Below are 72,089 nucleotides of genomic sequence, written 5' to 3' on the forward strand. Positions count from 1 at the left end.
CCTACTGACTGATGGGTACTATGGCTCCCCATAGTACCACACCACCCTTTCCGTTTGTCGAATACCACAGCTTCCCGCAACATCGCCACCCTCCTCGCTATCCGGTGGATACTACAGCTCCTCGTAGTATCACCACACCCCTTTGCACTAACTCATTTAACTGCAGCTCTCAGCAGTCTCACCCTACTAGTTCTGACCACTTCACAACTCATTCTCAGCTCGACACCACACTGCAATCATTAACTCATGCTCTGCGGCCCAACATAGATAGGTGCACACATACCAATTCAGGCTAAGCATCACTACTTCGGACGACCACCGTCGTGACAAAACTCTTTTTCTTGCTGCAATTCGCATTCTCAAATAAATTCCTTTGGTGTCAAATAGTTGAAGGGCCCCCACCGGAACCGTAGACACTTGATACATCACTCATCATCTCAAACTCAAAACTCAAAATAATCCGAGATTTAGGCCACTAAACTCAGATACCCCAGAATACCACCACAACGCTTTGCAGTGTCTGGACTCTACCACTGATCACATACTCATGGCATCATACTCGGATACCGCATTGCCTCCTTGGAATCTCACAACCAGTATTTCTCTCGTGCCACTTGTAACCCCCAAAATACTCCATCTCCCATATTAGAACAAGGAGAAATTGCCAACGACTCAGAACACATGGATGACAACCCGAAACTTCCTTCCCTTATTTCTCAAAACTCATGCAAGAATACTCATAACGACCCTGAAGTTGGTTGCCCAATCAACTTCTTCCCTTCCCATACTGCATATAATATCCCATACCCTGAACCATAAATTCTCAACCGCCGAACCAACCTCATAAGCCAACCACCTCGAATTCACTATTCTAACCTTGAAGGATTCCTATCCACCACAAGGTCTCCGACTAACGACCACTTGCCGTGGAGAAACTCATCCTTTATTAAACACGTACCACATGCACTATCTCACTCTGAACCCCTCCTTGACCACCAATGACCCTGGTCTTAGGAATCCGCACCGCAGGCCTCTCTATCCGGTTCTATAACCGCTCTTGAACAAATCTCTGACCTCCTCAAAAGTACCTGGTCCTCCCCCACTCCGGGTTCGAACCATCACCAATTGGTTTGTCAACAATCTAACCCACAGATTGTTTTTAGCAATAATATCACACCTACTCTTGGAAGGTGATACACAATGCTCGATAATCTCCCCGATGGAGGTCAAGCAATTCCAAATACCCCGAATCTCCGATAAAATCCTCAGAAACTTCTCATCATGACTACCTCTAGTCATTCAGAATCTCATACCATCCCACTACCGAACATCTCAACTGTCCAGTCGCAACCCTGACTCTCAGTCTGAAAAGGACGAACTAACATATTCCTCATCCTCGACTCTTCAACCAACGTTCCATCACGTGGGTTGTATTAAGAGTGGAGTCCTCATCACCACACTCGATACTCATCATAGACAAAAAGAGCCACTGCCCCAATATCCTCTTCTTGATCGTCTGCCGCTGCAGCTAATGCACGCCCTAATATGCTCAAACAGGGTGTATCCTTGTCCTCAACCATCTCAGTCCCCGCTGGCAACCCCCTCATGCTCTAACATTACCTCTCGGCAGACATACTGCCCAAAAACTCTGAAGAAAGATCGTAACCACAGCTACCCCACAGGGCTCGCCCCCAACCTTGGAAATCAAAAATCTCAATACCCCTCATGTTCCCGTCAGGAACAGAAATAGCACCACTTAGGTCACAGAAAATGACGTCTCGATCTTCGGCCGTTCGTTCAGCCCAAACTATATTCTCCCATAATGCACCATCCCTACTCATCCATGAGTCTTGCAACTCCAACTGGCATCTCACCAACAATCCCTCGGAGCTAACTTGATTTCCATTTCAAGGGATGTTCCACTAAACTCGTTCATCATGGCCCTATGGCTCCAGACTCATTCACCTCTAATCTTAGACTAGACCATCCCCCTGGAATAACTGATAAAAACCAGGAATACTAACCGCTACATGCCATGGTACTCAAACCGCGTGGCCACCTTTCGATCTGCTATGAATCATGGTACTCGAACCATGTTCCCTCTTCTTATTCCACCTCACATCATGGCACTCGAACCATAAAATCACCTCTTAATCCGCTACTCATCATGATACTCGAACCATGTCATCATTTCTCAATCCGCTACTCAAAATCCTCCGGATTAGCCTTCCGGATCGTCGCAGTCATCTCGCCATGAATCATACAATGAATCGCATTATCGCTAACACCAATGCTCTCCTGCGTGTCTGGTGTACCAACTATGATGTCTCTGAAACACAATGATACCAGAGACTCAATCGAGTATGCTCGCACTTGATCGCCCAATCGTACTTGTTCCTTGGTACCCAAAGGATTCTTACTTAGAGTGCGCACTGCTCCAGTGTCTTCAGTAGTATGGGCCCTATACTACCGTCCACACCGCATCAGTATTCACCCTAAGTCCTCCTCCTTGGATCCCAGATCACAAGTACCCTATATCTCCCTGGTATAGGCTACCCTTCGGTAGACCTCTCATTAGCTCCTTACTGCTACCTACTCGCTCTCAAGCATCATATAGCATCAAAATCCTTCCTAGGCTAAGGCATCATAAATCAGGCCACTCTTGTCCTAATATGAGGACCTAGCCTACTCTAGCATGCATATCATCATAACATATCTCATAACACATAATGCAAGGGTATTTTGGGAAATCACCGTTCGGGCGCTGGCTGATTGTACACACTTCTTCCTTTCGCATTTCTCAAAATCTTTTACTATTTTAGAAAAATTGTTTATTTTATGAAAATTTTCCCAATTCCTCAGTTTGAGTTCAGATTCATCCGAAGATACACCCGAATCCCTCAAACCAAGGCTTCGATACCAACTTGTAACAACGTAAAATTTCAAAACAATTTTTATTTTATTTTTAAATCATACTTTCAATCACATGATACTCTCAAAACATAATGTATCACTGTGTCATAGAAAACATGTCCCCAGAATCTCAATAACATAAACTCTATGAGTGTGTACGGATCATGTCGGCGCCTTCCCGTGATCCTCGTTAGTACCTGAAACACATAACACAATAACTATAAGCATAAATGCTTAGTGAGTTCCCCAAAATACAATATACAACACATACGCCACTCGAGGCTACTGTACGACCCTCTGGTTGATGTGTCTCGGTGGGACCGTCCAGTCCCGTAGCTCGTTGGGCCCTCTGGCCCGGTCTGAATCGTTGGGCCCTCCGGCCCGGTCTAAATCGTTGGACCCTCTGGTCCGGTCTGTATCGTTGGACCTTCCGGTCCGGTCTATACAATCATATAACATACAAATATCACATAGCACATAGATTCACATAATCTCATACATAACACATAAGACACTCCGGTTCACATAAATACCACTCTAGGTAACATATAGTGAGAAGACTCACCTGGAACGAAGAATCATCCTCTAGTCACACTGGTACTAAACATCAGCCTCTAACTCTGTGTTAAATCCCATTATTGTCACGATTAGAAACTAGGACCAACGTTTCACTTATTAGGTCTAAAGATAGACCAATTTCAAGCCTATCGATGCTCTAATTCCATTGGGCCCACCAAGGCCCAATAATAAATGGGTTTCCCCAAGGCACAACCTCACCCTACAAGACAAGCCCAACATGATGCCCAAGACATCACTTAATTCTCTGCTCATATGCTCAACTACGCAGGCCCAAGGATTCAAGCCCAACACTAAAGGCCCAAATATCAACTCTAGTCCAAAAGCCCACAGAGGGGTTACGCGGGGCGTACCTCCTTGGTACGATCAGCATACACAAACGCCCAAAGAACTAATCGGGGACCTCAACCCAGTACGCGGGGTGTACTGGAATTACGCGGCGTGTAACTTCCGTTTCACTTAATCCATTTTATGGGTCTTAACCCTTTAAGACCTTAGCCCATCTCTTGGATCTAGGCTCCCTAACAGTCCTTAAACCATAAAGTCGGAACCTTTAAGCCTTTGCATGGGTATAAAGGTCCCTACACTCCTTAACACCTTTCCTCCTTCCTCAAAAGATCTAGATCTCATGCATGGCTCAATAATCTCATCCAAGATCACATTTTTATGAACATACAACTCATTTTACTCTGAAATATGGTAGATCTAGTCTTATAGAGACCATTTGCTCATAAAGTCTCCATCTTGGGACCAAAGCCCCTAAAAATTGGTCCAAGAAGCACAAATCACAAAAGACAAGGAAAGCTTTGAGATTTTTACCTCAGAAGGAAGCTCCAACCTCTAAAGAACTCAGATCTACTCTTGTCCACCAACTTCTAGCTTCTACAATCGCCTCCCCTTCTCCTTCACCACCTTGAAATGGCACTTTGAATCTCAAAACACTCACACGCAAGCTTTAGGATGAAGGAAATGCTCTCTTAGGGTTTCTCTCTATGAAATTGTGGCTGAGGATAAGGCCATATCATATAGGGCTCAAGCCTCAAATTAGGGTTTACATCTGGACCAGTTGCGCCCAACGTACCTTAAGGAGTCCGCGTCCATGTCAAGCACATGAGTACGTGCAGCGTACTCTCCAGTACACCAAGCGTACTCATTTGCAACTTTTCCTACTTAGGGACCAATCTTGACAACTTGACAAAAGAGAAGGGTTAAATAGATATACCCAATTCCCGGATGTTACACTTTTCTATTTCTCTCCAGTGAACCATCCGATATATTGTAACATCCTAAAAGTATGATAAAATTTTTCATTTTTAAAATCAATAGTTTCAATCATCAAATTATTCCGAAACATTCACAATCTACAATATCAAAGTTATCAGAGTAATATTATCTAAAAACTGCGGAAATCATGAGGGGAGGATGCTGTGCCATCACGCCGAGTTCTTCCCTTTTGTACCGGAAGTACTTGAAACCATAAACATAAACTGTAAGCACGAGGCTTAGTGAGTTTCCCCAAACTACCAGATACTAAACATATAAATATGGTCCCCGCCCTGGGGTATTTGTCAACCTGAACATGCCACAATAGGCCCCACCCTTGGGTATATTTCAACTCGGCGTACAATAGTGGGTGCGCCTTGAGGTGTATTTCAACCTGATAATATTATAGTGGGTCCCTACTTGGGGTATATTTCAACCTGATCACAAAAAAAAATATATATCACATAGTAGCTAGCATTCCACATAACCGAATAATGGATCAACATTGGTGCCTTCGACCTATGGATATAGTAAGGAGGCTCACCTTACAAACAAATGAAAAAGATGCAACAACACACTGCTCTAAAAACCAACTCTACCAGTCACCTTTCCAATTAATATTAACCAAACTCAAACTACAACTCAAAATATCCAAAATACCCCTAGGTCAAACTTTGGTTAAAATCCAGGTCAAAATCAAAAGTCAAAAGTTAACCCAGCTAGTCGCCATGTTGTCACAACTAGCATTTCTTTCTAGGAAATCCTGTCTTCATGTAATCAACTATTGTATAACTTGTAATCTAAGTTGATGTTATGTACTATACTCATTCAAAATCAACCATTTGAATTAAAACTCACTCGTGAAGTTCAAAACCTAATTCAGTACATCTCATATATTCTACTGTGGGTTGTAACCCTAATGTTCCGATTCAAGCGCATAATGGACCAGGATCCTCTTATTGGGCCTAATGGGCCAGTAAACTCTCAATTTGGTTATTTTGGGTAAAGGAACCCTATTTGGGCTCTAGTTGGACCCACAGTCTTTAAGCTATAGCATTTTGAGCTATATTGGGCCTAAAATGTCCCACAACAATTCCATGGGCCTTAATGGGCTGTGAACAACCTTCTTGAACTTAAATGGGCCGAAAACCCATTATGTTACCCTTTTGGTTCGTAAACCCTCATATGGTCCCAATGAGCCGACAACCTTCATATTGGGCCTTATAATTTCGAATATTATCAAAACTAGGTGACACCTTATGTTTGTTTAATGGATTTCCATGAACATTACATAACAAATATTTAGGAAATCTCGTATATCTATGCATGTCACTTCTCACGTCTCTCTTCTCTCTTCTTTCTTTTATCTTTCTCTCTTCTTATTCTCGGCCTAAGGCCATGCTTCCTCACCAAAATCATTCAAACTTCATTTCACTTCCAAACCCTCAAGAACTCCCCCATTTTCTTCCATAAACCGTGAGTGGGTGTGTGTGCATAAGAAGGTTCTTTAAATTCATATACTAGGTAAGATACTTCACTCTTAAGTTGGATAAATCCATCTCATGTTAAGATCTTCCTCAAAACATCACAAATCTCGTGTTTATTCTCCTAGAATCATCTCATCCCTTGAAGATCTTTCCAATGGAGATAGCTAGGCCAAACAATTCTCCAATCTTATTCAAAAACTGAATCCAACATCCCAATGTGAGTTCATACCCCCTATTTTCGTTTTTTACTATGTTTTGGGGGAGAATACAAGTTGTTTTGTGTAGATCTATGTGTATATGCATAATTATGTGTGTTTTTCATGTTATATGTTGTGATGTGTTATAGACTTCATAAACTCTACAATATGCTAAAATATGATGATATTTGTAGAGCATAACACTTGATACAACGTATTATGTAAAGAAAAGGTTTAAAACATTTCAAGGTTGTTTAAACTAAGAAAAATCGCATAAGAGGGCCAAAAATGACAAAATAATCAAAAGTGAGGTTATTATATATAACTCACGGTTTTAAGGGGGCCAAAAAGGATTTATTTTTGATAAATATGAATCTATATGGTATTTGTGATTTTATAAGGGCTAAAAGTGTAAATTTTCACAAATGGACCTCATATTGGGCCAAAAAGGATAAATCCTATGCTTTTGGGCCGAAAATGTAAAACATTATACACTTGGGCCGAAAAGGACATTTTTAACCAAAGTTAGTTAAAAATGCTATTTTATTTGAAACTAGCCTTAAATGTAAAATTTTGGTTTGAAGGGACCTAAAAATTCAATTTACCAAAAACATGCCTAAATTGTAAATTTTAAGTCTAAATGGACCAAAAATGTCAGTATTACAAAAGTGGGCCTTTTATATTATTTTGGAAAACGATTGAACAAGAACGAACATTACAATAATAAACAAATCAAATACGTTAAACTCACTTTTATTGGGTCCGGGATATACATTACATGCTTAGTGGGCCTTAGTTTGCCTTTTTGCATGCTTATTGGGTCTGGAATATATCTTACATGCTTAGTGGGCCTTAGTTGTCCTTTTGCATGCTTATTGGTCATGGAATACACATTACATGGTTAGTGGGTCTTAGTTGTCCTTTTGCATGCTTATTGGGACTGGAATGAGTATTACATGCTTAGTGGGCCTTAGTTGTCCTTTTGCATGCTTATTGGGCTTGGAATATACATTACATGCTAAATGGACCTTAATTGTCCTTTTACATGCTTGTTGGGCCTCATACATTCACGTACATACTTGTTTGGCTTTGTAAACTTAAAACATACACGAAAACAATACACCCTATGCAATTCAATATTTGCGTAAATTTCGTTAAGGATCTTGTGAGACACTTCGTTTGACACCTATCGAGTGTAAAACCATAGCCTGTAGTTATAACCAGAGTCTCCTGGAGGGAGAGCAGGTGTTTGTGTATAGATCCATACAGGGGTGACTCCCCACACCTGAGCTGTTCGCTACACTTAGACTAGGCCATTCTAGGGTGACAAACCTTACCTTAAACAAGTCGGCGTCTGAAAAACGTCATGACAGGTGGATCAGTCATTATCAAGTATGGTTATAACGACTCACATAGAGGAATTAACTCCATTATAAAATTTACGGAATACATTTACAGTTTGGTAACACGGTAACATACATGCACTGGTACTCAGTCTTAGGGTGTTAAGACCACAATGTTCTATAAGCAGACAATATCGGATTGTCTGGGATCATTCATTTTATACATTTTCAAAAATTAACACACATGCATTAATAAGAGATCAGATACAAACATTTCAAACAAATTTTTAGAAAATATCGGATTTTCTGGTGTTTACAAAGTAACACAAAACATTTTACTCAAACATACTTATGAACTCACCAACATTATATGTGTTGACGTTTTCAAATTAACTTGTATTCTCAGGAAATCGTTGAGCAGGTTGGTTAGCAAGAATACCTGGAATTTTGTTGTGTTTTTGTTATCACCATACTTTGGATATTTTGGCATGGAATTTGAAATACAATAATTGATGTGAATAATGACAGTGTAATATTGTATGTGTGATGATGATGATGTTTTGTTTCAATTATATACACTGTGATGATACTATAAGAGTGAAGTCACCCAACCCCCAGATGTTTCCGCCGTTTCACCGGTTCGGGGGTGTAACATATATTGTGGCCGCAAATGGACAATACAAGCGGGTCTTGACCAAGTCACCACGTCGTGGCGACCTCAACCACGTCGTGGTGATACGTCTGGACAACATAAACCATTAAGTCATGTCCTTCAACTACAAAAACTCCAAGGCTCTTATATGGTCCTTCATATGGTCTTGATGGTTAAAGTTTCCAACTTTCTCCCTCAAACCCTTCGATAAGCCACAATCCCAAACCCAACCAATAATTGTGACTTAATGCATCAAGATTCTCATTAAGCACCAAATCCTTAGAGTTGCGCCTATAAAGTTTCCAGAATGGTTCTACACTCCATATTGACCTTAAAAATCATGGTTTTATGGACTTACATGTCAAATACATGCATTTTCTATTTTAGGTAAAAAATAGGGTTTAATGACTAAAATCCCATGCATGACATCAAAACTTGATTATAATTGAGATCCAAGACACTAAATGCTCAACTTGACTTGGAGATTCATAAAGTTGCAAACTTTATGAGATCCCATCAATTAAGTCCATATAAATAATGGAAAAAGGGGACCAAAAAAAGAGATCTAGCAACATGGCAATAAAAGGTTAAGTCTTGGGCACTTACCAAGGTCTAAGAAATAAGCTTAGCTGAAGAAATGATGCTTGCCAAGTAACTGTTGGATTAATGTCTAAGTCCATAACTATATTTGGTATGTACTTGACCCGACTTGGCATGGTCCATTTGGGTTGCACTTCACCGACACAATTTATATGGATAATCTTTTGAGAATAGTATGTTTATGATTAATATTAATATATTATAAGTTCTAATATATTAATATGGAATCATATTATTTAATTAGTATTGATCAAGAATTAATTTAGAATTAATTAAGTGATCAAAATGAACTAATTAAATATGGTCTCTTATATATATGGAATGGGCCAAGTTCATTTAGGTTGGGCTAAGCTTTCATGGATAGTCCATGGAGTGTTTAACCCATGGATCCTAGGAAATGAAAGGTCATGGGTATTAGGGTTTAACCCTAATCCTCCACACTATATAAAGATGTCCTTGGTTGGTGAAATTCAACTAGAGTGGGTACACTATGAAGGGGTAGCCAATTTCACTAGAGAGAACCAAGTATCCATATTCTCTAAAGTCTTCCAAGGTGTTTTGGTGATTTGTGATTCCACTTGAGGCTTCCACACTATTGGGGCTAAGCTCTTAAAGCTTGAAGACATCAAGCTACATCAAAAGGTATGTCATCTAACTAGTACTTTGTAGTATAAGTGCTTCATAATATGCTAGTTAGGATTAAAGCCTTGGAAAGTTCTTATTTGCATGTATTATAGAGAAAACATAGATCCAAGGTTTATAGGGTTGCATGTACACCATAGGAGTGTTAGAATGCTCAAAACCCAACAGTGGTATCAGAGCCTAGGCTTGTTTTCTTGTTATACTTGTAAAACTGCTTAAAAAATCGAAATTGTTGCTGTTTGATCATCAGACTCGGCGAGTTCATCAAGGGAATCGGTGAGTCCATGCCTAAAAAATAATCAAAACGATCCAACTCGCCGAGTCGGTTCATGCACTCGACGAGTTGGACCCCCAAACATCATATTTTCGAGGTTTTTGGTTAGAAATGGACTAGGAACATTACCCTAAGTTGTTTTTGAACTTATAAACTTGTTTTTGATGTGGTAATGTTCATGCTAATCCAATTTCAAAGATAATTGTCAATAGATTCATGTTTTGTATTAGTTTAAAGGTTAGACTAATTACATGAAAAAGTTTGATTTGAATTATCTTGTTCTTATGAGTTGCTTAGATTAATAGAAAAGTTGAACGAAATAATTGTTTTCAATCCAAATTAATCTAAGAGTTGATTCTAAAATGTGTTTTTGTAACTTGTCCTCAAGTTATATGAAAAGTCACATTTAAGTTTCATAAAACTCATAAAAGTTGGGAAAGGTTACAAAAATGAAGAGTCTAGTTCTAATTAATTGGAGTTATGACTCCATAATTTGTCCTCAAGTTATGGAGGACCAAGAGTCTCTTCATTAAATAATAATAAAAAAAAAGTGTAACCTTAATTAATTCCATAAGTTATAAAATAAAGAAAAGTTAATTCTTTTATTAGTTTAAAGTCTTCCATAACTTGTCCTCAAGTTTTGGAACTTGAAGAGTTTTTGGATTAATACTACTTTAAATATATAAGTTATGGAATTAATTAGTTTTGAATAGTTTCAAAACTTGCCCTCAAGTTTTGGAATTTGTAAAGTTTTCTCTTATGAATACTTTAATCCCAAGTTAGCCCTTAGAATTTTATAAGTTAAAATTCAACCCTTATACTTTATAATATTATAAGTTAATAATATATATATATATATATATATATATATATATATATATATATATATATATATATATATATATATATTTGTGTGTGTGTGTGTGGAGTGGATTCAAATGAGAACAACAAAAAATTAAAAACCTTAGGAACCCATGTTCCCCCATTTTCTTATCAAATATATAAAAATCTTGATTTTTTTGTCTTTTTGTAAGAAAATTAAAAAAATCATTATTTTTAGAGTCGAATGTTTTCATTCATACATTTATTCATATTTTCACACAAAAATTATATAAAATATCCAACTTAATATAGTTCATTAACAGTTTAGTACATAAAATTTACAACTTAATATATTCCATTATACACTAATTTTTAAGTTAAACTCAAATACTACCACCTCCCCCACCACCAACTGCTACACGCTGCCACCAACCATTTATGTCATCGTCGCAACCATATTTTCTTTCAAATCAGATTTGTATATAAAATAATGCATTGACAACTTAAATATTATATTCACAATATAATAAACCTATTAATTCACTAATTTAGAGTTTAATGCAAAACAATTATAAAAACTAATACATTCTTACATATTTATACAATATAAAAAAATAAATATATTCACAAGAAAATTAATACAAGCATTTATATTAAATTATTCATATTTTAACACAAAATTCATAAAAAATACATAGCTTAATATAGTCAATTCACAGTTTAATATACAAAATTAATAGCTTAATAGAATAAACTCACAATTTAATACAAAAACATATACATTCATATCCATGTTCTCTACTTAAAACTTACATTTATACCTATAGATTTGAAGGCTAGTGTTTTTTTTCGATGTTTAATTTACACAATATTCACGGTCTAATCATTACATACTCTATTCAATATTACAGAAAATCATATGTATGTATAATGCTTCTTTCATCGCATATTTTAGAAGAAATATAGAATATTCATAGTTTAATTCACAATTCACAGTTTAATTCACAAAAACTATACATTTATAATCATATTCTCTACTTAAAACTTGTATTTATACATTTAGAACTTGAGGCTATTCTCTCTTTCAAAGTTTAATTGACACAATATTCAAGGTTTAAATTTGGCATACTATATTAAAATTTAGAAAAATATCATATCTATGTATAATGCTTATTTCATCTCAGATTTCAGAAGCAAAACAAAAATTCAAAAAAAAAAATCACATCTTAATACACAAAATTCACACCTTAATATAGTTAACGCGTAGTTTAATACACAAAATTCACAATTTAATAAAATACATTTACAGCTCATTCACATGTTAAAACTTACATCTGGTGGTGTTCAGAGGTTGTCTTATATAGCAGTTCAGACACTCATTAGAATTTATTGTTTAAGAAAAACCTAAATTCATATTATTTGAGAAAACACTAACATACATACATTTTATAATTAATTCACAACATATATATATATATATATATATATATATATATATATATATATATATATATATATATATATATATATATATAGAGAGAGAGAGAGAGAGAGAGAGAAAGATCTATATGCCCAAGAGTCATCATAGAATGATATTGCTAGATAATGTATATGATTCTAAATGGTCACACTAACAACAACATGATGCAAATATATTCTTTATAATAATTTGATTTTTGATATATATATATATATATATATATATATATATATATATATATATATATATATATATATATATATATATATATATATATATATAGGGTTAGGTTCATGTGAGACGGCCTAATTTTGTGAGATCGTGAGACACATTTTTTTATTTTTTTTAAGTTAATTCAAGTTCCGAAAATAATATTTAAAACAAGAATTTTTGGATTTTTCCATTTATTTTTCATTTTAAAATTATTTTTTAGAATATGTACAGTGTAATATTCTATTAGAATATTTCACATATTTAAAAAAAAAAACGAGATTTTTTAAAAATTTTTTTTAGTTAATTCAAGTTCCGAAAATAATATTTAAAAAAAAGATTTTTAGAATTTTCCATTTATTTTGCATTTTGCATTTATTTTTTAGAATATGTCAATGTAATATTGTATTAGAATATTTCACGTATTTTTCAAAAAAAAAGGGAATTTTTTTTTTTTTATTTTTTCAGTTAATTCAAGTTTTGAAAATAATATTTAAAAAAAGAATTTTTGGATTTTTCCATTTATTTTGCATTTTAAAATTATTTTTAGATTTGGTTTCACGGTCTCACAAAATTAGAATGGTCTCAAATGAACCTGAACATATATATATATATATATATATATATATATATATATATATATATATGTGTGTGTGTGTGTGTGTGTGTGTGTGTATGTGTGTGTATGTATGTATGTATATGTTGTAATTAATTGTATATTATTTATTTTATGAAAATATTAATTTTCGATGTGAAGTATCAAAATATATTATAAGTTATGATTTATTATGCCATGTATTTCTTTTTGGACCAAAAGAGTTTCTTTATGTTATATGGATTTATATGTTTTATAATTTATAAAATTAGAAGAGTTTTTATAGAAAAACTAGTTTTATTTTTATTTTTATTTTTAATTATTTTCTTATAAAATATTCAAGGAGACCTTAAAGAAGAAAGAAGACTTGCTTTTGATTAATGTAATCAAGACCATGCTCTTAGAAAGCATGGCTAGTGGATTTGATGAAGCATGTATCTTAAAGTGCTAAGACCCGTAGAATAAATGCTTAAAGTAAGGAGTTCAAAGAACTAGCTTTCTCCCTTCTTTCACTAGTGAAAAACCATGAAATTTGTAGCTTCCTATCTCCATATTCTCTTTATTATTTTTTCTCTTAAAGTGTTAAGAACATGAAGATGAAGATGATACTTGAATACTCCTTTTTAAGGAAAACTAGTTTCTTTTTCTTAAGAGCGTAAGAGACTCTTTTATTATAAGAAGAAAACTAGAATCTTATGAAGAAGATTCACTATTGGTGGATACTTTTAGAGAGCTTAATTTAGAGCTTAATGCCACAGTTCATCAACTTCCAACCTACCATGATATTCAAAGTCTTCAAAGGTTGTAACACTTTCCTTTTATGGTTGTTTTAATCTTTCTAAGTCTTGAAAATGATCATTTGGTGGAAATAAAACTAGTTTTATTTATGTTCAAATCTTTAGTCTTCCGTTATATTGTTTATGTTTTTGAAACAATTTTTGAATAAAAACCCAACAATTGCTATTAGAACCATTTTTGAAAGATTAGTTAGATTATTTGTTAAGTTGATGAAATCTTTGTTTTTGGAAAACATGGATCGTTTTCTCTTTGCAAGAAAAATCCATATATATTTTCTATGACAACTTTAAAATGTTTATAATTGTTATTTTTGATTAAAAGTTCACATGCATCTTTTTAATCATAAAAGTTGTCTTAGAAAAACGATGAGTTGTTTTATGCATTTTTGAGTATATAAATGTGTATGATGTGCATAAACTAGCCATGGAACTTTGTGTTGTTGCATGTGTTGTTTTATTTAGAATGGCTGTAATTATTTATTTACTCGTATGATATGTAATAATTAAATAGATAGTTTTATTTGTTAATTTTTGTAAATAATAGATTAGTTTTTAGAAATAGTTTATTTTTATAAAAATATAACAAGAATGAAGATGGTGACCATTTTGAAGATTCAAAGTTTATAAACTTGATTTTATTAAAGTTCGTCAAACTTTATAAAATTATTTTTATAAACTTGCTACAAGGTGTTAAAGCCAGTGAGAGCACATGAAGACTTTACAAAATGAAGGTCCCTTATATCTCTTTAGGAATGAACTTAACATTTTTTCTGATGACTCACAAAAATATTACTAGTTTATGGCTTGGTTTATGCACATATGTTTATAACATGTTTGTGTTGTTTTATATTATGTGGTTATTATTGTGTTATGATTGAGAAATTAGTTTTTCAGATGAAAAATAATATTCGAACATAAATAAACATCACAAATGAGTTTGGTTTTAATGAAATTTACCTTTTAACATAAAATGGAAAAAAATATTTGAACATAAAAAATTTACCTTTTAATTACACTTGTTACACTCTAAAAATCATAAAAATTTAAAATTTTTAAAAACAACCATTAACCATCATTGTTTACAAAAAGAGACATTGTTTCAACCCCCAGAAGCCCTTGAAGGTGCTCCTCATGCTGCTCCTTGGTCTTGGAATACGCCAACATATCATCAATAAAAACAATAAATGATCGATCGAGCATTGGCCTGCATACCCGATTCATCAAATCCATAAATGCTGCAGGCTCATTGGTGACCCTAAATGGCATCAACATGGAGTCATATAGACCATATCGAGTCCAAAACGTAGTCTTCTCAATGTCCTCCTCTCTAACCTTCATCTCATAATATCCTGACCTCAAATCGATCTTGGAGATCCAAGATGCACCATGAAACCGATCGAAGAGGTCATTAATCTGCAGAAGTGGATAACAGTTCTTCACCGTCAACTTTTTCAACTCTAGGTAATCAATGTACATCCGGTGTGAACCATCATTCTTCTTGACGAATTAAATAGGTGCTCCCCACAACGCATTTCTCGGTCTAATCAACTGGTTGCCCAACAACTCCTAAAGCTGAGAGGACAACTCCTGGATCTCAGGTGGTGCCAAATGGCATGCCGCCTTAGCAATATGGGCCGCACCCAGAACTGAATCAATCATGAAATCAACTTGGCTCTCCGGAGGGACACCAGGCAAATCCTCCGGGAACATATCAGCAAAGTCTCTGACCAGTGGCACGTCTGAAATCGAAACATGCTTTCTGACTCGAGCATTAACCATATAAGCAAGATAACCCCTACACCCATGCTGGATATACTGTCGGGCTCTAACATCAGAACAAAAGACTGATCACAATCTGGAATCCTCTCCATAAATAACCAATTCTCCCCCACTTGGGGTTCGAACTACTACCCACCGACTATTGCAATCGATCATAGCCCCGAATCTACTCAGACAGTCCATCCTTACAATCACATACACACACATCTCCCATGGGAATAGGGTCCATATCAATCGAGTAGGGCACTCCAAAAATCTCTAAAATACAATCCTAAAAAACACTCGATGTAGAAATCCCGTGTTTGTGGGCGATAGAAACATGCAACGGACACTCCAACTCTCCAAGATTCATATCGAAAACCCTACTAAAAGACTGAGATACAAAGGAGTGACTCACACCCGAGTCGAATAACACAAGAGCAGGCAAAGAATTCACTAAGAAGGTACCTATCATAAACATAAACATAAGCATACCATAAAATAATTAATAGAATGATCAATGGAAACATACTAGTAACGATGTCCGACGCCACCCTGGCCTCCTCCAATGTGAGCTGAAAAGCACGACCTCGATCCCTCAGGGGATCCACCCTACCCTGACGCCTATCTGTGATCCTCAATATAGCTAGTTATGGGGCCTGCATCGGTCCCGCAGTGAGAAAGGGACAGTTGGCCATAATATGGCCAACCTGCTTACAATGATAACAAATCCTGGTGCTCACTACGGGGACCGGCTAGAGACAATCCTTGGCATAATTCCCCTCATTTCCACATTTGTGGCACCCAAAAGAAGATCGCAAAGAACCATCATGAACTTTGCCGCAATTTCCACTAGTGCGGCCCCTCTGACCTCTAGATCTCACATTAGCGGCCTTGAACCATTTCACCATACGCTGTATCTGCACTGGAGCCTGCCTCCTCCCCCTTTCCTGGAGCTAAATCTCAATCTTCACCTCCTCATGGCCTCCTGTAGCTCAGCAAGTGTACCTTAACATCGAGTGGACACGAACTGGATGATGTCCGTCTTAAGCATACTTAAGTATGGCTCAGAAGTAGCAAACTCAGGATAAAACAGATCCCTCTCAGTAAACATCTTGGTGATCTCAGCCACCGACTCAATCCCTTGCCTCAGATCCAAATACTCCTGAACCAACCTCTACTTCTCCATCAATGGAACATACCGCATGCAGAACATCCTAGAGAACTACTCCCATGTCACACCATCTCTCTACTTAGGAGTGTATGAGCCAATCACTAACCTCTACCAATCCTTCGCCAATGACCGGAGAAGGTTCAGGGCACACTTGACCTTCTGGTCAGCAAGGAAGGAACATGTAAAGAAACAACCCTCAATATCATAGAACCACCTTATCACCATGCTCAGATCCCGAACCACATTGTACATCGAGGGCTTTGTATTGTTGAAGCCCTAGTTCTGGAAGGCTCTCTCCCCACGAACCCCCGCGGATGCAACAGCCGTGGTAGCTGCAGTAACAGTAGCCTCAAAAAGTGCAGCATAATGATTGTTGAAAAGCTCAATCATGACAGTCTTGATTGACCCAAACAACTTCGGAATCAATCTCCGCACAATAGTAACCACCTCATTAGAAATTAACTCCCTAATCTAATTCTTACTCAATCCAGGCCTATCTTGGCCGCCCGCTCTGGCTCATGAGCTTGATCCTCTCGTGAGCACAATACTGAAAATAAACTAGAATATATTAGATACGACACATTTGATACCATACAAGCTATTCTAATAAACAAAACCCTAGGGGTTGTGATTTCCTTGTTACGCGTATGGGTCTTGTGCTACTGGTAGTATGGGCCCATACTACATTCCACACCTACCAGTATTTGTCTTAGAGGATTATCACAATAGCCCTAACAGCACATACTAGGATATACATATATCATATCATCACTCCTTAAAGAGTGGATAGACATTCCTTAACTGGCCGACTGATCACACATAAACCCATCTGTGAAACTTCCACCAACCCTACAACACTTGTGCATGCTGATCATACATAACACTGGATCTTACAGAAAATCGAATACTTGATTCTACCCTAATCCCACAACCAAATAAGGAACATGAAATAAGGCTAAACCAAACATTCTCAGGTTATAAAAATTTAAGACTTTTCATGCAAAAGTAGATCCAAGTCCCAAATGTTGTCCTTGACCATAAAGTTTCCAACTTTATGGTCTTGCATGGCCATTAACTGCTTAACACTAAAATCCTCCACATCTTAATCCATTAAGACAACCAAACTTATGCATGGGGAAGAACTAAGAGCCAATATCATATTTTTATCTCTTCAACCACCCAAAAACGTCTAGAATGACAACTAAACGGGTCTACGGTAGCTCATACTGAAAAGGCCCAAGAATTTGGGGCTAATAAGCATAAAATTGAACATAACAAGATTTAGTGATAGGATCATAAAGTTCAAAACTTTATACCTCAAAATGAAGCTTGAAGGTGAGGTGTTCCTGTATCTGTGAGGTCTTAAGCGACAAAGTGCTTAAAACTAAAAACCCCGACATCTTAAGCCATTAAGACAACCAAACTCATGCATGTGGAAGAACTAAGAGCCAATATCATATTTTTATCATTTCAACCACCCTAAAACGTCTAGAAGGACAACTCACTAGGTCTAGGGTAGCTCATATCGAAAATGACCAATAATTTGGACCTAATAAGCATAAACTTGAACATAACAAAATCTAGTGATAGGATTGTAGCATCCGGTTCCTGGTACATAAAATTTATCTTAGTGTTTTTCATTTTTAGGGTTGGACTCGGCGAGTTGTAGGTTCGACTCGCCGAGTAGGGACGGGGTCCGGAACACGTTTAAGTTGGCGACTCGGCGAGTCTATATTCTGGACTCGGCGAGTCCTCGATGTCTGATGAAACCCTAAATTTCAAGGGTTTGCACCCTATTTAAGCCTTCTTATCCGCCCCCAAGCTCGCCCCCTTCACCCTCAGAGCTCCCTATATCGTCCAACCCTTGTTCCTTGTGAGATTGAAGCATTTTGGTGTGTTTTCTTGAAGATTTGGAGAGGGAAGGAGAGTAGATCAAGAAGAGAAGCAGGATGCCATGCATATTGGTGTTATCTCAGTAATTTCCTTGAGGTATAACTCAGTTTCCCTCTATTTTCATGCTTATTGTCCCTTGTAGCTCCATAAAAGTCTTTCTTGAGCCTTTCCCCAAGCTTGTTTGTGTATTAGAGTGGATGATAAGTTGTTTAGCCTCTAGATCTAGGCATGATTGAGCTCGAGGAGCTTGGATCAACTGCCTTTATGGAACCATAGTGCATGAAAGCCCTAGGTCTACTCTTTTGGTGCATTTTGAGCCCTAAAACCCTCGTGTGTGTTTATTTACACGTAAAGTTGGAAACTTTACGTGTAAACCAGGCCCTAGAAACCCAGATCTATGAATGGCATGGTTTAGATTCAAGCAGAATCACGTGTATAGTATTTGCATGTGGTAGACTCGGCGAGTCGTTCCTCTGACTCGGCGAGTCCCTGAGTTTTCCCCCTTTTCGTGTTTGTGGGTTGGAGTAGTGAGTCATAGGGTGTGACTCAGTGGGTTGGAAGCCAGACTCACTCATGTAGTAACTCGGCGAGTCAATGCCATGACTCGGCGAGTTCAAGGAAATCTTCTTGCCTTAAGAACGAACTCGGCGAGTTGTTCATACAACTCGGCGAGTCTAAGCATAGAGTGTTCTTTAGATGAAGACGAACTCGACGAGTTGTTCATACAACTTGGTGAGTAGAATGAAGAATGATTGGTCATCAACTTAGAAGGAAAACTTGTCGAGTCAATGCCAAACTCGACGAGTAGAGACAGGATAGTGGTCAGACAAAGGGATAGGGACTCGGCGAATTGACAAGCCAACTCCGCGAGTCGGGTCAACTGGAAGTTGACTTTGACTTGACTCATGGTTTGATTAAGGGTAAATGGTCAGTTTACCCTGAGGTCAGATAGCAGTATTTGACTAAGTGTTTGGTGGGAATTGCAGCCGGAGGATTTCCGGAGCAGCAGTAGACAGATCGTTCCCACACAGATCAGCAACTACGAGGTGAGTTACCTTCCAGTAGCGGTGGGTCTGAGGCCACAATGCCGACCCACCAGTAGGAGATGTATGATTAGATGATTGTCTCTGTGATATTCATCTAGGGTTGCTACTACCTGTGTTATGTTTATGTGTTAGTATGATATGATGCTATGTGCTAGTGGCAGTAGGGGGAGATAGTCCCCCAGAATACCGGTCGATAGGGCCGAAGGGGCGGTCATGCCCAGCCATGCTAGATAGACTATGTGATATATGTGTTATGTGGTAGTAGTAGGCGGTGAAATAGTCCCCAGTATCCAGTCGAGAGTACCGAAAGGGAGGCCAGCTCCCAGATATGCTAGTCAGTATCCGGTCGAGAGGACCGAAGGGGAGACCAGCACCCAGATATGCTAGTTAGTATCCGGTCGAGAGGACCAAAGGGGAGGCCAGCTCCTAGATATATTAGTCTGTGTCCGGTTGAGAGGACTGAAGGGGTAGGTCGGACACCCATATATGCCTGACAATATATGTATGTTATTGATTGTATGGTATGTGGTATGTTGGGGGAACTCACAAAGCTTCGTGCTTACAGTTTTCAGTTTTGGTTTCAGGTACCTCTTCTTCGAAGGGGAAAGAGTTGGCGCGGTAGCGGCCCATCACACAGATGCTCCGTATTCTGCACTATGAGATCTTCATGGGGATTTGTACTCTCACATTATTATGTTTTATAAAAATGTTTTTCCAGACATGCGATATCTTTATAGAATGTTATGATCGGTAAACGTTTTATTTCGAATGTTTTGCTAAGTATATGTTTTCAAAAATGAAATTTTTGGCTCGTATTTTTGGGATGCTACAAGGATCATCAAGTTTAGAACTTTATCCCTCAAAATGAAGCTTGGAGGTGAGGTGTTCCTATATCTATGAGGTCTTGATCTTTAAAGTTGTTGATTCATTTTGTACGTTGCTTTAAAGGCATCACAACCATACACTTTTGAGCTTAAGGAACACACACAAGAGATTAGGGTTGCAATGGACGAAATATGGGTTGGAGGCTAGTGAGGGAGTGAGCATTTGAGAGTTAAAGATGTTTATATAGTGTCCAAACCCTAAAAGTTAGGGTTTAAAGATATCAAACATACGCCCTATGCACGCTATCTATGCCCAGCGTACGTGATCTCGTCCTGAAATTACGAAAATGACACTATGGGTTATTTTGCAAGCTTTCTCATACATTAGGGCTAAAATGCAATAACTCTTCATACTTAGGGTTAAAATTGAAAATACCTTATCATCGAAATGTTACAATTTGAAATAATGGATTTTGTAAACACTTTATTGTTAATGGGTTGTTTTTGAAAAAATTAAATTTCTTTGAATTTTAGGGTGCAACAAGATGGTATCAAAGTCATGTTTGAGAGAATTAGATAATAATTCGTATGGATCGAAAATCAAACTAAGGACAGAAAATGTTTTAAATTGGTTTTTAAAAATTGATTTAAAAAATAACCAAGGAAGGATGCGATGTGTGCGGTCAACTGGAGCAAGAAAGTATACCCCAAGTTACCCACACTATTATATGATATGATGTTTATGGTAGAACTGCATGCTAGTGGTAGGCTAGGGATCTTCATGAATTAGATGATATATTTTCCTAATGTATGATACCTGATAGCCGAGGAGTGCTTCTTGTATAAAATTGACATCATTACTATAGCTGCTTAGCGTATGCATCATAGTTGTACATAACTAAGATTTCATAGCCTGAGAATGTTTGGTTTAGCCTTAATTCCTGTTCCTCGACTGATTGTGGGCTTAGGGTAGTTTCAAGTATTCAAATATTCATAGGATCAAATGTTATGTATAATTATCATGCACGAGTGGCTACATGGTTGGTGGAAGTTTCATGTGTGAGTTGGTGTGTGAGTAGTCAGGTGAGGTGTGATTAGCCACTCTCTAGGGAGTGAGGATAATATGTATGCGTATCCTAGTTGTTGTATCTATTTTGGGAAGTTTTGATGATCTTTGAGACAAATACGAGTAGGTGTAAAAGGTAGTATGGACCCGTACTACTAAAACCATAGGACTCGTATGCGTGGTAAGGAAGTCACAAAACCTAAGGGTTTCATTTGTATGGAATGGTTTTTATGCTATAAATTTTGGCATTTCAGATAAATTCTAGGTTATTTTTAGTTTGGTGTTCATGAGGGGATCAGGTTGTGGATCTAGAGCGGGTGGCCCGAATAGGCCAGGATTGACTGATGACCAGATTCAGGAGATCATCAACATTGAAGTGGTTACTACTCTCCATAGGTCAATCTGAATACGTTTGGGTCTATCAAGACCGCTATGATTGAGCTCTTTGATGACCGACATGCTTCTCTTTCTGAGGCTACTATTGCTACAACTATTACGGCTGTTGCTCCAACATGGATTCGAGTGGAGAAATCCTTCCAATATCGAGACTTCGACAATATGAAGCCCCCAGAGTTCGATGGGGTTAAGTATCTGATTGTAGTGATGAGGTGGTTGTTTGATGTGGAGTGTTGTTTCTCCACATGTTCTTCCCCTTTTGACCAGAAGGTCAAATGCGCCCTGAAGCTTCTATAGTCAGGGGTAAAGGATTGGTAACTGGCTCTTACACTCTTGAGCAGAGAGCTGGTGTAACTTGGGAGCAGTTCTCGAAGATGTTCCGCATGAAGTATGTTCCCTTAGTGAAGAGGGTGAGGTTGGATCAAGAGTATTTGGATCAAAGACACGGGACTAAGACAACAAAGGAGATCACCAAGATGTATAATGAGAGAGATCTTTTTTGCGATGAGTTTGCTACTTCTGAGCAGGCTCAGATGACTTGGTACTTGATCTTACTCAAGAAGGATATCCTCATATTTGTATCCACCCAACGTTATGGTACTCTCCCTGAGATTCAGGAGGCCGCAAGGAGGTTGGAGATTGAGATAGAGCTCCAGGCGAGGGAGCTGAGCAAGCTCCTATTCAGTTACATCCTGCAGTGAAGAATTGAGATCTGGGGGACAAAAGGGCCGCACTTGTGGCAAGTACGGCAAGGTTCATGATGGTGCTTTTTGATCTTCATCTGGATGCCACAAATGTAGCAAGGAGGGGCATTATACTAAGTATTGTTGTCAGCAGGCCCCAGTATCGAGCACCAGGATTTGTTACCACTATGAGCAGGGTGGCCATATTAAGGCCAACAGTCACTTGCTCACTACGAGGCTGACACACGCTCCAACACCGACTACCTTGAGGATTACTGATGGGCGGTAGGGTAGAGCAGAGCCCCTGAGGGCTCGAGGCCGTGCTTCCCAGCTCACTACAAATAAGGCCATGGCGACGCTTGTCGTCATTACTAGTATGTCTCTATTTATTATTCTGTCAGTTATTTTATAGCATGCTTATGTGTATGATTCTGCTAGGTATCTTCTTAGTGAATTCCTTTCTTGCTCTTGTGCTTTTCGACTTGGGTGCGAGTCGGTCCTTTGTATCTCAGTATTTTAGTAGGGGTTTGAATATGACTCTTAGAGAGTTAGAGTGTTCGTTGCGGGTTTCTATTGCTAACAAGCACAAGGGTTCTGCATCGAGCGTGTATTAGGGTTGTGTCTTAGATATTTGGGGTGCCTTATCTGATTGATCTTATTCCTATCCCCATGGGGGATGTATGTATGATAGTAGGGATGGATTAGCTAAGAAGGTTTGGGGCTATGTTTGACTGTGAGGGTTAGCAGGTGGAAGTTCGGAACCCAAATAGGGGAGAGCTGGTTATTTATGGAGAGGGTACCAGGATTGGGTCAATTTTTTTTTCTGCTGCTAAAGCTCGACAATATATTTAGCATGGTTGGATCGAAATTCTTTGATCGTTCCCTAAAATTCGTCATTCTCAACCAAAACCACACAAATTGACTACCCATACTGCCGTCAATGGCGACAATGTTAGATATAGGTTTTTCAAACCACCAGATCCACCGCTAGATCTTTTTAGGTAGTGTAGGCTTGAAGCTTCGATGTTATAAGGTTGAGCATGGGTTGTGGAAGGCAAAGAATGGAGTAACTGACCAGGTAGAATGATTTTGTGGTGTAATCTAGTAAAAGGAAACAAATGGAGGAACTGATAGGGGTGTTTGGGTTGTACTTCTTGGTGGTTCAAATAGTGATAGTTCTAGTGAAAAACGATCGACTTAGGGGAAAATATAAAGGATTCTGGCGGATTGTGAAGAGGTTGTTGCAGGTGGTTATTGGATATTAACGTTAGATGAAACATTTTGGTAGTGTTTCTGTAGGACCTCCGATGAAGGTGAAGCGGTGGTCCCGACTATTTTCGACAATGGGATGCGATGCTTTTGTGTATTCAGAAGACTTTGTGGTAGAACCAATAAATCAAAAAGAATTAATACTATACATTTAAAAAAAAGTAATGATCCACTAAAATATTATTTATTATATATAGAATATAATAAATTAAATGTAATAATCCAATAAAAAAATCTAATAATTTTTTTAAAAAACATAATCCAATAATTTTTTTTAAAAATAGTTAAATGAAATTAATAATATAATAATATAACATTTTTTAATATATAAATACAATATATTAAAAATAAAATTAACTTATATATAATAATCAGATAAAAAAATTAATCCAACAAAAATAAAATTAAAAAAAATAATTAATGCATAATAGTTCAATAAAATTAAAAAGAAAGAAGAAAAATATATAATAATTCAATAAATTTAAAACGAGAAATTGTAGAAATGTTCCTTGTAATTTGGTAAAAAGAGATAACTGCAAAAATGGTCATTGTGGGTAAAATTATCATTTTAAAAAAGTTAACAACCAAATGTTAAAGTTATCGAAATAAGGACCAAAACCATAGCTAAACCACCAAATAAGGATCTCTTTTGCAAATAAACTTTTTTGGACCTTATCCAAAGAAATTGGCAAACCACAATGACCATTTTGCAATTTTGTCTTTATACAAATTGTTCAAAAGTTGTAGTTTTAAAATAATAATGATTTATATCCAACAATATATTAAGACTAATAAATTAAGTATAATATGTTAAAAGTTAAAAAACATAACTTGATAAGCAGAAGTAAAGATATTCTTTTAATATTGAAATTTAGTTTATATAATATTATACTTTAGGTTTAATATTTATTAAACCTATTAACCAAATTATATTCATTATTAGAAAGAAATTGAAAAGTCATGAGAGTTTCAAATGAATGTGGTGAAAGAAAAAATTGTTTCCTTTATAAGTATACTAGACAAATTCCCGTGCGTTGCATAGTATAGGTTAAAAATATATTGTTAAAATGTTGAAAAATATATGTTTATGTTATTGACATTAACTTTGAAATAATATTTTGAACAATATTATTCATTTACATCAACTCACCTTCCTCTTTAATAAAACTAAATGTAATTATCTATTTAATATTATTTTAAAGAATTGTTATGATTGATTAATTTAAAATTTTACTTATGCGATTATTTTTTTTAATTTCAATAATGATGTTCATTTAAAATACAATTTATTTGTTTTTAAAGTTATGTAATTTATAAATTGATGTTATTATTATTATATATATTAAAGTTGTGCACCCTTTGGAACAGTAAACTGCCTAAGGGATTGACATAAATGGTCCCTTGATTATACTTTATTTTACAGTCTTGGATTGTTTAGGGTATAAGGGTATTTTATGGAAATATTGTATTCTGTCTACACGTGTTGGTCATCTTGCCTGTGACTATATCCCATGTTTATCCATTTTCCTTGCGAGTTCCCAGTGATTTTATCCAAACATCTGTAGTTTAATCGGTCCTTACATTTTCTTCCTTCCACCTCTTCTTATCCAAACCTTATCTTCTCTTTCTTCCTTCCTCCGTTAATGTTCATCGCCACCACCACCACTTTTTCCATACATTTAATCCTCTCACTATTGCCAAAAGCGTTGCGCTGTGCCCTTGGAGCTATTAGATGACAATATAAAACATGAGAAGCTTTGATGATAATTATTAGTTGAGAGATTGAAATTGATTTGGGGAGACAATGAACGATAGATATACCTACGAGAAAGAGGAGCACAATACTGTTTTTGGCTGTGTCGGTACTGTTCAAATCAGAATGAAGTGGCGTCGGCGTTTCCGCTACTGCTGACCACGGGGGTAATGGGTAGGAGTGGTGATGGTGTTGCGCCTTTGCTCAACATATCAATTTTGAAGGTAAACATAATTCCTAAGTCCTCAAGATGGCGAAACAAACCATAGCCCCATTTTTTCTCTCCTCCGATGAACTCCGAAAAGAAGAACACGATTGAAGCCCTAAACCCTTCATCAAACTCGACAAAGTTTGAGCATCAGGATTATGATTGATTACTTGATTTAAACCTGATTTCTCATTCTCAATCCTTATCCTGTTTAATTACTACTCTGTAACCTCCGGAATCCCAGGTATATTATTTAAATATTTATTTTTGGATTATGTGAAGGAACTTGATGAGTTGATGCGTAGACTCGCCGAGTAGGGTCGTGGTTGATCATCCGGGTTTGCATTGGACTCGGCGAGTCCATGAGTGGACTCGGTGAGTCCACGCTGTTTAATAAAACCCTAATCCTCCGGGGTTGGAGTCTATTTAAGGGTACTCTTAGCCTCCCATTGCGGCTACCAGTCCCTTGAGAGCACCCTTAGTGATCTATATCGTTTGAAAGGAAGGAGAAGCCATTATTGATCTTTCTATCCTTGGTTTGGCAAAAAGAAGGTGATCAAGAGCAAGAGGAGGCTGAAGGAGGTGTGATTCAAGTGATTTCAGAGTCCTGAGACTTCAACTTGAGGTATTCATTCGGACCTTCTTCAGTTTTGGTATTGAACTTAGAGATTAGGGTTTTCTAACCTATTGTGAGGATGTTTATGTGGAGGAATTGGTCCCTTATCGAGTCTATGCTTTGGATCTGGACTCAAAGAGGTCCAGAGACTTCAATCCATTAAGCTTTATGAGTCCTTGTGGGGTGATTGGACTTAGGTTGCCATTTTTAGGACTAAATCATCATTTGATGCCATTATGTACATTTATAAGCATCAAGATTCAAGTTTTACATGATTCTATTGCTTGGGAAGGTCAGATCTATGTATTTGAGGAACGGATCTGACCTCAGGAGGTCAATAGAACCTGTGCATGGCATGTACTCACCGAGTTGTTCTTGGGACTCGGCGAGTTGAGTTAGGGTAGCCCCGTGATTCTTGCCTGGGGACTCATCGAGTAAAGGGAGGGACTCGACGTGTTAGATGGGACTAAGGAGTTAAGTGGACACAGGTGGACTCGCCGAGTTGCCCAAGTGCACTCGCCGAGTCGGGTTAAAGTTGACCATTGACTTTAGTTGACTTTTAGGGTTTGGTTAGCAATAAGGCCTTTTGAGCCAAAAGAGGGGTAAAATGGTCTTTTACCCTTCTAAGGAAAGGTGGGAGTATAGTTATATTTATGGGAGTATTCGTTTTATGTGTTTAGGCGGAAGCTAGATCATATTCATACCGAGTCAGTGATTTACCGAGATACCAGAAGTGAGTCTTCTCACTATACTGTACCTGGAAAGGTACCTATGTGTGACCGGAAGGTCGGATATGCTATATGATATATGCATTGTATGCGATTAGTTACCCGTTTTGTATGTGCTATGTATGCTATGCTTGAGATGGGCCGGAAGGCATTGTGATGTGGACCGGAAGGTTTACCGGGTTGGGACGGAAGTCCCCTGAGACACATGGACCGGAAGGTCATGGCCTGGAAGGGCGTATGTGTGTAAGTGGTATTTTGGGGAACTCACTAAGCATTTATGCTTACAATTGTTGTGTTATGTGTTTTAGGTACTAGCGAGGACCGTGGGAAGGCGTCAGCTTGATCTGTACACACTGACAGAAGATTTATTTTATGATCTTGGGATGTATTTTATTATGATGACATTTGTTAAACATGAAACTTAAGAATATTATATGATGGTTTTTATTGTTTGAAAAATGAAAAATTGTTTTGAAAATTCACGTTATTACATACTCTCTCGATTAGTGCTTTACTTTGTTGTATTATTAAACTAAAATTCTCCAATATGTTACTGTTTTAGTACAGATGTAGATGACGGAAATCAGATTATAATCAGATATTTATATTGTCTTTGAAATCGTATATGTATATTAGTTTAGGGATTCACATCATATTATAAGAAAATATGTATATCAGCCTTTCAAATCAGATTGTAAGCAGTTGGAAACTAAGAAGATTTATCAGATCGTTGGTGTGAGTGAGTAAATGACTATTTTACCCTTTCAGCAGCTCCCAATATGATGTCGTGTCCAACATGGGTTTTGACAGTTGGGAATGACACAATCACCTTTTGGATGAAAAGCAGATGTTATACTTTTGGATAGAACCGTATGTCTACTACTATAAAAACATCTGTTAAGTCTACTACTATTCAACGTGTAATGGATTACCAGTCGTGTGTTTTCACTTTAGGTACTCACAGATAACTGCCACTCTCATGAGCCCGTTATATGCCATCAAGACAAATTCGTTCAGCACAGAAAATATAAGAATTTTTTTTGCATACAACAACTCAAGAAGTAAATTTTTGTTTATGTTTTTGGGTGACTTTTTATTAGATTATCGCCAACCATATTGATGCTTTAATCAATGAAGGATCTGAGTCTTTCTCATGTTATATACACAAGTACAATTACCAAGCACTGTGTAACGAATTTTTTTTTCAACAAATTTGAACCAAAATCAATAATTTTCTAACTATAATCATCATAATAGTTTTTAGTTTCTTCCTTTACAGTTACAGAGGTTAGTGTCAGAAGGCGCTCATAAACATCCTAAAAATATATAAAAAGGTACCATTTTTCACACCCATAAGTAATGTGCATGATTAATTGTTGTCACAAGATTGTTGATTTGTGGAAGTATAATTAGTTTTATTAATACAATACTATGTTTTTTTAGATTAGTGTGGGTTGCTGACAGTTTTGAATTATTTACCCTTTCAGAAAGATTTTGGACTTATTCCAATGCAAGTTAGCATACCAGTGGTGGTTGCAAGGCACATAAAGAGTTACCATTTCCCCCCTTTGTTTCAAAGCTAATTGTGTATCTTTCTTTACCTCATATGTTGGCCCTCTTTTCACAAACACATTTTACGTTGGTTATTAGTAATCATTAATTACAATATCATCTGATATAAGTCCTTTTATATCATTGGATGTCACTAACAGAAGAAGAATGACATATAAATATGATCTGGTGTTATGCTTATTTGATAGATAACTTTATCTCCGTTGTCTATCGTATATTGTTTAGTGCTAATAGTCATAAATAGACTGTATATTTGATTTTGTTTTTTTGTAAAATCAGCTGTTACTTATATATCCATTAAATTGACTTTCGTGATTTGATTTGATTTGTTCTTAAACCCTTTGTAACTTATATATATATATATATATATATATATATATATATATATATATATATATATATATATATATATATATATATAACATTTAACTCAGTTTCATTAGGTAAATTAAGGGAGACGATGTTGATTCGTCTACTTTGACAAGATTAGGTTGATAGATTTGAGTTGTCTGTAATCCTGCATATTCTACAGGTAGAATCACTCATTCTTTCTAGTGTGATGAAAGACACACACACATACATATCACAACTATAAACATGGGCCTATACATTTCACCCTCTATTTCTCTCAATTGATATATACAACCACTACCACACCTCACCTTTATCAGATCTGTTTTATTGGGATTTTTATGTAATCCAATCACTTTTTAATCAAAAAAGTCATATTTGAAGAAATTGGAGTAATGAGGTACTACATTTTTACCTTTTACTCAGCCATGTTATTATTTCTTAAAGATGATGATTTTGAATATTTTTTATGGATGCAACAATGATATGTTGCACTGACAAGAAGCATGGGTATAATTGTCTTTTTTGGGATTTATCAATTGTACAGGCATATTCAAACCTTTCGACCATCGTCAACAATTTGCAATAATTTGTTTGATGGTATACTATTTAATTTGGGAAAGTATATATTTTTTGTTTATTTGTTTTAAGGAACTCAAAAAGAAAGGAGAACTAAAAGCAGTGTACGCCTTATGAATAGTTGCAAGTGTTGACCGCTAATGAATCGATGCAATGGTCCAAATTATATTTTGAGAAAGATTAGTTACTCATTTACGAAATGGAGTAAAATGATAAGTTAAGTGAGATCATTTACTCATTTATGAAATTGAATAGAATTATATGTTCCCTAAGATAACTTAGTGATCTATCAAAGGGAATAAAACAAATGGATCACTTGAAAAAAAAAAAAATTGACCATTTAGTCAAAATTGAGATGCTAGAGGAGCTAAGAGCATGTTTAATTTGTTTCCAATACCTAAACTTCTTGGCATTTGCTCAGTTTGTAATTTGTATTTACATTTGAACTCCGAAATATTTTTCTCAGTTTCTCTTGAACAACAGACACTTGTGCCTGTCGACGTGTCAAGGGTAGAGGATGCAGGTGTTGAGGTCCAGTGCCTTCGCCACGACCTTCGATGGTGAGTCTGCCTTTTTTTTTTTTTTTTTTTTTTTTTTTTTTTTTTGTTTTGGTATATATACACTAAATTTCCGATTCATGTCTAAATCAATTTATTTATGTTGTTGGTGTAAACAGGTTGCAGTTGGTTTTAAGTGATGTGGAGGAATTGTTGTAAGATTAGGTTGCAAGCTTTTTCAACAAATCTTGATTTTCTCACATATGAATATCGTTTTAATGCCCTTCTCCTTCAATAAGGTACCGTTCAGTTTTGTGTGTTTTTTTTTTTAATTAATTTCATCTATTCTTCTTCTTCCTACCTCTTTTCATCTCATTATGACAAATCTTCATGATGGTCTTTGCATTTGCTAATTTTGGTAGAGATTTATGACGATAGTTGGAACCTAAATGACAAATTATCTTCAAATTTGCATATCATCTGATAGTATTTACCTTTTAGATTCTTTAGTAACTGTTTTTTCTTAAAAAATATAGCAATTTTTTTCATGGATGATCTATCTTTCAGTTTCTTCATAACCGCTCTACAAGTGTTTTATCTAATCACTATTACTATTACTATTACAACTTTAATTTGTAGGATACTCTTACAATCAAACCTCCCGAAAAAAAGCTTCATTGGTGCTGAGACTAATGATGTCAACATTCACATTACTATGTGATATTTATATATGTTTCATTTGCAAAAAAGGCAAAATAGGTGTAAATATTAAGAATAATAATGTACTTTCTTTACAATAACCCACGACAGACCAAATTGTCAAAACGTACCACAAATGACCAAAACAACTGATCAATAATCCCTTATGGCAAATCCATATACGACACAGCGGGATTCCTCAACCGAACCCCGTGGAGCGGGGTTTCTCCACTAGTTATCATTTAAAATTGTTGTTCTTTAGTTTTAGACAACTTATTAGTATAGTAAGTTAAATAAGACTTTTAATAAACACTTACCTTTAAAATCAAAAAACAAATTTTGATGTTTTAAATAATTATAATGATATAAATTAAAACATAAAGCAAATAAATTTTAAAAAATTAATAAACAAAAACAACAACTATAAATAACATTAAACCATATCTTATACTTAATTTTATTCATGTGTAACTTACGGATAGAAGTCATTTAAACAAATGAGATTAAGCAGTTATAATAGATGTATAGATTATCATATAAGTTGCGCATAAACATCTATATAGTTGAAGTCTTTACAAATATATGTTTTTTTTTTAAATATAACAATCACGTTGTTGCTAAATTTGATATAATATTTTATACTAAGTGGATATAATATATTTATTATTTTGAATTATGATAATATATACATCTATTGTAACTTCAGAATATCAATCATTTGAATGACTTTTACCCGCGAGTTACACATGAATAAAATTAAATATAATATAAGGTTTAATGTTATTTATAATTGTTGTTATTGTTAATTATTTTTTTTAAATTTATTTGCTTAATGTTTTAATTTGTATTATTGTAATTATTTAAAACATCAAACATCATTTTTTTTTGATTTTATAGTAATAATATAATAATTTATATAAAGTTACTTTTAACTATTGTTATTCTAAGTTATTTTAAGTTACTTAGTTGGAAATTTTTAACGATTATAAAAATATATTTAGAACATATTTTAGTTATATTGATATTACACTTTAGTTTTTTTCATTTATTTCTATAATTTATCACTTTTAACTATTTACGAAATATTCTTTGATTTTTTAAGTGGAACCGAAATTTATCTTTAAGTTGAGATTCTAATTCGCAGAAACACGTATATAGTTGGTGTCTTTACAAATATATGTTTTTTTTAATATAATAATAACGTTGTTGTTAAATTTGATATAATAATTCGTATACTAAATTGATATTATATATTGATTATTTTGATTTATATGATAATATATACATCTATTATAACTTCATAATCTCAATCATTTGAATGAATTCTACCAGCAAGTTACACATGAATAAAATTAAATATAATATATGGTTTAATATTATTTATAATTGTTGTTATTGTTAATTAATTTTTTAAATTTTATTTGTTTAATTAATTTATATCATAATAATTATTTAAAGCATCAAACATTGTTTTTTGTTTTAAAAGGTAACAATAAAATCATTTATATAAAATTATTTTTAAGTATTGTTATTGTATGTTACTTTAAGTTACTTATTTGAAAACTCTTGACGGTTATAAAAATATCTTTAGGAAATATTTTAGTTAAATTTAGATTACAATTTAGTTTTTGCATTTATCCAAACTGTTCAAAAGTTATAGCTTTAAACTGATAACGGTTTACATATAACAAAATATTAAGTATAATATATTAAGTATAATATATTAAAAGTTAAAGACATAACTTTATACATATAAATAAAGATATAATTTTAAAATTGACATTTAGTTTATTTATAATTACACTTTAGGTTTGATATTTATATAAGCTTACTAAACAACTTATAATCGTTATTTGAAAGACCCTACAATTTATCAATTTTAACTATTTACAAAATATTATTTGGATTGTTTAAGTTAAATTAAATTTTATATTTAAGTTGATCCTATAATTTTACATTTAAATTAATAATTTAAGTATTTTATACAAATTGTTTCAAAATTGTATCTTTAAAATGATAATGGTCAACATCCAACAATATATTAAAACTAACAAATTAAGTATAATATGTTAAAAGTTAAAAAATATAACTTTATTAGTAGAAGTAAAGATATAATTTTAATATTGAAATTTAGTTTATATATGATTATACTTTAGGTTTGATATCTATTTAAGCTAATTAACCAAATAATACTTATTATTAGAAATAAATTGAAAAGTCATGGGAGTTTCAAATGAATGCGGTGAAAGAAAAAATACCTGAAAGTTTTAAATGAATGTGGTGAAAGGAAAAAAATGCTTCTTTTATATGTTTATAATGAAATGATAAAGATGACTAGGCGAACGCCCACACGTTGCACGGAAAGACCTATGTAGTTAACAAGATGCCCTTCTGGTTCACAAGATGCCCGAGGAATTGGACCTCTCGTAACCAGAAATCACACTTGGAGAACTTGGCATACAGTCTCTCCGATCTCAAAACCCGAAGAATCTCCCGCAAATGTTCCTCATGCTGGTCCCTAGTCCTCGAATACACCAAAATATCATCGATGAATACGATCATCGACCGATCCAGCATTGGTCGGCACACCCTGTTCATGAGATCCATGAATGCGGCCGGGGCATTGGTGAGCCCAAAAGGCATCACCACAAACTCATAATGTCCATAACGAGTCCTGAAGGCAGTCTTTTGGATATCCTCCTCGCGAACCCTCATTTGATGATATCCCGACCTCAAGTCAATCTTGGAAAACCAAGATGCCCCCTGCAACTGATCGAACAGATCGTCGATCCAAGGTAACAGGTATCGGTTCTTAATCGTCAGCTTGTTTAACTCCCGATAATCGATACACATCTGATGTGAACCATCCTTCTTCTTGACGAACAAAATCGACGCTCCCCAAGGCGAACTACTCGGTCGAATGAATCCCTTCCCCAACAGCTCCTGAAGTTGCGAGGATAATTCCTGCATTTCTGGTGGAGCGAGACGGTAAGGCGCCTTGGCACACCTGGTAACTCCTCGGGGAACACATCCGCAAACTCGCATACAACCGGAACGTCATCAATCGAGTTGGGCCTCTCCGCGGTCACACGAGTATCCATCACATAGGCTATGAATCCATCACAGCCCTGCTGCAGACTCTGCCTTGCCCTGGCCGCTGAACAAAACACCGACCCACACCGGGTCCCTTCGCCATAAACCGTGAGCACTCCCCCACTAGGGTCTCGAATCATCACCAGCTGTCTCTCGCAGTCAATGACTGCTCCAAACTTACTCAACCAATCCATGCCCACGATAATGCAAACATCCCCCATAGCTATAGGGACCAGGTCTATAGGAAACTCGACCCCAAAAATCTCGAGCACGCATCCTCGAATCACCTCGGTGGCGTATACCACTCTCTCGTTTGCTATAGCAACTCGCAGGGGACGACTCATCGTCTCCCGATCGATATTGATGTGCTGGCTAAAAGCCAACGAAACAAAGGACCGACTCGCACCTGAGTCGAATAATACCAAAGCAGGCACATGATTCACAAGAAAAGTACCTAGGCAGATAGCAATATAAGCATAATAGCTCAGCATAAATGTAAATTCATGAAAGAATACATACCGGCCACTACCTCAGGTGCCGCGCAGACCTCCTCCGCAGTCAACTGGAAAGCTCTCCCACGAGCCTTCGGGGCCTCGGTCTTCACTGGCCGAACCTCAGGAACCCTGGCAGCAGGCAAAGATCCCTGGCGAAGCTGGGGGCACTCGGCCTTCCGATGGCCAGTCTGGTTGCAATGGAAGCAAACCATAAATCCCTTGGGGAAATCCCTCGCAATGTGCCCCTCCTTGCCACACTTGTAGCAAGCACCCGATCGACATGCCCCTTCGTGACCCTTGTCGCACTTCCCACAAGTGCGGCTCTTCTGTCCTCCGGATCTCAAATCATCGGACTTGGTCCGCTTGGCTGCCGGCTGCGACTGAGCCGGCCGCCGATCCACCCGTTGAGACTCGACCTCCTCCCTGGCCTGGGTCTCCAACTCGATCTCCCGCTTCTTGGCATTCGCCTGAAGCTCAGCAAAAGTCTGATATGACGAGTTCGATACGAACTCCCGGATGTCTCTCCTCAGCACTCGCAAATACCGGCTCATCCGAGCCTGCTCCGTGGATACCTGCTCGGGGCAGAACATCGCCCGCTCGTGAAACTTCCGCGTGATCACTGTAACCGAATCGTTACCCTGCTTGAGGGTCAAGAACTCCTGAACCAATCGTTCCCTCTCTACCGGGGGAACATACTCGTCTCTGAACATAGAAGTAAATCTCTCCCATGTCATGGCTGAAACCTCCGCAAGAGTGAAGTTCGCCGTCACGAACTTCCACCAATCCTTTGCTCCCAGGCGGAGCTGGTTCAAGGCGAACCGCACCCTCAGATGCTCCGGACATGAACAAGTATAGAAGCAACCCTCAATATCAGCAATCCACCTCATCGCAGCAATCAGATCCTGCGTCCCGTCAAACTCTGGTGGTTTCGTGTTGCTGAACTCCCGGAACAGCAACGAGTCACCCCCCTGTGGTTTGGCAGCAGCCACAGCTGCGGTAGCTGCAGTGGCGGCAGCCTCAGACAGCGCGGCGTACCGCTCATCAAATGTCTCCATCAGCGTGGTCTTAATAGACCCAAACATCTCCGGAATCTCGGCCCGGATCGCTGCAGCTACCTCCTCATGAATCATCTGACGAAGCTCCTCGTCAGTCACTCTACTCATGCCAGGTCTGTGTCGAGGTCCAACCATGATGTCTCTGAAATACAACATAAAAATATCAGAGACTCTATCGGGCAAAATCGCACTCGATAACGCAGTCCTACTCAGTCTCCGATACTCAGGGGTTCTTACTTGGGCTGCCTACTGACCCGGTGTCCTTGGTAGTACGGGCCCAATACTACCAATTACACCGCGTCGGTATTCACCCCAAGTCCTCCTCCCCAAATCCCGAATCCTGAGCACTCTATTCTTATCATACTCTAGTTACTCACTCGCTCTCGAGCACCTCATAGAAGCAAGTTTCTCTAGACTAAGGCATCACAAGATCAGGCCACTCTAGTCCTAATATGTATACCTAGTCTACTAGCATGCGTATCATATCATATCATGTATCGTAACACATATAATAAGAGTATTTTGGGGATTTTTTTACCGTTCGGGAGCTGGCTGACCGTACACACTTTTTCTTCTTTGGTCGTCTCATTTGCCAAAAAAATTTTAAATTTTCTCAAATCCCCGGTTTGAGTTCAGTTACGCCCGAAGGTGTACCCGAATCCCTCAAACCAAGGCTCTGATACCAACTTGTAACGTCATAAAATTTCCAACCAAAAATTTTCGTTTTTACAACCATCAAAACATGAGTAATAAGTTTAAATTCCAAAGTAACAATGTAGTCACAACCGATTACATAACAAAAGATAAAATAGTTTTCCCTGAGTGTGTGTACGGTCACGCTGGCGCCTTCCCACGGTCCTCACTCGTACCTGAAACACATAATGCAACAACTGTAAGCATAAAGCTTAGTAAGTTCCCAAAATACAACATACGCACATACGCCTTTCCAGGCCTTGACCTTCCGGTCCATGTGTCTCAGGGGACTTCCGTCCCGACTGGGTAAACCTTCCGGTCCTACCCACGTCCACCCTTACAGTCCATATGACCACGCCTTCCGGCCCATATCAAACATATCATACATGACACATATAGCAAATAACTTAACACACATAAGGCATATATTTCATATCATATTCGACCTTCCGGTCACACAGTCAAAGCCCTTCCGGGTACAGTATAGTGAGAAGACTCACCTCGTATGCCTTGCTAAGTCGCTAATCGTGAATCCTGGAATCACTCGGGCTCGAACCCTCGAGTTGCAATCCTCCTATGATATTATAAATCTATAATTATTACTTGTACCACTAAGGTGGACCATCCATATCAAGTCAACACAGGTTGACTTGGTCAGCAGTCTTTAGACAATTTGGACCAGACTCGGCGAGTGCACAATAGCGACTCGGCGAGTCTACGCGTTTTTACCAACTCTCAAGAATTTTCCCTTTGACTCGTCGAGTACTCCCCCGACTCGACGAGTTCCACCTGGGCCTGAATCACAGGGCCACCGCGACTCAACTCGCCGAGTCGAAGGTCAACTCGGCGAGTCCCAACCTGACTCGGTCCACCTGTCAAAACCTTTCCAACTCTCTGCGACTCACTGAGTCGCCCACAACTCGGTCCGGACTACACACAGGATGGTCTCAAGGACAATCTTCAAGCGACTCGTCGAGTCTGTTCTTCAGACTCGGCGAGTCCATGCCATGCACCAGCTAAAACTGGCTTTTGCGGTCAGATCCGTTCCATACATACATAGATCTGGCCTTTCCAAGCTTATTTGTCACGTAAAGTCTTAGTCTTGGTTGCCATGCAATGCATACAAGGCTTATTTTGAAGAAACAACAACTTATTTGGCAAGTTTAGCTTCTAACTCAAAAGAATGGACATAAAGCTTGTCATGAGGGGTCTCCTGGACCTGCTTAAGTCCAGATCTAGGTTCCATGTCTCCATGGGACCTCTCATACTTCTTATTCAAGCCAAGAAATGCAAGAAGAAACCCTAGATTTGGCCCATCAACACAAAACACGAAGATTGGCTCAGAAAATTACCTCAAGAAGACCCCCTTGATGAAATAGCAACATATCTAAGCTCCCCAACACTTCAAGCTTGCTCCTCTCCCTCCTTTCCTTGCAATATCACACAAAATGATGAACAAAAGGCCTTCAAACACACTCATAAGGGCTTACAGACGTATGGAGGCTCTTAGGGTTCAAGGTGGCCGCATATGAGGGCCATAAGGTCCTTTAAATAGGGCTTAGGACTGGGAAATTAGGGTTTCATCAAACAGCGCGGACTCGCCGAGTCCGGATGCGAACCCCCGCTCAAAAACGCGACTCGACTCGGCGAGTCGAAGGTCAACTCGCCGAGTCCCCTCACAGAATGACAAAATATATGAAATGAAGATACCTGGGGATTCGGGCTGTTACATATAATATGTCAAAAGTTAAAAAACATAACTTTATATGTAGAAGTAAATATATTTTTTAATATTGAAATTTAGTTTATATATAATTACACTTTAGGTTTGATATTTATTTAACATTATTTACCAACTTATAATCATTATTAGAAAGAAAATGAGAAGTCATGGGAGTTTTAAATTAATGTGATGAAAGGAAAAATGCATGAGAGTTTCAAATGAATGTGGTGAAATGAAAAATGTTTCCTTTATAGTATAGTATGATATGATGAGATGATATGATATACATAAATATAGATATCGATATAGATATAGATGTATATATAGATTAGAAGATAAAAAAAAACTATCAATTAACGAACAAAGAAATATGTAAATACAGAGCAATGAAGACTCATTCTCAATTGAAGAACACATCAGAAACAACCCCTTACCACTTGTTATTTTTCATAAATAGTAAGGGATTAACAAATAGTATCGGATTAGAAATGACATGTATCCTTATAATACGATGTTTTCAATGACTCAACAAAAATTTTCTCAAGTTATAAAGGATATCTAAATTTAGGGGTGTTAGGGATAGCTTTTTAAAAAAAAACCTTCTTTAAAAAATGACTTTTTCATTTATTTTTTTTCCAACAGTTTTAAAATGTGTTTGTATAAACTTTTTAGGAGCGAAGAGAAAAAAGGCAAAAGTTACTAAAGATCGTGACTTTTTAACCCCCCTCTCTTTTCTTGTTTTCAAAAAACTATTTTAAAAGATTTTTATAAATACCAAACAACTTTTTTAAACTTTAAACTTTTTAACTTTTTGAAAAAGCTAAAAATCTCAAAAATCATTTAAAAATAAAAATCAAACTTGGTGCATCATTTGAGTTGTACCATCATTGGATCAATGTTTATTCGTTTTCAAACGAAAAACAAACTTAACTAAGTATAATCGTATCAGGGTTTGCATTCTTGGTATTATGAGATGGACCTTAATTTAAACGAAAAGTACACTCGTATCAGGGTTTGCATTCTTGGTATTATGAAACAGACCTTTAAATGAAAGTGACGTATATCGGGCTTTAGGCAAGTTATATTATTGGACGACAACAATTGCCCGCTTTTCTTGTTTTCATCTTTAAAATACCGCAATTTAATGTTTATATGCATCACAACACCATGTGCATCATGGTTTACTTTTAGCATCATTTTTAAAATTGATGTTAACGTGAACATTAAAAACTATATTTTGAAATTAATTATCATCAGATTAATTATAGATTACCGTGGAAAAGGTTGATAAACTAGTAGTAAACTTAGTGATATATATATATATATATATATATATATATATATATATATATATATATATATATATATATATATATATATATATATATATATATATATATATATATATATATACTAGCCGTCTACCCGCGCAAAGCGGCGGGGCACGTGAGTTCTTTCGGTGATATGTTTCCATTACAAAATTGTTATGTTAAAAAAAAGTACATGTTGAAGACAATATAATCAAACTATGGTGTTATTTGTTACATCATGCATCAAATAACCAATAAAAAGCAACCAGTCAAGACGACACAAAATATTAATCGTGCAATACTTCTTTATACACCACATTTGCTGTATAAACCCCATCACCTTTTGAATTTTCGTTAGGCTTTACTAATACTTTTGTATTGCAACGTGAAACCCCTCTGGACAATGCAACATAAAGTTGTCCATGCGAGAATACTGGTTCTGGAAGATAGATACCTACATATGGAATTGTTTGTCCCTGAGCTTTATTGATTGTCATTGCAAAGCACAATCGAATAGGAAACTGTTTCCTCATTAGAGGATCGATGGTTGCTACTAATTGCTTGTAACTGGTATTGGTTTCATATCGATGGATGAGGATTCGCATATGAAATCAATTGTGTTCGCATCTATGAAATCAGTTCGCATATGACAACAATTGAGTTCGCATTTGGTTTTGTGGGTCAAAACAGTTCGCATAAGAACTTCACGATTTGTTTGAGGTTAATTGATTTTGATTTCGCAAGCTTGGAGTCGGAGATCTGGATTGTGTTCGCATCTATGGAATGCGAGGAGAATTTAATGGTGATATTCAGTTCGCATTTGGTGACACAAGTACGTGGTTGATGATTTTTGGTTGGTTCGCATTTGAAATTAGTGGGTTTCGCATTTGGGTTCGTATCTGGGTTTCTCAAACAACTGAAATGCGAATATGAGACAACTGATTAATTTCTCAGTTAATGCGATGAAATGCGAATGAACTCAAAGACGGATGGATGCAAGATGCGAAGAATTTGAATGAAAATGCGAAGTTTTTAATGTATAAATGCGAATTGGGGAAGAAAGCTTAGAGTTTCGCATTTGGCACCTGATCTTTTCAAGAAATAATATAAGTGGTCCAACTTCGCAAAATGGGGTCATTTAATCAGAAAATCGATCATTCTTCAAATATGACATTTAATCAGAAAATCGATCTAAAAATGAGACATTTGGTGTTTATCGATTTTTCAGGGTCGACGGGTTGTATGAAAAGCGAAGGCTGAGTAATTGAAAATTAGAGGATCGATGGTTGCTACTAATTGCTTGTAACTGGTATTGGTTTCATATCGATGGATGTGGATTCGCATATGAAATCAATTGTATTCGCATCTATGAAATCAGTTCGCATATGACATCAATTGAGTTCGCATTTGGTTTTGTGGGTCAAAACAGTTCGCATAAGAAGTTCACGATTTGTTTGAGGTTAATTGGTTTTGATTTCGCAAGCTTGGAGTCGGAGATCTGGATTGTGTTCGCATCTATGGAATGCGAGGAGAATTTAATGGTGATATTCAGTTCGCATTTGGTGACACAAGTACGTGGTTGATGATTTTTGGTTGGTTCGCATTTGAAATCAGTGGGTTTCGCATTTGGGTTCGTATCTGGGTTTCTCAAACAAATGAAATGCGAATATCAGACAACTGATTAATTTCTCAGTTAATGCGATGAAATGCGAATGAACTCAAAGACGGATGGATGCAAGATGCGAAGAATTTGAATGAAAATGCGAAGTTTTTAATGTATAAATGCGAATTGGGGAAGAAAGCTTAGAGTTTCGCATTTGGCACCTGATCTTTTCAAGAAATAATATAAGTGGTCCAACTTCGCAAAATGGGGTCATAAAAAGACAAAAGTGCAGAATTTTCATTTCGCATCCCTGTAGTCTTCGCAAAATGGAAAATTTTACCCAGTTTCGCATTTGGGGTAAATTTTTTTGAGAAATTGGAATATTTTCAAACTTTTTTTCTTAAAAAAAACACATTGTCTTCGTCTAAGAGAGGGAGAAAAACGATTAGGGTTTATAAGGGAAATACTTCATGGCAGTGGGATTTATAGCAGGGTTTATAAGGTGGAGAGAACAAACACACGTCTGCTATGAGATATTTTAATCAGCTGCAAATGCAACATTTAAAGGATATTTGTTGAAGCGTATTAGGATGAAAAGGTTTTAAATTTTGAATGACCATGAAATTAGGATTTTGCTGAGAAATATAAGGAATCAAAACAAATTTAAAATTTAATATTATTTTATTAATGGTTGTTTGTAATATTAGCTTACTCGTTTGTACGTCTTAAAAAAATAATATTATTATATTCAATCTATTTATAGAAATAGTTAGATTTCTTTTATAAGTAGTAAAGATATATATATATATATATATATATATATATATATATATATATATATATATATATATATATATAGAGAGAGAGAGAGAGAGAGAGAGAGAAAGAGTTCAATTGAAAAAAATAATAAAGATTGAGAATGAGAGAATCATTCTTAGCCAGTTATTTATTTTTGCCGTAAAAGTTATTATCGTAAGGAATACACATGTGTTTTCCAACAAAACATATTTCCTTAAACTATGCTAATCATTATATATATATATATATATATATATATATATATATATATATATATATATATATATATATATATATATATATATATATATATATATATATATATTTTTTTAAGTTTTATCGAAAAATGATTTTAAATATAGCAAAATTAATGATTTTTTTAATTCTCTACAGACAGACATCCATATTAATTTACTTTTAAGATAAAATAAAAAAAAAATTATATTTTCAGCTATCGTTATTCATAAGTAAATAAATATGCATTAAAGTTTTGCAACAATATATTCGTTATTCACTTATGAATAAAAATATATAATTATTATTATTATTATTATTATTTTACAATTTAAGTATCATCTATACTACTTAATCATATATGAATAACAAATTATATGTAACAAAAATATGATAAATGTTTTAATTATATATGAATATAAAATATGACGACAACTAATACACGTTTTATTGATATATAAATAGAATATATGACGAAAAATAATGTAAAAAAATATATTTAAAGTAAGAAGACTTTATTACGTGTCATATTCATATGTGAACAATATTTAAATATATAAAAAAAAGTTAACGATACGTTTTATTCATAAGTGAATAACGAATATATATATATATATATATATATATATATATATATATATATATATCATTTTATCTTAAAACTATATCAGTACTGTTATCTATTTATAGAGAATAAAAAATTATGAATTTTGATATATTTAAAATAATTTTTCGATAAAAATGGCTTTCTAAAAAAAAAAAAAAAACAAAAAAGGTATGTTTTTATGTATATTAAGGTAATGATTATCATAGTTGAAAGAAACATGTTTTGTTGGAAAACACATGTTTATCCGTCATCCATTTTCGCCGGTACGTATAAGTGTTTTGCGGCAAAATAAATTTGTGGCTGAGAATGATTCCTCCATTCTCAACAGGTTTTTCTCAATTGAACCTTCCCCTCTCTCTCTCTCTCTCTCTCCCCTCTCTCTCTCTCTCTCTATATATATATATATATATATATATATATATATATATATATATATATATATATATATATATATAGGTTCAAATGTTTCTAGCAACTATTGTGTTCCTCAATGCTTTAATAAAAAATTAGAAAATATTAAATAATTATTAAATTGTTAAAGGGTATAATAGTAATCTTTACCATATTTAATTTTGGTAATTATTAATATCCTTTTATTTTAGGAATCAGTTTTTTATTTACCCTATTAACATTTACCTTCATCAAACGTCTGCAAACACTTCCATCGACCAAAGAGGCCGCTTGAACCACTTGTTGCAATCGACACCATCACTGTCGTCGGAGTAATCTTCACCAAAAAAACCCTAATTTGTTTCATCTTTCGATTTCGATCTGCTGGTCTCCAATGATTGAATATTTCACTGGTAGATTGACGAATTGGGTTTCATTGGATGGACCTTCAATCATGGTCCTCTTCTCCACTCGTGACAAATAGCTTGAAGAAAGTCTTAAAAACATGGTGATTTCATTACTTCTTTGACTTTCTTTTGCTGTTTATATGATGATTTTGAGAAATTGATCTTGGTTTATTGTAACCAATTCATCAATACGACCAAGAACAAGCACATAATCAAGGTGTGTTGAAGCTTTCACCTTTCTTTAAAGCACATGAAATCTCGGGGATGAAAGATTGATTGCAATCTAATGCACAAGTGAACATCTTTTCTCTTTCACCTTTTAAATGCTTTTTACCCAGGTTATTGTCACAACACAAATCCTCTCCTAGGTTTCGTCATGTATACTTTGTATTTTTTGTTTCGAACTGATGCTCTATACAAGATCAGAAAGGTGCTTTGTTGCAATATGTATGTTTTAATTTATGTTAAGAAGCTTTTGGTAGCAGTCTTCAGTTTCAGTTTTTTATACTTTGCGCTTTGATTCTCTATTATCTATATATGTTGCACGAAAGGTGTTTGTGGAAATGACTAAAAGAGAATCTGTTTATGTGGTATGTATTTTGTCAAAACTCTTAGAATGTCTATTATTTTGAGACAATTCGATTTCAATCTCTTTATTTGTCAAGATAGGAAAAGTAAAAAACATTGCAAGACAGGAAAAATAAAATACATTCTATTAGCAACTCTAGGAACCATTCTTTTTTCTTACTTTTTCATTTAGAGTATTTTGGACAAATCAAACATTAAAATAATATTAATCAAACTTTTTTATTTCTTAGTTTACAACTACTTGCGACTTGCTGGATCAACACCGGACCACTGTCGGACCTCCTTTAGATTAACACTAAATTCAATGGCATTTTTTGGGTTGCATAGTTTAATAGAACAAACGTTATAGTTTTCAGTTCTTTGGTAATAATTTTTAACAAATAATTTCATTTTTGCAGCCAAATATACAAAATTTTAATAAAAAATATAACTATGCCTTGAGAAATTGATTTTTTTTTTTCTTTCTAAATTGTATATTTCTTTTATATAAATGTCGTTTATAAGATATACTCATCGTTTAAAATACCATATTCATAGGTTAATAAACATATTAATCCATTGAAACACAATTTAATATTTTGATGCATACCTTCATTCATATTTAACACCAAATTTATATAAAATACACAAGTTAATACAATTCGTTTTTAGTTTAATACATAAAATTCACAACATAACATTATACAATTCATTATACACTAATTCACATATTTAAAGAAGTCAAACCTAACTCTACCACGATCAGCACCAATTATCACTTGCCACCACCAATCACATGTGTTAACATCGTAATCATCATTCCTTCCAAAATAGATATGTATATAAAGTCATTCATTGATAGCTTAACTACTATATTCACAATTTAATAAAGCACATTAATTCACAAACTATGAGTTTAATGCAAAATAATTCTAAAAACTAATACATTCTTATATATTTAGAGCATGCACAATGGTGAGTTCCGTGGAAGAGTTGAATGAGTGTAACGTCTTGTTTTTCATTTAGTTATCTAATAGATGAATATAGGTATAAGTTCAATTAAATAAATAAGATTAGAATTAATTAACAAATAAAATAATTAGGGAGTGACATATGAAGGTATTGTAATCATATGTCAGATAAGGGAATAAAATGGGCGTGTTAAAAACCTTAGAGTTCAAGAACTTTTAGTTTTAGAGGTTGTTTTGTCATTATGGGATAGATTAGGGACTATTGGTGTAAAATTCAAATTTTGGCCTATATTCTTGGGCGTGTTAGGCCTGACCGGCCTTCCCTTGTAACTTAAGTCCAACAACACAAATCTTTTGTGAGATCGATAACCAGAAGTCGTTTGTGAGAAGCTTGGTGGGTGGGTGTAGGGTTGTAAACGAACCAAACGAACACGAACAAGGTCTTGTTCATGTTTATTCATTTAAGTTAGCCGAACAACAAACGAACACGAACAGATAAACGAACGAGATTTTCTTGTTCATGTTCATTCGTTTAACAAATTACTTTGTTCATGTTCGTGAACATGCTAAACGAACATAAACGAACAAACATAAACAAACAAAGATAAAAAAAAACACAATTAAACATAAACGAACATATAATATAGCAATATAGTAAAAAGTAATTGAATATACATGAATATAAATAAACTTAAACGAACGAACATAAATGAACATCGTAAACGAATGTTCACGAACATAAATGAACGAACGAGACCATTGTTCATGTTCGTTCATTTAACTAAACGAACGATAATTTTTGTTCATGTTCGTTCATTTATTAAATAAACGAACATAAACGAACTTCCCGCCGAAAAGTTCACAAACGGTTCACCGAACGTTCAGTTCGTTTACAGCCCTAGGTGGGTGTGTGTTGTGTGGTGTTGTGGCGCAAAGAAAGACTAAGATCGTAGAAGAAATTGACGTTGGAAGGCGCTAAAAAGAGTGATAAATTTGGGAAAGATAGGGGTTTCATGGTGGTGTCGACTGACTTAAGCTAGCCTCCTATTTCAATTAATTTCTATTTCCTCTTTTTCTTTATTTTTCTGTTTAATTCTGGGTTAGCAAGTTGTCTTGACCTTGCAGACCTATTCATGGAAAATAAAAGTCATATTCAGTAATTTCCCTAGGTACAAACGTCGTGGGAAATTATGTATACTTTTCAAGGACATTAGATTCACATGATTTGGAGTTAAGGTTCATGAGTTATAGCCAAAACACTTAACAAGAGTCAAAATGTTTAAAACCCTAATTGTTGAAATTTTCTCATTTAGTTATTGTACTTTGGAATTGGAATTTGAATCATCAAATTACCATATTGATATTGCACTTCATAATGGTTCTTAGTCATTATTATCCATATTTATGGTTGATTTTGAAGGGGCTTAATGAGTTAAAATGTCAATAAACCCTTAAAAGTCAATGCTAGGAAAAGAAATGAAAATACCTGTTTTGCCTCTGTTTTGTAAAAATTCTAGAAAAAACATTAAGAGTCGGATTTAGGATCCTTAAATTCTCAAAATTCAGATTTTGATATGTCCTTAATTTTTTCCTTGACCTAATGTTGGCTCTAAGTAAGGTGAAAATCATTTTTTCATGGAGTGGTATGGAATTAGCTACATTGATATGCAGTTTTGAAAAATTCTTAAAAAAATTGTAGAAAAATCAAATGGACTTGTACAAGTACTCATCGGAATGATAAAAAGACTAAAAATACTAAAATATATAAAATTATTTGTAACATCCTGATTCCCAGGTAAAATATTTATATAATTTTCATGATTTTGATTGAGCAACTCGACAAGTTGGAGGCCCCAACTCGTCAAGTAGAGAAGGATTTGGCCGCGTGGGTTTTACGACCAACTCGACGAGTTGGCGCTGTGAGAGGAAACCCTAATTTTCCAGGGTTTTGTCCTATTTAAAGGACCTTAAGCCCTCATTTCCGCCTCCCATGTCACTTTACCCCCTTCCCCTGTGTGAAACCCTAATCATTTATATTAATTTAAGAGAGAAAGAAGAGCTAACTTTGGGCGTTCTAGTGCACTATTGGAAGAAAAGAGAAGAATATCAAGGCTTGGGATGAGAAGGGAGTGTTGGATCCAGTGGTTATCCATCCTTAGCTTCTACTGAAGGTAAAAAGTCATCACCTTGCTCATTATTTTAATTAGATCTCGTTTTTAGGAAGTTTAAGGGCTCTTCCATCTTTCCTTGAGACTTTATTATTTTGATCTTGCCAAGAGATTGAGACCTCTGATCTAGACCTTCTAAGGTCCCTTAAGCCCAAAGGTCCAAGCTTTATCAAGCTAGAGGAGAGCTTTTATGCTTAGGACCCTAAATAGAACTTGTTTTGGCATTTCAATCCCTAAATGCCATGCATGGACGTATAGCTTGCAGCTTTATGTGGTATCTCATCCTTGGGAGGTTAGATCTAGAGTTTAGGGTTGTAACTATGTCTTAAAACGTCTGAATGAGATAAAGGTCTGAAGGGACTTGACGATTCGATGAGCTTACTTGACGACTTGGCTAGGGTTTTCGCCGACGAGTCTGGACATGAGTAACTCGGCGAGTTGATGAGACAAGTCAACTAGTTAAGTTAGATTTATGCGACATTGCTGAAGGAATGAGAGGACTCGATGAGTCACATAGATGCACTCGACGAGTCAGGTCAACATGGACTGTTGACTCGAGTGTTGAATTTAGGGTTTGGTCTAGATAGGGATTATGGAGACCATGGAGGGGTAAAATGGTCTTTTACCCATCCTAAGAGTTAGAGGGAGAGAGAGAAAATATCTTTTTTTAGAGTTGTGATTTAAGTGTTAATTAGAGATGCTTATGACATGTAGGCAGGGATTAGACCGTTTAAGGGGTACACAATTTCTTTTCTTGCTTACGAGGTGAGTCTTCTCATTATACATACACGAGTGGTACTACTGAGTGACCGGAGGGTCTTATTTGAGTTATGTGATATTATGCATTTTGTATGTGGTATTATTCAGTGCATTTTTAGATCGGACTGGAGGGTCCAACCTGAGCCATAGCCATGAGAGGTTTATTATTTGTGTATGTGGTATTTTGGGGAACTCACTAAGCTTTGTGCTTCCTGTGTGGTGTGATATGTGTTTTAGGTACTTCTCAGGATCGCGGGAAGGCACCGGCTTGATTATACACACGAGATGGAGTTATGTTTTTTTGAGGATCCTGGATTTTATTTAAAGAATTATGAATATGTGTTTTTGATAATTTGAAATTTTGGGGATTTTGTGAAGTTTGTTGATGCGATTTATGTGATTTTAAAATGAAAATTTTGTTTGAAAATTTATGGTGTTACATTATTGTAACTTTAGCAGGCATTGGTGGTGTAACAGTTGCCTTAATCAAGTTTCTATTTCTGGTTGAAAATTGGAAATTTAGTCTAGTAGTTTGTTTATATGTTTAGGGTAAATAGTAATCACTTTTAATCTAGATTGCTAGTATAGGATTTTTGCAAAGTGACTTGTTATGATTTGGTTTCCCTTATATGTAACATCCCAATTTACATAATAAACTTTTCATTGTTAAACACATATTTACATAAAAGATGTTTAAGACAAAACCCTTTATTTATAAACTGTAGTTCAAATCAGAATTATAAAGAAAATTGTCGTGAAATTTCAAATCGTTAAACTATTAATGTATATGTGTATACTCCCACCTTTACATCCCTACGAATCGATAAAGTACTTGATAACATTTAGTCAACAACTGTAAGCTAAAGCTTAGTGAGTTCCCCCAAAATACCCCACACACCAATACATATACAATGCATGCACACATAAGCCTTTAGTCTGACTGGACCGCTTCTCAAGGCCTATAGAGCACCTATACAACTCTCTTTGGGCCTTCAATCCGACTGGATAGCTTCGAAACCCCTACGGTACATCAAAACTACCCTCCAGAGCCTACAACATATAGTTGGACACATCTCATTGGGCTACAATATCAACTAGACCACTTGGGTATCTTGGCCTACAACACAGGACACGACCGTCTCAAACCAACCATAATATGTTGACATATGCAAACAAACAAACAATAACCAGAAAACATAGGTAATTATAACATATCTATCGGACTAAAAGATCACTTCAACATGATAACATCCTATAACCAAGGATACTTACTATAGTAAAATGTATAGTGAGAAAACTCACCTGAGCTAACCAACGGAAGCTCAACAACAAACCTCAGCAACAGAAAAACTAACTTAAGTTGCCTAGTATCAAACCTAGACTAGTTCTTAGCTACGTCGTGGCCAAGTAAGGACAAAACAATTGATATGCAGGACACCACCACGTCGTGGGCCTTCCCTCATCACATCATGGTCTCTAGCAGAATATCATTTTCTTCATTATGAGCTTAATCCTTAAAGATGAAGCTTATAACACCAGATCTGGTACCTAATAGCTTCATAATGGATAAACTTCCCAACTTTATCCATTAGGAGGGTCCAAACAACCAAGATCTAGAACTTAAGTCTTAAAGGGACCAAGAATGCATCTTTCTCAATTTAATCCATTAAGTCCAAGCCTCTAACCTTCAAATCTTAATCAATATGAAGGGCAGATGGATAAAATTTCCAACTTTATCCATAATAACTCCACAAACTTTCAATATCTAAACTTTAGTACACCAACATAACCTAATGGACCAAGATAAGCTCCATGACTTAGAGGGAATTCAAAAGATCATAACTTTAATAGTTAACAAGGTGCAAGAAGCATTCCAAACTGATCAAAATATGTTGGAGTCCACTCAAATGCAAGAGCACCCATAAAATAGACCAAAATTGCATAAAAGGGACAATTAGCAAGATTTAACAACTAGAAAGGAACGGTTGAAGATTTTTACTTACAAAAGTCCAGAAAAGTTATGGAATTTATGGATGCAAGATTGAAACAACATCTCTTGTAAACCAACTATACTTTCTTAATCTTCAATATTCATAAAATTACCAACAAAATGTACTTAAAAATGGTTCAAGGAGAGAGGATAATGTCACTTTACTCAAAGGAGGCTAGGGTTTTACTTAAGCAATGATATAGGGGTGTTTAAGGCGGAAACTAATCAAACCCTAAGAGTTAATAGCATTTAAATACCTAAAAAACCCTAAAACACATAGCCTAATGGGTTGAAGACTCCCCTCGCTTTTAAAGGGTGCTTCACATTTTTTCGATAAATTCCTAATTTTTCTGTTTTTCAACTTCAACTTTAAGCGATCATAACTTCTTCGTTCTAACTCTATTTTAGAAATATTTATATGCACAAGAAGGTATTGACAAGACCCACAATTCGATCTAATTAATTTTGAGATAAATCATTAGTTCATGCAAGAAGCTTGAAATATCACCTTTCCCATTTTACCCTTTTGATTTAAAGCACAATTCAAGGAGTTCAATGAGTTAACCAACATTATCAATATTTAATAGTGTCTAAGAACTATTACCTTGAAGCCGAAGACCTTTAATTTATCAAATTATGGTCCGTTATCCTGAGATTAGGAACATCTGATACTGGATGTTACATTACAGTTAGAGGTTTACTCTATCATGCATGTTGAGTTTCTTAGTACACCGTTTGATGTTGTGCATACTTTACTTTAGCTGGTGTGTGCTAAAAGGATTTATATGTGGGTAGAACTAGGTTGGGTTAGTGTCTAGTGAGGGATTAGGTGTAGCCAATATTTCCCAAGGCCTCAACACACTGAGCAAGGGGGATTAGGCGTAGCCAATGTGTTCTAATAGGGTTAGGTAGGGGGGAACAGACTTAGCCAATGTATTCGAAGGGCTTGACACATTGATCAAGGGGGATTGGGCTTAGTCAATATATCCTAATGGTTTTATGCTTGTTTCTGATTTGTTCTTTGACTTGCATGTATGGATGTGTGGTTATTATTTTTAATGCATGTATGTTAGGGGTAGAGCTTGTATGAGATTATGTTGCGTATGTGTGAAATTTACTAAGCTTTGTGTTTACCCCTTTCTTGTTAAAATTATTTTTTCAGGATCAGTAGGCACTTGGGATGTCACGGTCTAATAGTAGACACTGGCTTGGGTCGGATGGAAGTTTCAAATGGATTTTGGTATAACTTTTATCAAGAGGGTTAGCTTTCAAACTTCTTTTGAATAAAATTTATTGTTTTTTATTACACTTTTGTTGTTTTTAAAAGTTCAAATTTATTGAAAATTTTGGGATGTTACAAGTTGGTATCAAAACAATGCTTAAGAAAATCAACCTCACCTCGGTGAGTTCTGAAATCAAGTTTGCGGATTGAGAGTTATTTTAAAAATAAATTTTACTCCCTCTATCCCATATTTATTGTCCATTTTTGACTTTTGAAGTGTTTATTCTTCAAATTTGACCTTAAATATTTTTATTTATGTTATAATTTTTACTTGATGAAACTTATAACAATGAAAAGACATTTAAAACACAATCCATCCATATATTTTGCATCAATTATTTATATATATATATATATATATATATATATATATATATATATATATATATATATATATATATATATATATATAACAAAAATATTTTTCGTCAAATTTGAAGAATAAAGACTTCAAAAGTCAAAGTGGAAAATAAATATGAGACGGAGGTAGTATAAAACTAAATGAAATGGTTTGGAAAAGGTGATCGAAAGAACAATATGTATAGCCAGTCGGTGCTAGAGGAAAAAAGGAAAATTTTCAAAACTTATTTATTGTTTTAAGACATAAGGTTGTAATATATACCATAATGTCCTGTTAGTTTTACGGCTTAACTGCCATCTGCTTTGGGCTTTTAGAAATTCTTATTAATATTGATTAATTATTGAAGGAATACGTTAGGTTACATGCCCCTAGAATTAGGTAGTCTTAGATTTCTTAGTTTAGCTCTATGACCCAACTCTTGTTTAAGTCTAACCATTGTAATACAAGATCTCTCAGTCAAAATACCACTTAATTATACTTTCATGTAATATTATTCATGAGGTAGTTAATTAGAATTGATGGGAGTTTATTTTCGGTAAGATAGTAGGGTGAGGCTGGGAATTCTAGTAATCTTGGAAAAGTGTTGACATATTGGAAAAGTGTTGACATATGCTAGTGTGGGCATACCATTATAACTATTGGTGAGAAGTGACTTAGCTACTTTGGGACGGATCTCAGAACGGACATGGATAGGTGTGGAATATAGTAGTAGAGCTCCTACTTTCAAAAGCATAGGAGCCAAACTCGAGTCCAGAAAAGTTACGGGGAATACAAGAAACTGAGCAAGATAGTAGTTGTCATAATTGATTTTGTGCAAATTAATAATTTTAACATTCATCCTTCCGATTAAAAATAGTGAACATGAGATCTACTAAGCCTTGTTAGGGTTTTGAGTGAATGCCTAAGGAATGCATGATTAGATAACATAGAGATGTCATAGGCGATCAAGGATGTGATTTCGTGTACAGTCATGGGGACCAAACTTGAGCTAATAGGTTTGATGGAGGAGAAAATTGAAGTCTTACTAGTTGTATGATTTGGTACCTTCCTAGTTAAATTAGGACATGCCCTACTGTTATTTGACAGTGGAACTACCAATTCGTTGGTGTCTCATAGTTTTGTTAAGCGACTTGGTTGTGATGTATAGAGTTTAGGGCATCCACTTGTGGTCGAGGTTTTTGATGATAAGATAGTAATGGGTACCTATTTTTACTTATATTATACCTTGGAGTAATGTAGTAAGAGGTTATATAGTAACTTGATCCAGATAGCGATGCTATGGCTTTGTGTGATAATGAGAGTGGATTGGATGAATATGTTTAGTGCAAAGATTGTTTGCCATCGCAAACAGGTACGAGTTTGAACCCTAAGCAGGGGAGAACTATTAAGACAGATTTATCCTCCAAACAGAGTATGAAGATATGTTTATACATGAGGGATCATAGGTAGCTACAATATAGTGGTGTTAGATATGTAGCATATGCGATGGATACACAAAGACGGGGAAAAGACAATCGATTTGGTTCTAAGTTGAGTGCCCGTGAGAAATGATGTTGATTTTGAGTAGCTATTAAGAGAATGTGTTAAGATTGTATGTCTCAAGAATTATGTAGTCTTAGAGTTCTTGATCAAGCCCTATTATGAAACTCTTGTTTGAGTCTAACAGTTTTAGTGTAGGATTTCTCAATTGAAATACTATTTAATTCTAGCTACATGTAGTTAGTATTTGCAAAATATAGCCAATAGAACGTCTAAGGCCATAAAGTTGCAAACTTTATGGCCATTAATGGTTACAATGAGCCTAAAAGCTAAAACTCCAACTCCTTAACCCATTAAGACACTTCAAAACTTGCATGAAGTGAAAGGAAGGTCCAGGATCATATTTTTATCACCAAATCTACCCTAAAACATCTAAAACGACAACTCCTTAGGCCTAAAGTAGCTCCTACCAAAAAAGACCAAGAAAATGGGGCTAATAAGTATAAACTTATAACATTAGCAAGATCTAGAGATATGATGATCAAGTTTAGAACTTTATACCACAAAATGATGCTCTAAGATGGCAAGAGTCCAGATCCACAAGCTTGAGAGCAATACCAACACTCTAATGATCTTCCTTCTTTATCAAGAAGACTAAATGATACCAACAAGGATGCACAAGGCTTCAAACTCTCATCCACACTTATGGTTTTTGAAATGAGGATGGAGGCTAGAGTGGTGAAGGGTTTTGAGGCCATAATGTTCTTGAAATAGAGTGCAAACCTTAAAATTAGGGTTTGGTCTCTACGTGCAAACGTCTGGCATCCATCATAAAATGTCTGGCGTCCATCATAGAATGCTTGATGTTTGAACGTCGAGCGTCCTATGCCAATCGCCTTGTGTTTGGAGCACAGGGCCAAAAATTCACACAACAGGGTTTAAAGTGAAAATACCTGGAAACCATGATGTTACATATAAGGGTTGTTTGTGTAAGTATTTAAATATTAGAGGGGAAATTAAATAAATGTTGTTGAGAAATAAAGTAATTCAATTCGTGCACCTCCTCCGTAGAATTCTAGGAACTGTTGAACTCCACTCCTACGCCCACCCCCAAGACACGTGTCAGCATTACATTTGCTGAGTTTTTTTGTTTTTTATTTTCGTTTTTTAGTAATAACTTTTTTTTCTATGAAACAATAAATGTAATAAAAGCAAAGTTCTTAAAATTAAATTCTCTACAAAATAATGATAATCATGAAATTTTGAAAAAAAAAAAAAATTTCTAGCATCCATAAAAATTCACCAAAATTTTAAATATTTTCAAACATCGAAAAACCACCAATTATTACAAATTATTTTCAAAATAGTTTATCATCAGAGTAATCCTAGAAATAATGACATAAAACACTAGGAGGCGCATGATCAAGCCTTCACCTTCCCACGATCATCTGAAGTACCTGAAACAATATCCACAACTATAAGCCAAAACTTAGTGAGTTCCCCCGATATACCGATACATACAAATAATACACATAATAACAACATGTAATGGCTCCTCATCTTTACAGATTGGTTTACCCCTGAGCCCACAGTATGAGTCTGGGATGCCCTCCCTAGCCCTCAACACATATCTGGCATACTCTCGAGCCCATGTCATAAGTCTGGCATGCCCTCGGGCCCATAACTTATGTCTGGCTTGCTCCTTCAATCCTCAGATTGGAATATAAATGATTAGCCCTTAGTATGAGCTTGGCATGCCCTTTCTGGCCCTCAGCTCATATCAGGTATGCTTACGAGTCCTCAGTATGACTCTGGAATTCCCTCCATGACCCTCAGCTCATATCTGGCATACTCTAGGGTTTGTTGGCTACAACACAAAGCAGTACAACCTTAACCCAACATACACAACATGTCGACATGTAACAAATAAAGACACATACATATAATCAGACAGTATCATAGGTAGTCCTATAGATCTACCAGTCTATCATATCAAACTAGCATGCATATCTATTTCATACTCAACATATTAATAAGTACTAGGAAATCAAACCAATGGGCTGGCCTAGGTGCCTTCGACCCGAAAGTATAGTGAGGAAGACATACCTCACAAGTAGCGTTGAACTGACAAGATCCAACTCTCAAATCAAAACTTTGAACTCAACAGCCTACAACCACCATGAGACTAATTCCATTAAAATCCCAAAATACCCAAAATACACTCAAGGTTAAACTTGGTCAAAGTCAAAGTCAACAGTCAAGGTCAATAGCCAAGGTCAACAGTCTATGTTGACCCAACTTGTCGAGTGCATCTATTGATTCGTTGAGTTCCTTCAATACTCAGAAAAACGAGAAAGAGCCAACCCAACTCGCCGAGTTGTTAAAACAACTTGTCGATTTTTTACATAATCCAGAAACATGGAAACCCGATTCAACTCGCTAATTTGGCTAGGTAACTCGTCGAGTTCTCCTAGTCCTAAAGAATTCATCCAAATTTCCAAGCGAATTTAGTGCCACAAACCATAGATTTGGTCCCTTAGAACTAAAATACCACGTAAAGTATCTAACTTTACGTCCATGCATGGCATCACGAGGCTAAAACACCAAAACAAAGCTTACTAAGGGACTTAGGGCATGAAGTATGGTGAAGACTTGATAAAGTTGGCGACTTTAAATCCATGGAGGCCTTAAGATGCCCATATCTAAGGTCATAGCTTCATAACATGCTCAAATCCATGAATGGTACGAAAATAAGCTAATAATGGCCATAAACTTTCAAATGAAGAGATCTAGCAAATGGATGATCAAGATCTCGATTTTATACCTCATAATGGTTGTAACAACAATGAAAATCCTAGATCTAAAGCCTTCCACTGAATCAATCATCTTCAAATTTCAAGTTCCTTTGAAAAATGCACCAAAAATCACACTCCAAGCTCACACACACTCAAAATAAGAGATAAGGAACGGATTAGGGTTTCTCTAGAATGAGGTGACGTTAAGGGAGGCCAACAATGAGTCATAAGGTCTTTAAATAGGCTGCAAGACACAAAAATTAAGGGTTTTATGATCCAGCCGCCAACTCGTCGAGTTCTTCCTTACTGACTTGTCGAGTTGGTCCAAGAAAATCTACGACCCAAAAGCTCTCTACAATTCGAGTTGAGGCCATCAACTCGACAAGTTCCAAGGGAATTTTCCTTTCAAGAATAAACCATATACTTGAAATTCGGGATGTTAAAACTCTCCCCCACTTGAAGTAGGCTTCGTCCTTAAAGTCTGCTGCAGTGAACAAATTCAGATAAGGCTCCTACATCTTAGCCTCTGGCTCGCAGGTGCAGTCGGATCCCCTCCGATGATGCCATCGTACCTTCACCAAAGGTACTTCCTTGATCCTTAAAACCTTCACCTTTCTCTCTAGAATAGATATGGGCCTCTCAACATAATTCAGACGCTCATCCACCTGAATGTCATCTAGAGACACAACCGCATCCTCATCCAATAAACAATTTTGCAACTGCGAAATGTGGAAAGTGCTATGGATCTGAATGAGCTCCTTAAGAAGATCCAATCTGTACGTCACCTTGCCAACCCTGGCAATAATCCGAAATGGCTGAATGTAACGGGGACCCAACTTTCCCCTCTTCTTGAAGCGGATCACACCCATCTAGGGTGAAACCTTCAGTAACACCGTGTCACCAACCTGAAACTCCAACTCAGATCGATGCTGGACGGCATAACTCTTCTGCCGACTCTGAGTACCCTGAAATCGTTGCATGATCTGCTGAATCATCTATGTAGTCTGTAGAACCACGTCAGTTGAACCCATGACTTAGTGACTAACCTCACCCCAACAGACTAGGGTATGACACCTCCGCCCATACAATAGCTCAAAAGGCGGAGCACCAATGCTAAAATGAAAGCTTTTGTTGTAGGAGAACTCCACAAGGGGTAGGTAGGGGTCACAGCTCCCACTAAAATCAACGATGCAAGCCCGCAACATATCCTTAAGGGTCTGAATGGTCCGCTCGCTGTGGCCGTTAGTCTACGGATGATAAGTTGTACTAAAATGTAGTCTCGTGTCCAATTCCTCATGGAATTTCTGCCAGAAACGAGAGGTGAACCGAACATCACGGTCTGATGCAATTAAGATCAAAACCCCATGGCGAGCAATGATCTTGAGAATATACACATTGGCTAACTTCTCGGCCAACAAGGTCTCCCGAATTTCCAGAAAATGGGCACTCTTGGTTAATCGATCAACGATGACCCATATAGCATCAAAACCCATTGACGTGTTCTGTAGCTTGGTGATAAAATCCATTGAAATCTGATCCCATTTCCACATGGGAACCTACAGAGGCTGGAGCTGGCCATTAGGCCTCTGATGCTCGGATTTGATCATCCTGCAGGTCAGGCACCTCTCAACATACCAAGCGATCTCTTTTATCATGCACGACCACCAATAACTCAATCTCAGATTCTGATACATCTTGGTTGCCCCCAAATGGATAGAAAAATGAGACTTATGAGCCTCTTCTAATACAATCTGTCTGACCCCACCAGACACAAGAACTCATACCTGTTGGATTAATGTCTAAGTCCATAACTATAATTGGTAAGACTTGACCCGACCCGGCATGGTCCATTTGGGTTGCATGGCATCATGCACTTGGATAGACTATAATGAGAGAAATAAGACACTTATGGTTATTAATATATTATAAGTTCTAGTATATTAATAATAAGAATAATAAGATTATTTAATTAGTATTGATCAAGAATTAATCTAGGATTAATTAAGTGATCAAAAGAAGACTAATTAAATATATGGGTTGATTGTGTAAATCATCCATACTTGTATAGTGGGCTAATGCTCCATGGATTATCTAGTTGGGCCAAAACCCATATGATGCTCCATGGATGCTCCATGGTGTATTTGAACACATGGATCCAAGGAAATGGAAAGTCATGACAATTAGGGTTTGCCCTAATTGTAACACTATATAAAGATATTATTCTTGACAAAAATCGGGACTAGTATTATTCTAGAGAGGGCTAGCCGATTTTCATGAAGTGTAGAATTCTCTCAAGTTATTCCAAGTGTATTTGGTGTTGTGTGAACCATTTGAGGTGTCACACTTGGGGCACTAGGCACTCAAGCTTCATGAAGACATTCTACATTAAAAAGGTATGTATTCTATCTTGTTATATTGATAGTTTTGTATGCTAGATTAGGATAATACCTTGGATGTTCATATTTGCATGTATAATAGAGAAAACATAGATCCAAGATATTTAGGGTTGCATGTACACTTAGGAGTGTTAGAATGCTCATAACCCAACAGTGGTATCAGAGCCTAGGCTTGTTTTCTTGTTATACTTGCAAATGGAGCTGAAAAATCGAGTTTTGATGCTGTCTGCCCAGCAGACTCGCTGAGTCCATGAAGGGACTCAACGAGTCCAAGGAAGAAAGCATCCAACTCGCCGAGTTGGTTAGTGCACTCGATGAGTTGGACCCCCAGACAGCATAAATTCGACTTTTTTGGCTGGAATTGGACTAGGAACATTACCCTTAGATGTTTTTGAACTTATAAACATGTTTTTGATGTGGTAATGTTCATGCTAATCCAATTTCAAAGATAATTGTCAATAGATTCATTTTTTGTATTAGTTTAAAGGTTAGACTAATTACATGAAAATGTTTGATTTGAATTATCTTGTTCTTATGAGTTGCTTAGATTAATAGAAAAGTTGAGTGAAATAGTTGTTTTCAATCCAAATTAATCTAAGAGTTGATTCTAAAATGTGTTTTTGTAACTTGTCCTCAAGTTATATGAAAAGTCACATTTAAGTTTCATAAAACTCATAAAAGTTGGCAAAGGTTACAAAATGAAGAGTCTAGTTCTAATTAATTGGAGTTATGACTCCATAATTTGTCCTCAAGTTATGGAGGACCAAGAGTCTCTTCATTAAATAATAATAAAAAAAGTGTAACCTTAATTAATTCCATAAGTTATAAAATAAAGAAAAGTTAATTCTTTTATTAGTTTAAAGTCTTCCATAACTTGTCCTCAAGTTATTGAACTTGAAGAGTTTTTGGATTAAAACTACTTTAAACACATAAGTTATGGAATTAATTAGTTTTGAATAGTTTCAAAACTTGCCCTCAAGTTTTGGAATTTGTAAAGTTTTCTCTTATGAATACTTTAATTCCAAGTTAGCCCTTAGAATTTTAAAAGTTTAAATTCAACCCTTATACTCTATAATATTATAAGTTAATAATATATATATATATATATATATATATATATATATATATATATATATATATGTATGTATGTATGTATGTATAAGAGTAAAGTTAGTCTTACTGCTAGTAGGCCTCATTCATGAAGCCGGTCTATAAGGTAGGTATAAGGTTGTTGCCTATAAAATGGCAACTTAATGGGTGTCCACTCTCACCCACCGCTTGCTTGACTGGTGGAGGGTCGTTAGCCGAACGGGTTTAATAGGACTATAATTCTCCCTTCATTAAAAGTATTAATGATAAATACTAAGTAACTAAACTCTTAATAATACCCAATCTTAGTTACTTAGGAAAATGTGAATAAGGTGCTAATCCATGAAACTACACTGTGCACTTTGTTTAAGTCGGTTAGTGGAGCGTGTATGGTTAACCGGCACACTAACTCGTATTTAACAAGGTAGGTAAAGGGTAACTTAATGTTTATCATAGTATCGATGGAGCGTGTGTGGTTAATCGACACATCGATTGAGGGGTAAACAATTAAGGGTACCAAGTAATTTGCATGGTTACTTCACACCTTGTTTTGTGATCCTCGGCATCCCAGTCACAAAACCTGAAGGGCACACTCGAGACTGAAACATGCCATTGAACAGTTCAATGAATCTCAAAGATCTAGGAGTTTCAAAAAAAAAAAAACCAATTAAAACATAATAATACATTTCGTTTAGCTTGGTGGAAATTGGTGAATCGTCATTCACCTACCTTCAAATATTTTATAGCTTGTATTACGGCATACCTCTTCTAAGTTATAAAAATAGTTTGTTGGGTCCTAGCCTTAATATTTCATATTGGGTGTCATATTAAGGACTTTAAATCAACTATCTTGAATATCTCCCAAAACATGTCTGGTTTAGACATTTATGATCTTCCCAAATCTCTTGAAACAAGCTTTCCTAAATGAAGATGATGTCCCATGGAAATCATACTTCTTTCACCTCCTCAAATTATTCTCCCAACCCACAAGTTCAAAGTCACTCAAACCCTATTGGCAAGGCAAGGTCTAGGTGTGATCACATCTTGGAGATGTAGTCACATATTGACAAGCCGGGAGAGAAGGGTGTCAAAGTCTTGAGAAAGTTGGTGGTTCAACTACTTTCTAAGTCACATAGTGAGTTCTTTTGGAACACCTATGAAACATACTATGACAAGACCCTTAATGATCTTATCTATTTGTTAAGATCAACTTCCTTAAAACTTGATGGACATTGACAATAGTGACACAGGAAATCCAGAAAAAAGCATTCTCTTCCCAAGGAAAGGGATTGACCATAGTCATCTAGGTTGACCAAATGGTAAAGAGAAAAGGCTAAGTCTGTAATAGTCCCGTGTACCATTATCAAAGGGTCCATATGTTTATATTGCCAAAGGAAGGGTCATTAGTTGTGAAGCTGCCAAATTTACCTAAGGATGTTAAAGTCAATAAGTTTGACTCTACTTCAGGTAAAGTCCACTATCTAACTCTGTTAAGTTTCTATTATGAGATTCTTGATACATGATGTGACTGGGTCACATGGTAATGTTTTAAGAATCAAAGAAAAGTAAAGGAACTCAAAGAAAGAATATGCTGAATCTGATCGCATAGATGGATTTCTATTGCGTAGTTTGAAAATCGGATTCGTGAGCTACTTCTTAGGAGTTATGAGATATTGCTTAGGAATAGATAACAACAAGTTTTCATATGGATTGTAAGGATAAGTTTTTCCGCATAGTTTTAAAATAAAAGAAAATTTTTGATTTTAATTATTTTAAAATATCCTTACAATGACATTTGAGGAAAAATTGTTGCTTATATGATTCTATTAATAGCAAGAGTGGAAATATGAAATTGATTCCTTCATTTGTGGTAATGTCTAAATTTACCAAATAAGGAAAGATTCTCATCATCCAAAGTCTCAATTGGACCGGGACTTGGAATCATGCAAGTTGTATAGCATGATGAATGAGAACTTTCAAGTATTGGAAAAATTAAGACTAATTACTTGTTCACATGGATGTGTGAGTCAAGTAATGGACTAAGGGATCGAGTACATAGTCATGTGCACTGATTATGTCCACCATAAAAGATTTAAGGCTATTCGTCATAGTTTACTAAAGCTCAGTAAATATGATTATACTTACAAGCTTAAGTGTAACTCTGAGACATTGGAAAAGGTTCCAATGCATGGCAGAGCGGATAAGAAGAATCAAATTAGGCAGAAGGATAAAAGTTCCTCAAATCTGAAAAGATGGGAGAGTACTTTAGTATCAGTTTTGTGATCATCTTAATGATTAAGAAACCATATCAAAATTAGTTCTCTAAGGAAGTCTTAGTGCATTCTTATGACTAAGAAGAAGGGATCTTGAATTGTTGAAATGGTTAAATCAAGAAGATGAGTCATACTTCGTTCCAATACAAGTCTTAGAGTCATACTCCAAGATTGTAATTTGAGTGACATGTCTTTAAGAAGGTTTAAAACATGTGTCAAATGTAAGAGTAAAAGTGTTCTACTCTTGTACATTTGAAATTGGTAAGTTGTGATGTTTTGGATAAAACAAAGACCAACTTAGGCCAATTGTGTGAAGTGTGTGTCTTGGTTAGAATCCACACTATCTCTTGGATGTTTGACAAGGGAGGCTTATAGGTCAAGAGGACAGTGGGAGTCTTAAAGGTCTTGAAAGTCTAAAGAACTAATCAATAATAGAACCTAGAGTTCTTCTCTAGCACACGACTTAAGGTTTATAACCTATCGTGTTGACATATTCTATGCCCATTCCAATTAAAGTTGGCTTTGCATATGAGTTCCTAGAGTTATCAGTTGGTTGCACAACAACTTGGAAGCAATGGCAGGCCCTTGAGCTACAAGGTGGCAAGAAATTAATATTGAGTTCAATCCATATGGTTTTGGATTTGTCATTATCTTTGTCTTGTGATTATGGTTTTGACAAATTCATATGGGTAGGAACTCATACACCATGTAAATCTAAGTGTCATAAGGTTTCTCTCCGATTCATGAAAATGATGGTGAGGAAACACTTTCACTAAGTAGATTTTAGCTAGATAGCAATTGTGATGTTTGCATTCTCAAAGTTGTTAGTGGAGCGTGTGTGGTTTACCGGCACACTAACTTGGACTTGTGAGAAATGGCAAAGGTCAAAACAATCAAGACTATGATTACGACATCCATTTTCATAGTTCTTAAAATTGTTTTGACACACCCATGAGCTATCTAAGAGAAGGTGTATGATTTTTGATAAAGTTTTATCATAACAATTTAGTATCATAAATCTGAAATTTGGTAAGAAAGTCAATGAAGTATTGATTTCTAGAAGTCCAGCTGATTTCTGAGTACTTGTCAAAGCTAGTGGGAGCATAAGTGTTATGCTAATAATCATCATGTTTGTGGGAGCATGATAATTATGATAAGAATTGCAAGTTACCAATGTTAATTATAGAAAACAAAGGTTTCAATTGGGAAAATGTTGTTTTGCTATAATTAAGGGAGAGGAAATTATACTTCATCTCAAATCTATAAGCTTAGATCGTGAGGTTTTAATCATTTAGTCAAGGATATATATATATATATATATATATATATATATATATATATATATATATATATATATATATATATATATATATATATATGAATTTCATGTTGGAATGGCTCAACATAAGGAAATTCTGTATATGGGTCCATTATTTGCGTTCTAAAATTCGGTTATGATTACGGCATCCCTTTTCATAATCTGAATTATGAGAACTTGGCAAATAGAAATGGAAATGTTATAGCAAAATACTGGTTTAGTCTTTATGTGAGACATCATGTATCGTATCCCATATGCTTCGGATATAGGATCGATTACATGTGCTATATTCATCATTTCTAAAATTTTCAAAATGCCTGGGGCATTAAGAAGGGAAAAGGTTTAGAACTGGATATGACTAAAAGGATTAAACAATTGTCGAGGACAATCTAAGGTTTACCAAAGATTGGTTGCTCAAGGACAGTTGGAAGTATAGTGATAATTCTGGAATGACCATATTGACATAATCTGTACGGAGGCAACTCTTGTTCAGAAGTGATAGTCAAAATGGAATCTGGAAATATTTCAAAGTTAGAATTTTCAATATGTGTAAGATTAGGAAACTTAATGCAAGAAGGTTGTTTCCAAGGAGTTGATCTCCTGTGGAATGCTCTATAATGTTTGTTGTCAAGTCTTTATGACTTTGTGCATAATCATTACAAGAGGATCAATGCATATAAGTTTAGAATCTAACATATTTCAGTAAATGGCATGAATTTGGAATTCTTGCATTTGCAGTAAGGATTTGGGAGTGTGTAAAGAGAATCATTGAAGTTATGTTCAATTGATCTAGTTCACAAAGTAAAGATCATAGACAAACATAGTATGCATACTTGCTGTGTGGCATGACTAGTGTTTAGAAAACATAGTGTACATGCTTGGAGTATGGGACAACTATTGTTTTAAATTCAAGAATAAAGTTGATAGCTGAAACAATATACAATGAATAATGTCTAATCATATGGTGATAAATAAAAGGTGTTTTATTTATGTTCATAGGTTTTGATACCATATTGGATTCAATTATTATTGTGTTTCACTTTGCATGTTTTGACTTCCCGAATAAACTAGGTTATTCTTCCGGAATGACTAAGTTATTCAAACCATCCACAGTCGGTCATATGTTGGAAGTAGATATGAATTAAGACTGTCATGGGTTGGCTTGTAGATGTCTAAGGTGTTGGACAAAGGGCTACAACAGTCATGAGTGCTCATAAGTTCTGAGTATTGGATTCAACCCGTGCTCATTGGAATCACTTCATGGATTTTATCATGAGTGATCATGAGACGATAATATCTTATATTCTTCAAACCTAGAGATATGAGTTGTTACTATGGGTTGGTTGTACATTGATTGCATGAAACCGCATTTGGTAACTCGGTGCTATAAAACGTGCCTTTGTGTATGATTCAACAAGTACTAGAACAAGCCATATGAGTCGAAGTTTATCCATTCCTTTTACCTTCAGGATAAAAGCGATATCTGTGGGCCCCTCGATGATTTGATGATGGCAAATGGTAGTGCTCGGCCGGGCCAGGACTGATTTGATTTGTTCAATTAGTCAGTCGTCATAAATCTGAAATCGGGAAACAACAAATGGACAGAGAGAATGATTATAATCCATGTCTCAGTCCATATGATATCTAGAATGGAGGAATATATGATCCTTTATTTAATGGACAAGTCATTGACAAAGGTCATAGTTCATCTACAAGGTCAAAGTTCGACAGAAGCTTTTGAGAGCTACGATTGCCAGTTGGTTCCTGAAGTCATACGCAATAATAGTTTTAGACTTATCCAAGTGGGAGACTGTTGGATTAATGTCTAAGTCCATAACTATAATTGGTAAGACTTGACCCGACCCGGCATGGTCCATTTGGGTTGCATGGCATCATGCACTTGGATAGACTATAATGAGAGAAATAAGACACTTATGGTTATTAATATATTATAAGTTCTAGTATATTAATAATAAGAATAATAAGATTATTTAATTAGTATTGATCAAGAATTAATCTAGGATTAATTAAGTGATCAAAAGAAGACTAATTAAATATATGGGTTGATTGTGTAAATCATCCATACTTGTATAGTGGGCTAATGCTCCATGGATTATCTAGTTGGGCCAAAACCCATATGATGCTCCATGGTGTATTTGAACCCATGGATCCAAGGAAATGGAAAGTCATGACAATTAGGGTTTGCCCTAATTGTAACACTATATAAAGATATTATTCTTGACAAAAATCGGGACTAGTATTATTCTAGAGAGGGCTAGCCGATTTTCATGAAGTGTAGAATTCTCTCAAGTTATTCCAAGTGTATTTGGTGTTGTGTGAACCATTTGAGGTGTCACACTTGGGGCACTAGGCACTCAAGCTTCATGAAGACATTCTACATCAAAAAGGTATGTATTCTATCTTGTTATATTGATAGTTTTGTATGCTAGATTAGGATAATACCTTGGATGTTCATATTTGCATGTATAATAGAGAAAACATAGATCCAAGGTATTTAGGGTTGCATGTACACTTAGGAGTGTTAGAATGCTCATAACCCAACAATACCCAACCGCAACAGATCAACAATCCACGACTGTCAGGGATAAATCTAGTAATCTCAACCCCGATCCTCTAAATTTTCCAATTCTCATCTTGAACACCCTCATTCCGAGCCTCCCTAATCGAACCCACACGTGGAGAATCCACAAATATCCTCATGCACGTCATCGGAATAGAAGATCCATCCGACTTGTGGCTCGGGGTTTCTGCCACCACATTCGCTTTACCCGGATGGTAAAGGATCTTGTAGTCGTAGTCCTTGACTATGTCCAACCACCTACATGGCCTCATGTCAAGGTTCAACTGATCCATAATATGCCTCAAACTCTTGTGATTTGTGTAGAGGTGCAACGAACCCCATAAAGGTAATTCCTCCAAATCTTGAGAGCAAAAACCACCACTCCTAACTCAAGATCATGTGTGGGATCTCTCGTCTCATGCAGCTTCTACTGCCGCGATGCATAATCTATCACTTGTCCTCTCTGCATGAGGACAGCTCCCAAGCTGGTGATGGATGCATAAAAAAAACTACAAAATCCTCAACTTCCTCCGGAAGGGTCAAGACTGGGGCCTCGCAAGGTCTCTTCCGAAGGGTCTCAAATGCTAACTGTTGCTCAGGGCCTTACCAGAAATCCACCCTTTCCTCTTCAGATGGGTGAGGGGTATTGCAATCTTGGAGAAATTCTGAATAAATCTCCAATAGTACCATGCTAATCCCAAGAAACTTCTGATAACAAAAGGATATTTCGGAACCTCTCACCGCATCACCGCCTCGATTTTAGCTGGATCGACCAAAATCCCATATTGGTTAACGAGGTGTCCATGGAACTGAAACTCTCACAACCAAAATTCATAATTCAAGAATTAGCATAAATCCGTTCTCGCCTTAAACCCACCAGAAGCTATTGAAGATGCTCCTCATGCTACTCTCTGGTCTTGGAATACACCAAGATATCATCAATAAACACGATGAATGATCGATCGAGCATCTACCTGCATACCCGATTCATCAAATTCATAAATACTAAGGTGCATTGGTGAGACCAAAAGGCATCACCACGAACATGTAATGCCCATAACGAGTTGGGAACGCGGTCTTCTCCTCGTCCTCCTCCTCACCCTTACCTCATGGTACCTAGACCTCAGATCTATCTTACAAAACCAATATGATCCTTGTAACTGATCAAAGAGATCATCAATTTGTGGAAAGGTTACGGTTCTTCACCGTTAACTTGTTTAGCTCCTTATAATCAATGCACATCTGATACAAACCATCCTTCTTATTGACAAATAAAATTAGATCTCCCCACCGAGAACTGCTCGGACGGATGAACTGGTTGCCTAGCAGCTCCTATAGCTGAGATGATAGTTCTTGCATCTCAGGTAGTGCCAATGGATACGGTGCTTTAGCAATAAGGGCCAATGGCACAAGGTCGATCCGGAACTCGCCTACCTCTGAGGAAGTACGCCAGGTAACTCCTCCGAAACACATCAGCTAAGTCTCTAACAACTGGAATATCTGAAACTGAGACCAAATCCCTGACTCCCGTATCCACCACAAACACCAAATAACCAACACACTTGTGCTGAATATACTGTCGAGCCCTGCCTGCCGAACAAAACCCTAAACCCAACCTGGTGCCTTCTCCATAAATGACCAGTTCTCCCCCATTTGGGGTTGGAACTACCATACGCTGACCTTCGCAGTTGATCATGGCACCGAATTGAATCAGCCAATCCATAACCATGATAACACAGACATCCCCCACAGGAATCGGAATCAAATTAATCAGAAAGGGCACCCCGAAGATCTCTAAAACATAGACCTGATAAATGGAAGAAGAAGAAAACCCGTGTTCATTGGCAATAGAAACTCGCAACGGACACTGCAACTCCCCCATAGGTAAAGTAAACTCCGTACCGAAGGACCGAGAAACAAAAAACTGATTCGCACCTGAGTAAAACAACACTAAAGCGGGCAAAGAGTTCACTAGGAACGTACCTAACAGAGGTACAAACATATGAGCATAATACAATCATAAACAATAAGATAAGGGATAGAAACATACCTGTCACAACATCTGGTGTTGTCCTGGCTTCCTCGGAAATGAGCTAGAAAACACAACCTCGAGCCCTCGGGGGCTCCACTCGGCCCTAACTCCCGTCAGTGATCCTTAGTGTAGCTGGCGCTGGAGCCTGTGCCGACTTGGTGGCAAGAATTAGGCAGTTGGCCTTCACATGGCCAACCTGGTCGCAATGATAGAAAATCCTGGAACTGAGTGCTGGAGCCTACTGGTGGCAAAACCTTTCCATATGACCTTGCCGGACACAATTGTAGCACCCAGATGATGACCGACAAGCATCCTCGTGTGCCTTGCTACACTTACCACAAGTGTGGCCCCTTTAGACCCTAGATCTGACATCAGCTGTGACATCCCCATTTTCATGGTTATAAAAGACCTATTTCATTTATTCTTTTATAATAAAATCAGATTAATCTTTTATTTAAAAGTGTTGCGGAATTTGTTCCTAAAACAAAATATGATAAAATTTATCAAAGCATTTCTTCAAGAAATGTATTTTCACTTCATTACAAACTTGGGATTTCAACATCGATATAGATCAAAAGCATAAACAGTACGATATAGGGCTTACAACATTTATTTACATCTACTGGACTATAATCTAAAATCCCTCGTCATCATCCAACTATGCTCTTGTTCCACGACCACTATTATAGAAAAATTGAGTGGGTCAGACTTGGGAGTCCGGTGAGCACATAGGGTTTTCAACCCACAATAAAGAAATTTATTAATTTCATCAACCAAAAATAGCCCTGATTGCCCGTTCTCGTTATCCTCACTTTACGTCCCTAAATCCTATCATAAGGGAACTAGCCTAAGAATCATCATCGGGATGGAAACTACTGTTAACAGGATTACTCAGCCATAAATTTCCGTAAGGCAACCATGAGGGGGATGGAGTACATAGGTGAACACATCTTTCACAAATACCTACACGTTGCGAGACTACTAGCGTTCAACTGGATTGTCTACAAAAGTCCGTGGTCTTCATCTATACTCCGCTAGATGACTAGAACATTGTCAACTTCGAGGCCTCTCATAATTTTATTTCATCACACATCAGCTATTTCATCTACCCATGTTATACCCAACATTTTTGTAGATAAAAATACATATACCGTTTAAAATATGTATAAAACACTCATGCAACATACATCTCAAATAAACAAACAATATATATATATATATATATATATATATATATATATATATATATATATATATAGCACGTATTTTATATAAAATACTTTATACCTATGTGTAAGATGAAAGTGACTATACACTCACCTGATAAGATGGTGATTGGAAAACACTTTGTTCCTTAAAACAATTTTTTTTGATAAAACGAGAGGTTTTCTAAAAAACCGAGCTTTGCACGGGCAGAGTTCAACTTGAAAAACTCTTTTACTCGAAAAGTTCGGGCTCTCCGGGGCTTTCTTCTAGTGCTGGGAAGGTACCCTAGGCTTCAAGGGGTTTAGTGTAACTTAAGAGAAAGTATAAGTGTGAAAGGGTTTGAAAATTGGTATAAGAAATCAGGAAACCTCGCAACCCTTTTATAGGTGGCCAAAGCCTCTCGTTACGCTGGGTGTAACTTTAGTACGTGGGGCATACTGCTGTACACTGAGCGTACATTCGTACGCTGCACGGAGGAATGGGGTGGGGTGTACTTCGGACTTGTTAAGCATGCGAAGGGTATGTCGTGGCCACTTCTTGACCAAGAAAAATGAGACCACTGGGCATACAGATCTTGTACGCTGGTCGTACCTGGGCACGCTTAGCGTACCCCTTCGTACGATGGGTGTTCCTTAAGCCTTGAAATTTGTGTCTCGAACTTCAAAAATTCAAAACTTTTGCATAAGAGCTCCGTTTTTAACACTCTTCATATCCATGCATAGGTAAGACCGTGCTCTACAACTTTCGTTAGTCTTTATAAGCTAATTTTGAATTTATTTGTAATGTTATATTTTAACAGGCCAGGACAGGAAAAGTCTATTAAAAATTCATAAATTCTTCAACCGATGTCTGTTTTTGTCTGTCTTTTTACCGTTGATCTAGTATCGACAAGATCTTTGATTCTCGTTTAGGTTGTGTCAGCTAAAAATTGCTCAGTCTATCATTCAAATTCCGGGCTGCATACTACTATGCCTAATCTTAGAAAAATCATAACTTCCTCATACAAAGTCAGATTTGGACATTATTTTTATGCGTGCTCCCAGTTTAACGTAGACTACGACTTTCATTTAGATCGTTAAGGCAAAAAACCACTTTATCGTAAACTCACTTTTTACATCACACAACGTCATGCCGGTTCTATCGCGAAATTTCGACAGGTCATAACTTCTTTGTTATAACTCGGATTTCGGCATTCTTTAAATATCCGGAATCCTTATTACAACCACTACAACTTTATTCATAGATATCGGGTTTATCTAACATTTTACTTTTGATGCATATTTTTATCCTTAATTTTTTATATAATCATAATAAAGTATGAAGTACATAATACTCAATTAATTCATCTTTATTACTTCAAAATGAGTTAAAATGGTTGACCTAGACTATTACATCATCTTTAATGCTTAGCCCAGAAACACAGGCGTTACAATTCTCTCTCACTTAGGATGATTCTGTCCCGGAATAATGCATCAACAAAAAATGCAGATAGCAACTCATCATGTCACTCTCCGTTTCCCATGTGAGAGTTGACCCATTCGTATGTTTCCATCGCACAAGCACTAAATCGACCATCTTGCATCGCAAATTCTTAGTCTTATGGTCAATGGTCGCCTCTGGTTCTTCAATTAGCCTCTTTCTTTCATCGATCCTTAACTCAGAAATTAGAATTATGCCGGGAACTTCTGCCGTGAACTTCCTCAAATAACAAATGTGGAAAGTGTTATGAATACCATCTTGTTCTTCTGGTAGTTCTAGCTTGTAAGCTTGGTTTCCAATCCTCTAAAGAACTTTAAACGGTCCAATAAACCTTGGACTCAACTTTCCTATTTTACCAAATCTTATAAGTCCCTTCCATGGCAAGATTTTAAGTAAAACCGAATCTCCAACTTCGGATGCCATCAGTTGTCTTTTCTTATCAACATAGCTCTTTTGACGATCCTAAGCTGGTAACATCCTTTCCCTAATTACTTTTAGCTTTTCAGCAGCCTGATGGACTATCTCGAGTCCCATAAACTGCTTTCTCCAGCTTCAAGCCAACATGACGGTGTTCGACGCCTTTGTCCATACAAAGCTTGATAAGGTGCCATCTTAATGCTTGAGTGGAAACTATTATTGTAGGAAAATTTTACCAGAGGAAAATTATCATCCTATTTACCTTAGAATTCTAGGGTACATGCTCTTAGCATATACTCCAATGTTTGAATCATTCGTTCACTTTGACCATCGGTTTGCGGATGGTAGGCTGTACTTAGACACAACTTCGTACCTAATTCCTGTTGTAGAGTTCTCCAAAATCTTGACGTGAAATGACTATCACGATCTAATACAATCGTTAAAGGAACACCGTGATGTCTTACCATCTTCTTCACATAAGCATTTGCAAGTTTATGCATAGACCATTTTTCATTGGCTACTATGAAGTGTGCACTTTTAGTAAACCGATCAACGACCACTCAAATCATGTTGTGACCGCTCTTAGTTCTTGGCAGTATAGTCACAAAATCCATGGTGATGTCTTCCCATTTACCGATAGGTACATGTAAAGGTTCTAAACTCGCATATGGGTTCTGATGTTGTTCCTTAACCATCACACATTGTGACAACCCGAAATTTTCATTCCGTACAAATCATATCAAGTCAATAGAAGTTAGAATAGTTACAGAGAATTTCTAGACTTTTGGGTATAAGTTTCAGTATTTTAGGATTTACACTTAAGGAGATATTAGGAGAGTGGCTGCACTAGGGTTTTGTGCAACTCCGTTATTCTAAAGCTCGTTGATATTAGAACTCAATGCCTGAATAAAAATATTTTCTGCCAAAAATCCCAGGACTATATATAGGATTCTGAACCATATTTATTCATTAATTACATTTCCAACTAGAGAAAAGCCATTTTCTCTCTCGCGGATCTTCGGGTTTTCATCCTAAGTCGTGTGTACTTCTATCTAGTTGTATTATATAGCTTAGATTGTGTTTAATAACATCAAAATCATATCAAAACAGCAAGATTCGAGAGTTTACCGCCCAAGAACACCTTGGGGAGTAAACTCTTTTATAAGGGCCAAAGTGTGCCCAATGTCCCTCTAAGCCTTGGAACTCAACCTAGGAACTACCATGAGATGTTTAGACCACAAAATCATTAAGAAACAAAGACTAGAAGTGAGTTCACAGACAAGGATATTCTAGGGCCGTGAACTCCATATTTAGGTGCCAAAACACCCTAAAAGCCTTCCTTAAGCCAAGTGACTAGTTTAGACATGTACCCTAATGAGTTTAGGACTAGCAAACACCATTAGAGCACCAAGAGTAAGCTGTTCATGGCCCAAGAAGTTCCAGGGCCGTGAACTCCAAACAATAGTGCCAAATGGTGCTATGAACTCTTCTAAAGCCTTGTACAATAGCCTAGTTTAGTTCCTAGTTAAATCAGGGACTTAAAAACACCACAAACA

This window comes from Lactuca saligna, chromosome 3 (genome assembly GCF_052625555.1).
Source record: "Lactuca saligna cultivar CGN05327 chromosome 3, ASM5262555v1, whole genome shotgun sequence".
In the NCBI taxonomy this organism is placed as follows: domain Eukaryota; kingdom Viridiplantae; phylum Streptophyta; class Magnoliopsida; order Asterales; family Asteraceae; genus Lactuca; species Lactuca saligna.